Genomic DNA, 71,537 nt, shown 5'->3' on the forward strand with positions numbered 1-71,537 from the left:
AAACCGTTAAAAACTATAGTTTCAATATTTTATACATTCAATGATGAGGGGTAAAGCTTGGGCACATTTTAACTCAAATCAAAGCAAAGACTATTAATATTAATCTGTAATCAATTAATATGTCCTTCACATTCATTAAACAGATATATAAACCATAATCTATAGATAAGTTTGACACCACCAACTTTGAAACTATCAACAACAAAGGCTGCATCTACCACTATTAAAGTATAAGCTATAAGCTATATAAAATATCTTGAAAGGCACTTTTAAAAACACTCTACTGCTTGAGTACTGCTTGAGTTTGTGTGTCAGAGGAAACGGTTGTGTAATGGAATCCCTGCCTGGCTTTGATTTAACCTATACAACCTCTAAACATCATATGTAGTATGTGATGGTATAGGCTACAGTAATAAGAAGAAGAAGTGAGAAAAGTGCCCAAAAAACAATGAAAATTAATATATTAATAGAAGTGATTCAGGCAATTAGGCTACTCTTCATTCATCTTAAATGTTAAAGATGGTTTAACACAGGTACCAGAACATTCTTTGCCTTGAATAAAATATGTTTTCTTAGTACGACAATCGACTAATTGATCATTCACATTTATCGTTCATGACTTTTATTTTGAAGTTACATCTGCGCTCTCTCTCTCTCTCTCTCTCTCTCTCTCTCTCTCTCTCTCTCTCTCTCTCTCTCTCTCTCTCTCTCCAAACATCGCAACAGGATAACAGCAAGTTGGTGAGTGAAGACCTATTTGTAATTTTAAAAATAACTATTTACAAATTTTTAGTAAATTTACTATTTTTTATTTATTTATTTTTGCATATTTTAATACACAAGAGAAATGTTCACTTAATTTAAGAATGGTATGTCTAGTAATATGCATTACTAGACATACCATATATATGCATAGAAATATTAAAAATCTATGTGTTATGTCAAACATAATAAATTGATCTCAACCAAACTTAATTTTAGCTTTACACTAAAATAAAGAGTAGGCTAGCGTTGCTTTTATCAAGAGTAAAACGGTTGGTATTATCCGGTTTATGTGGAAATCGAAACTGTGGGCATGCCCAAGACTAGAAACATGTCCAATCAACAGTGTACTATTTTTGTAATTGTACATTGTATATTTGTGACTGAACTTGTACATTACATTACAAAAACATTACAACAAAAATAGTGCACTGTTGATTTTGTCATTCAAAGCTGTACATGATTATGTAATGTAGAAGAATTACAGGATTTCAAAATTGTTACTAGAAAAGTTCAAAGTTTAGCAAAAACAAAAGGTTATTAGATTTTTTTTTGTAATGATAGTAATGAAAATGGACTGGAAATAGGCTGTTATAAAATGTACAAGAACAGATGGAAGTGGATGATAGCAGCTAAAATTGTATCTTTTTTTTTCTTTGGACATGTTTCTAGTCTTGGGCATGCCCACAGTTTCAATTTATTATCACTGAATGTTACTTTGTTACATTGTCAAAATGTGTTAGTTGTAACTTGGCTGTGAGGTACAGGGCAAACACATTTGTCAAAATAGGACAATAGCACTATCTTCTGATCTGAGTTTTGTTCTGTTTTGATAACTTTTTTTAATTTGGTTGATATAAAAGAGTTGTCTTTTTTCATATTTGTTGAAAATATCTATAAATTGGAGAATTCTAACACAATAAAATATGTAACATTTCTATTCATACAGTGCAAAAAGCCATCACAGTCCAATTTCAGAAGTGATTTTCATCTCATAAACAGCTTTTCTCAACCTCTGAAAGAATGATTCGCACCAATGAGAGAGGATGTGATGAACTATGCTTTAAGGGGAAGCACCTGATGCTTGAAGAGCTTAAACGGCTTAAACGGATTGATTACCTCAAACAGAATAATTACCTCCATAATTCGATTCCACCACAACCTGAGGAGGTGGAGATTGAAGTGTCATACCTTCGGCATAACACTAACCTCCAAGGATACCATGGCATCTGCGATTCTGGAGGGTTTGAAAAGCCATCACAAAGCGACTCACCAACACGCAATCTGGTATGGTGGAGCCCAGACATTTCAAGACAGGACATTACTATCGCTGAGGAGCAGTACTTGATTAGTGAAGGATTTGACAATGAAGTGAAACCTTTCCTGCACAAGTTTACCTCTTCCCCAGCCTTCCTGGCATCCTCTCGCATGGGGAACTTCCGTTTCAGCATGCCAATCAATGAGTTGTTAAAAAGCTACAGAGAACAGTTCTGTGCAGGCCAGAAGCCCAACATTCGCGTTTTTGAGACTGTGGTCTATAAGCAGGAAGTGATGTATTCTATTCTGATTCATGCACCTTTTGCACAAGAGTTCTATAAGTATCCCCTGCTTCAGAATACCCAAGATGCAGTGTGTGAGTTCCGTAAAGACACCATTATCTGGCGTCCACAGGCAATGAGTAAAACACATCGTTTCTCTCTGTCTCGTAACAAGCAAGCTATTCGGATACCTGTAAGAGCCAGAACAAATTACATGTGGGATAACATCGGAGTGGCATTCCATGTCCCACGTAGACAAATCTTCAGCTTCGACAAGGCCATTCTTATTAAGAGTCTCAGACTCTGTGAGGGCGCTGAGCCAAAACTTAACTCAGAAGAGTTTGTGAAGTGTGACTTTGACCGCATCAGGCCTTAGAGTAAATATGACAAATGATCCATTACCTGCAGTCAGCTCATATTAAAAATCCAATTTGAGGTTTTTGTAATCACCAATAAGTATGAAAGGTATGAGGAAATATGTATTTTTTTACCTGATGTTTTACTATTCTGAGGATATGTTGCTATGTATCTCTCCATACTGTTTTAATAAAGCACTGATGCTAAGGAAATGGACTGTGGCCTCTTTTTTTGTACATTAATGGTTGCTTTTTGATAGGAAGGGAGAGGCAGAATTGATGGTTCTTTATCAGTTTTGCTTTACTCCCTGTGAATTCCTCTCTGTTTAGATCACTTACAAAAACACAATCATATAGTTGACATTGAGATGTTTCCACTGCATAAAGAAACCAGAACACACTGCACTTTGATTTGACTTAAAAGTTTGACTAACCTTGAACATTTGCTATATGTACATGTATGATTTACTTTTTTATTCACATACTTTTTATTCTTCTTTTAATTACATTTGGTCTGCTGATTAGCTTATCTTTTACACTGCATTATGCAAATATCACTCTTAGTTCATTTTCACACACTTATGAAGATAAGGCTGTGTTCTTTGTACTTTAAAAAAACACTTTTTTTCTGTGAATGGCCTGGCTTCACTCTTTTCGTTTTGGACACAGCTTGGTCATGATATTGCATGTTGAATAGGGACTTTCATATGACTCCAGAAATAATTTTACTGAACATGTTTTAGTCTTTCACTTTCTTTTCACCAGAGAAATTTACTTCTATTTCCTTTTACAGATGAAATTTTTTTAATCAACTGTTGGAATTCCATGCATGTGCAGACATGAGTGTGCACTTACGGATATCGTTGCATTATAATTATTAACAACTCACATACTACATAAGGTAGAACAAGAACATTAGACACGCAGTCGAGTGTTGCCTTTGAGACTGTGAAATAATTTGTTTCCTCGCTTCTGTAAAATATTTTTTTCTTTGTTTGTGGGGCCTTTATTTCAAATAATGCAAACACAGCCTATATGGTGTTTGTGTTCTTGATATCTTGGTCTCTATTACATTTTGAGCTTTTACTTGTATGCGCTGATTTTAAGCTACATTCATTTTCAACTTTATCTTCGTCATTGTTGTTTGAACATCTACACTCTTAAGAAAAATGGTTCTAAACAGTACCAAATAAAGGTCCTTCGGCTTGTAACAATAGCAGAACCCTGTTTGGTGCTAAATAGAATCCTTTTTATAAGGTTCCATAAAGAACCATGCTTTGAAAGTGCTATATGGACCTTAATGGTGTTCTAAAATGGGTCTCTTCCATTTGATTATGCAAATGAGCAAAAATAGACAGCATGAGCCCTTTACCATGTTAAAAGGAAAAAGTTAGGCTATATAAAGTCATGTTTTTTTTGTGACTGGGTGTGTTTAGGCATAAAGTCATAATAAAAAAAATAAAAAAAATCAACATGGATCATAAATTCCATATCCCTGTTGTTACCTAATTCATACTGATGTTTTTAGAAAATGTAAAAATGCAGAAAGTTTTCTGTGAATCTGGGCGGGAACTGGGCGGAAACTGCATATCCCTTTCAGCAGAATTCTGGCATAATAACCATAACAGAACTTGACGAGCGATAAGGTAGGCCTATACCAAATCAAAAAAAAAAAAGTTTCCCACAAAGATTTCGAAACCGAGTGCGCACTGCGCGCGCGCTGTGTGTGTGTTTGTTTCTGAGGAGGAGGAGTGTTTCTCTCGTAGCAGAAGTGGAGAAGTGCGGTCTGAAAACAGCGTCCTCTGGTACCAGGTAATATCATTGTTTTTGCGTAAAATATATTTTATGTAGCCTATTTTTAATGTCATTTTAAATTCATGCACGGGTTTAAACATATTGTTTAAATGGGAAAACGAGCGTTTTCTCAGTATCACAATTTGGCCGTTTTTTTTAATCTTACGCAATGCGGTCAAATCGAAACTTAAAATGTTCGCTAAAAATCTCTCAAAGGTGTATAGGGATGTTCGCCGGAGTCAAATGTGACGTCACGATATGGGCGTGGTCGCGAACTGGTTGGCAGAAAGAACCAAAACATGTCGCAGACTCGCAGCAGTCTACCTGTGTTTTGTCAGCATATGCTAATTATTTGTCCGAAGAACCAAAAAAGAGATATAAGGTTAAGCTTTTATATAACCAGTGTTCATGTTCTCTGCCTGACCAATATCACCTGAGTGAGAATTGGAGCAAAAGCCCGGACACATGGCCAGATTTGACATTCGGCGACATCTATCTGTATCTCATCGACACGCCATCTATGTTTACCAGAGAGTCGATGAAGGCGTACAAATCTTTAGATGCCTATAAATTAAGTAATAATTACGAATATTACTTGTTGTAACTAAGGATAACTGGTAAATATGTTACAACTAGAGTAAAAATACAGGTGTAATTTATCCATGGGCTATATTCAAAATTATCTTACCTCTGATATATAACATTGGTTAACATATACGTAAAATGTATGAATAAAAATACAATAATTTGCCATTAATTTATAAGGGTATGTCAGTGTTATTATACTTCCATTGCTCAGTCACAGCATGCACAAAAAGTTATGTAAACAAACACTTTGACACGTCTTCCGCGGTATTTTGTACAGTTATTCATTGATTAATTAACCCATCAATGAGATAGAACCTACTAGTAACATTTATTTACAAAATTAGTTTTAATTTTTAACGCAAAATGTAGGTAGCAGACGCGATCGTGGTCCGCTGGCTCCCATTGTTTTCCGCTGGGTATAGACGCCTAATTGCAGAAATTCAAAGCTTTCTTTCTTGATTCAGGCTGTTTAGGTACGCGGTAGAAGCTCTTGGGGTTATTACTCTTATCGAACCTGTTAACACAGCCGATCACAAAGCACGATACAACCATTTTCTTCTGTGTTTGCGCTGCGCTTTAAGCGGTCATTACTGTTCTTCTGCCAACCAGAGCGCGTCGTGACGTCACGGCGAAGATCCCTATAATGTATTTAGGGTATCATTTGAAAAACCATTTACTTAGCCTATTGTTGACAATGAGAGATGCGGGCAGTTGTGCAACTGTTAATTTTGCGTTTCCTTTTTTAAATGACTGTAATTAACTAGATTTGTCTTTGTCATGAGGAAACTATAGAGTTGGTGGCGGGAAGACGTTCATTTTAAAACTTTCATTCATTCCTGGGGTTAAATATAAATCAGGGAAATAGTGCAGCAGAAAACCATTGCACCTCTCATAGATGACAAATGTATTGTTTCGTCATTTTTAATGTAGTAGGCTAAATAAATTACTTTTAAAAGTAGATCTGTTAAACAAGGAAAACAGACCTGACTGTATCAAAAGTTTCTAAGTTTTTGACAATGGATTACATATTTTGTTTTTACTGGAAAGCCAAACTAGTCCTATCACTAGTTAGCAAGAGGAAAACACTGAGTGACATTGTGAAACAGATGATGCTAACACTATCTGTTCCCCTGTTTCAGAAAGAAAATGAAGCGCAGAAATAACCGCGATGTTACAGAGACATACATTAAGGGACAACATTTGAGTCTGTCAGACCTAAAAGAAGAGCCTAATATACAGAATGGGTACCTGTATAAGAACAACATTCCTGCTTATCCTGAATCTGTGGAGTTCCATGTCCAGAAAGTGTCTCATGTCACTGGGGAACAAGGTCTTAAGGGTATTTTTCTCAATTCAGGTTTCAGACAGCCACCGGAGATGGTGGCTAGTGATCAGCCCCATTTCCTCTGGTGGGATTTATCAGTCACATCTGATGACATATACTCAGCTGAAGACCGTTTCCTTACATCCTTGTTTCCTCATCGAAGTGCTGCCCAACTTCGCAACCAGTGGCCCGTCCTTGAGCACTTCACCAGCTCAAAGGCCTTCCAGAAAAAATCTTCCTATGGAAATTTTCGCTTCACCTTTTCATTTAAGCAGCTTCTCTGGCACTATGGCAAGCAATTCTGTGGTGACCAAAGTCCAGTTCTGCGTGTTTTTGAGACTGTGCTTTACCGGCGAGAGATTCTCTATAAGATCCTAGTGCACCCTCATGACATACATCTTTATGACCATTATCCTCGACTTCCTGGTCAGGAGGACGGTGTGTGTGGATACCATGATGGTGCCGTGTGGTGGCGCTGTCAAGCCCCCTCTGAAACCTACAAGCTAAAGCTTGAGGTGAATGAGTTGAATTGTAGTGTTCATGCGAGACCCCACAGAGAAGAATACTATGTGTGGGATCATGTGTGTGTAGCTTTCCACATGGAGCCAGGGTGGGTGTTGCATATGGACCGGAACAAGCTGTTAAAAAGTGTGAATGCATGTGAAACGTCTGAACCCTGTCTTCTGAGAGCTCCGGAGACTCCACTGAGTTTAAACGAGGCTGAGCATGTATTAGCCAGTATGGTCTAAGCTGGTGCTTGAAGCTAAACTCACTGCAGTAAATAGTAAAGTCACTCATGTTAGTTTGATTGCAATTCTTAAAGTTTACAATTGTATGAAAAGTTTGTGAACCCTGTTGTGTATATTATATTTACTGTATGTTGCATTAATGTCTCATTGTGCATTGCTCTGCAATTAAATGGTTTTAACTAACAAATATTTTTTAGTGGCATCTTCTTTTTTTAAAGGACTGATATATTTTATAACTGCTGGAAACTTCAATTGTTGGCCACAATCTCAATCAAAAATACATGTGAGGAATCTTGGAGTAATTTTTGACTCATCTTTACTTTTCAATAAGTAGATCAGAGTACCTGAGATCAATCGCTAAAATAAAGCATTTTCTTTCCCATACTGACTTTTTTTGTGATCCACTCATTTCATCAAAGTTAGACTATTGCAACTCATTGTATATTGGTCTGCCCCAAACTGCGTTATCCAGCTTGTCCAAAACGAAAAGATCTTCACATTCATGCAGAAACCCAGATAATTATAATTTAAGTTTCTTCACATTTGCATTCTGGTTGCTGTTTTTTTATTTACTATTTCCACCAGCACAGAACTAAACTGCTAAATACAGATTAGTGTATGATAAGATTGATTAAATTAGATTTAGAGTTTTTTTTTTAATTAGATCTGGCAACATTATGACTGTCTTTAATTTACTTTATTTAGAGTTATTTACACCAACATATTAACATTACTTTGAATAATTGAAATTTCAGCTGTGTGTTTAGATGCTACAGTTCTCCAGTGCATTATAAAGTAATGTTGGGGAGTACTTTCTGATGCAGGAAATTAACCTATAAAATGAGTTCACAATATAGGCCTACTGAAAATGTCCTCATCTGCGGTATTACCCTAGGCTTCAATAAAAAAGAACCGTAGTCAAGACCGCTATATTTACTCTGAAGTTAACTAAACAAGACTGTAAAGGACAACAATGTGTAAAATATCTTAGAGTTGCAGGTCTAATTATCTACTGTTCACAACCGAATTAGCTTTTCCCAGTCTGGTTCCATTAAGTGCGTAATACCAGGAGCTAAAATAAAATTATTAGCACTACTTTCCAAGCCCCCAGCTGTTGATCAGTGATCTACGACACAACTACGTCACGTGCCCTTTCTAATCTCGAAGGTTCGTGGTTACTTTAAACCAGAAGGCGGGAAGTGAACTGGGCGCAAGCGAAGCTGCATATCCTTTCAGCAGTATTCTTGAATAACAGAACTTGACGAGCGATAAGGTATGCCAAATTTAAAAAAATGTAGTTGATAGCCTACTTTATGTTTAAGAGATTTATTGTTCATGAGTAGGCTAAGCTGTCGTATTTGGTCTCGATTTAGCGCGACACAAGGCAAAGTCGGTTAGAGGCTGTTAAACCGAAACTATCCCAATGTCATTTCTAAAGAGGTGAAATGACTCAAATCTCTCAAAAAGAAACACTCAAAGAGTGATATTTATCTACTCTCTGAAAGCATTCGATGTTATCAAAGAATGACTATGGCTTATACTGTGTGTGAATGAAAGTATTAAAATCTTAATAATTTTAGCAAAATTAGAACTATGTTATATACAGAAAAGCCTTAAACATAGTAAATTTTTTTTCTAATGTTCCTTTAAATTTGGCCTAGCTAATGGGCCGAATGACAATGGATGATCTCTTTTCAAAAACCCGATTTGAAAAGAACTCTTAACATAATAATGACTATTGTCTATTAATTTTTTAAAGATTAAATATTTAATGAAGCATCGTGTCTATTTAAACTGAGATTTTTTTTCTTCAATTTTTGATATCTGTATCTGTGACGTTTAAGATAATTGTAATAAAGAATCATCAGAATAGAAGTTAGAAGTTAACTGAACAAAGTAGGAACTTTGCTTCCACCTAGAGGCGAAATCAGGACAAGACAGGAATTGCAAGAAATTACACCGTGTTCTCCATATATACATTATTTGAACTTTATTTCTTTAACTAAAGTATATTTTCGGGATGGTTTTTTAATACTGTGTGACCTTTTATAACAGATGATAAGCTAATCCTTTTCTTTGGTTTCAGAAATAAGATGATGCGTCAAAATGCACGAGAATGTGTTGGGACACATTTTGAAGGACAGCATTTGAGTCTGTCAGACCTAAAAGAAAATCCTTATATACAGAACGAGTATCTGTATAAGAACAACATTCCTGCTTATCCTGAATCTGTGGAGTTCCATGTCCAGAAAGTGTCTCATGTCACTGGAAAACAAGGTCTTGAGGGTATTTTTCTCAATTCAGGCTTCAAACAGCCACTGGAGATGGTGGCTAGTGATCAGCCCCATTTCCTCTGGTGGGCTTTATCAGTCACATCTGATGACATATCCTCAGCTGAAGACCGTTTCCTTACATCCTTGTTCCCTCATCGAAGTGCTGCCCAACTTCGCAACCAGTCGCCCGTCCTTGAGCACTTCACCAGCTCAAAGGCCTTCCAGAAAAAATCTTCCTATGGAAACTTTTGCTTCACCTTTTCACTTAAAGAGCTTCTTTGGCACTATGGAGATCAATTCTGTGATGAACAAGGTCTAGTTCTGCATGTTTATGAGACTGTGCTTTACCCAAAAGAGATTCAATATACGGTTGTAGTGCATCCTGGTTACGTACTTAAGTATGACAATTGTCCTCGACTTCCAGATTATGGTGATGGTGTTTGTGGATACAATGGTGGGGCCATGTGGTGGCGCTGTCAATCCCCCTCTGAAGCCTACGAGAATAAGCTTGAGGTGAACCTCTTCGATAGAAGTGTTAGTGTGAGCCCTCATCACAGAGAAGAATACTATGTGTGGGATCATGTGTGTGTAGCTTTCCACATGGAGCCAGGGTGGGTGTTGCATATGGACCGGAACAAGCTGTTTAAAAGATTGAATGTGTGTGAAATGTGTAAGCCTTATCTTCTGAGTTCCCGCCATGACTCTAAATTGAGTTTACATGAGGCTGAGAGTGTACTAACTGATCTTAAGGCCAGGATGGGTTGGGGTTTGAAGCGTGGTGGTTGGAGATAAGCACAGCATGCTGATAATACATTCACATGGAAATACAAAAAATAATGATGCGACACACAGTTTGCAAACTTTTGCAACAGTTATCCTAAATATGTTTAACTAGATGAAGCTTAATCTCTTTAGTGTTTTATTGACTTGTTTGATGATTTATTAATGCACCTTTTGCACGGATCTTCATTATTAAGTGAAGAATGGAGCACATTTTAGCATACATGCAGAAACCTAGGCAATGATATAATACAACTTTTTGTAATATAATAACATTTTCTGTATCGGATGTATGTTCACATTGGATTTAGAGCTTCTATAAGCTATTGTATAGAGTTACTTGATCACCAGAGGTCTGTAACTGAAATCTGGCTTTATTGCTTCGCCCTCAGAACTGATGACGTAATCAGGATTAAAAATAAGTATTCGATTTTATTATGTTTTAAAATACTCATCAGACTGCACTGCAGTTACTTTTTTACTGATTACATAATTACATATTCATACAATGGCATTAATTAATAATTTATTGATTCTTTTTCAAGTTTAAAATATCCTTTCTAAAAAAGCACATCATATATATATTCAAAAAATCTTCTAGCTTTGTGAAATTGCACACACAAACCAGACACTATAGACAGGTGGCTACAGTTACAGGAACACTTGACAGGGCACAAAGCATTTGATCACTAGATGAACAGAAAGGGAAAGATAAAGATATTTTCTTTCTATTTTCATATCAATATGCTACAAGATATTCCTATTCAAGTCATTGTGATAAATGAGTTAGGTCAAAAGTAATCTAAAAGTGGTATACAACCTAAAATGTGTAATGAAATCAATTATGTTGCTAACTATTTTTTGTCATGTAATCTGGAATCGGTAACGGACTACAATTTGTAAATAATCTACCTAGCCCTGTTCGTCCAATCAGTAATTTGTCACATTTCTTTAAACCAAAACCTGTATTTTTTTTTTACTACATTTTTAAATGTGTTTTTTTTCTGTAATGTTTTATCATGTTAAAAAATGTCATATTTTACTTAAATCAAATGTCTTACATGTGCCTTATTGCACTGACATTTCTTCAGTTTAAACCAATTTTAATCTGATCTTAGAGAACATTGATCAGTGATGTAACTTGAGTGATGTAAATTGTTCTATTGCTAATAAAATAAATATGACTACACCTCAGTAGTTCACTTGCTAGTGTTTATCTGGTAAGCACGAGTCGGAGTCATACATCCACATCTATATTATTTTGGCACAATGTCCAAACCTTTTGGCACTTTCATGTTTCTTAAAATAGTGAATAATAAAAGAAATGCAATGCATGACTGCATCAAGGTCAGGGGCACACTCTAAATAGATAATGACAGTCATAACCAATAAAAACAGACCAGATTTATTATTTATTATTGGATTAACAGACTTTGGCCTGGTTTCACAGGCTGGGCTTCACAGACTAAACAGACTAGGTTTTAGTTTAATTAGGACATTTAAGTAGCTTTTATAAACATGCCTTAGAAAAAACATTACTGGTGTGCATCTTGAGACAAAACAATGGCACTGACATATTAAGATAAATCAGTGCAAATTGCTTTTAGTTAAAACAACTCAAATTTGCAGGCTTAAGCCTTGTCTGTGAATCTGGGCGTTTATCCTCTATCACACTTTTCACCAGTTAAAAATTAGGAGCTGAACTTACATTTTTTATTTCAGATAATAATCTATTACTCTTTCATCTAAGGATTGGGTTTTAATATTTTAACATCTTGTGCAGCACGTGCATGCTCTTGGTTTGTATGTGGTTTAACCATAGACTATATAAAACAGGGTTTAACTCAAGTGTGTGCTCTTGGGCTTGGTTTCAGCTCAATGCTTCCAGCTGAAAGCAGCAATGGCAACACCATATAAGGCCTCTTGGCTCATACAGATGATGTCATCAGCACAGTCCTGAGTGGAGAATCTCCTTTGCCCTGCACACAGTGTGAGAGAGGAGGTGTGGTGAAGAGGAAAGAGAAAGAAAAGAAGATACATTCACAGAGATTGATATAAAGAAGTGAACTGAAGCTTGTTTGTAACCTTGTTTGAGCTGTTTCGGGGCTTCCCAGAGAATGAAGAATTAGATGCTACTGGGTTAAACTGGGGGGAAAGAAACTCACAGGAGAGAAAGAGGCAGAGAAAGAAACAAGTGGGCAAAAAGAGTGAAGTATTGTAACAGCTGGCAGGAACCGTGAGAGTGAGGGAACTCTACAAGCAGGAGCTTTGCTTAGAGGAGTCTTGTTACCATGGGGAAGTCAGGTAAATGCACAATTCACTTCTAAATTCATGTCTCGCTTTAGCATCTGTGATGTTGTTAAATACATAGAACCTTTCTATATTCTATAGAAACCTTTTAAGGTTCTATAGGCACTTCGTATTTGGAACCCCTAAAAGGTTCTACACTCTTAGAAAAAAAGGGTTCATTGGGGTTCTATATAGAGCCATAGGGTTCTTTACTCAACTCTAAAGAACCTTTTATGCTAAAAAGGTTCTATAATGACAAGAAAGAACCCTTTCTTGGGTTCTGTATAGAACCTTTTAGGGGTTCCAAATACGAAGCGCCTATAGAACCTTTTAACCTTTTCTTCTAAGAGTGTGTCACTGCCATCCTGCCATGCTCTTGAATGATGTTTTGTCAGCACAGGTTGAGTTTATGCCAGGTTTATCACGCTGTGAGCGTGTGTGTGTGAGTGTGTGTGTGTGAGTGTGTGTATGTGAGTGTGTGTGTGTGTGTGTGTGTGTGTGCTGGGGATTGTTAGCTACTCAATCATTGCTTTGTTTGAGCAATTGCATCATGTAGTTGGATTTATGCCACTGCAATAGTGGCAAGCACAATTGTATGGCAACATTTGTCCAGACTAAAAGTTGTTGTGAATAGTTTTTGCATCATTTAAAGCATTATCCGAATGTTCAGTCACTTTATTAAAACTACATTTATTTGACAAAAGTTCTAAAATATATTCTATATAAATGTTTTGTTTGTTTAAAACAATTCAAGTTATTTAAAACATTTCAATTTATTAAATTGTTAGCAGTAAAGCAATACATTGTGAAATCAAAAATAGACTAAAATTAAACCCTTTAACATTTTATTCTTATAGTGAAATATTACTTCTAGAACACTAAAATCGTACACATATAATTAGATGTTATTTTTGCAACTCATAAAAACCAAAGACATGTGGATATAACTTGGTGATTTGTGAAAAATAATAGAGGATACGAGCATTAAGAGGGTACAAAGTTAATCATAGTTTATTTTTCCTTCTAATCCAGAGGTGCCCAAACTAAACAAGGCCAAAAATCAAACCTGATGGGCTGAAAGTAAATATTGCATTATATCCAATGTTATATTAAAATGTACATAAAAGATAAATAACTTATAGTCTTTTCATTTCAATGCAAAAATAAACCATAAAATGACCTTTTGTTGAAACAAAACAAAACTGAAAATATGCTTCAGTGGCGTGTTTTTTCCTCCACTCTTTCGATATGGCATGGCGGGCCAAATCAAAGGACATCATGGGTCACCTATTTATGCTTTTTACAATACAGATTGTTTCAAAGCAGCTTTACAGTGATAACAGAAAAATAATGCAAAAAAGTTTGTTTCTGCTGTACAGCAGATCTAGAAGAAAATAGCGTCATAGTCCAGATTAAGTAAGTTCAGTGATGGTTAATTTTTGTTGTAAAAAAGTTATTAATTTAGTTCATTTATATATAGCCGCTCTGGAGAAAACAGTGATGTCACCGTCCAGCTCAGTTCAGTTCTCATATTAAATGTCCCCAACTAAGAAAAGCCAAAAGCCAAAGGCGACAGTGTGGGCACTTACCTCATGGGAAGTAGTTTATGCATCTCTATTCTATAGTCAAGTTAGTACCGGTACTAGCTTTGAGTAATATATAATTTAGGCCGTATCTGTTGAGTTTTAGCAAAGACTAAATAGTTGCCCTGCTTTCCATTTTCATTTCATTTTGCAGCCTCCAGGCTTTTTAGTGAGGAGGTGCTGAAGACTCATAATGATTACAGGAGGAAACATCAAGCTCCACCTTTAAAACTCAGCAGTAAACTGAGCCGTGATGCAGCAAGGTGAGGCTTTTCTCCCATATGCTTGCACTGCTCTTTGCTACTCATTTCTTGTCTTCTAAATCCACCCGTTTCTTTTCTTTGACATTACTTTCATCTTTACTACAGTTTAATGCCCTTCAATTCAGCTGAATGCATTTCTTGCAGGTATGCGGAGAGCCTTGCTAGCACCAGGATTCTGAAGCACAGTGCTGAGTCTAGTAGAGGAAACTGTGGAGAAAATTTAGCATGGGCATCTTATGATCAAACAGGTACAAATCCTTGTCTTCTGCCTCAAAGTGTCCATCTGACACATATTTACATTGATATAATAGCACAGAAAGATAGTGCTCTCCTTTCCTTAACAGCTGGGACTCATTATGAATTGACTACCTCCCTGTTCGGTCCAAAGTGGATTACTAAGTGGGATGGAATGTCTGGCCAGTCTGGGGTGATTTGTAAAGTGTCACTAAACGTATAGTGGGTCATATGAAGTTTAGCTTCAAGTTGTTTCTTGGAATCACCAGTTTAATATTATAATTCAACAACCACATTGCAAAAATGTTCATAAAAACTATACAGAATAAGGCATGTTGGATAAATTTAAACTTGAAATTCATCGTAACTGAATTTTTGGGCCCTGTCTGTTTCACATTATAACCTCTGTGTATATGTGTGCATGTGCCGACAGGTAAAGATGTGTCTGATCGCTGGTATAATGAAGTGAACCAGTACAACTTCAACCAGCCAGGATTCTCTTCTGCAACTGGTAAGGGTGTTTACAGCACTGCTGCTCCTGGAGATCAACCTACCTGCAAAGTTTAGTTCCGATTTTGATCAAACACACCTAAACCAACAACGTAAGGTCTTTCTGTGCACTTTATTCACTCCCGTTTAGTGCATCCTGAGCAGCTGAAAACTGCCAGAAACCGCAACAGCTAAGACAAGAAAACTAGCTTTGGTTGGTTTAAGATGTTCTTTTTAGTAAGAAATGTAAATGCCATTTATTGACCTCTTGGCTCAGTACACAGAAATACAAAATTTAAATCTAAATGGTTTGTGGAGTGGATTGCATAGTCTTTATTTAAAATGTAAATATTAGCTTCCCATCAGGAATGGTGTTCCTTATCTCATGACGTGAGTTTGGCGGCTTGGGCTGAACATCCTTAAACGATTGAAAGGTGAAGAGGTGAACTAAAATCCAGCCTTGCCCTCTTTTTTTTCTGATTCGATATTACATTTCCACTCTGAAATGGGTCACAATACTGAAGTTGGGTCACAACTTCCAGTTCAGAAAGACGTTAACATTTCAAATGTATTATTTAAAACAGAAGCACTAGGGCATGTTATCATATCCTGCTGTTAATATTTGTTGTAGTTTCAAAAGTAATTTTGCATTAAACTAAACTTTGCATGAATGTTGATTACCATTAACAGGATTGAACACCCTTGGTTTATACACATACAGTAGATAAGTTTGGCCCAGTCAGTGTAATTGTATTCTGGAATATTTTCCTTTTAATTTATTAATAAGTCCTCATATGTGACTCATCCTTTAGGAATGAAGCTTTACAAAGCCCTCCCAGGCACAGGAAATTCCCCATAAAATTTAAATGAAAAGTCTCTTAACAGTGTGACGTCTCGCTTGCAGATGTTAACTCACCCCCTCAGTTTTTATTCACCTTGCCTGTCATCAGCTTCAACCAACAGGAAATAAGTAATATTACTCACCACCTCAAGAGGGCAGAACATATTTGAAAGATTGCCAATTTTACAGCAGTTGATGCAAAATTCTCACAGCCCAGTTGTTCAAAAGTAATTGATCTGATTTCAGCTATGGGATTGGATCAAATCTTGAAAATGATGTTTAAAAAAAATTCTGAATTTTCTGAATCAGATTAGATCACAAAATCCAATCTTGGTTTTGATCTAGATCAAATTATCAGTTTAGTAAGATTGAGATGCTTTTTAAAGTATAAAGATAAAAAAAAAATCTGGATTTCACAGACAATTTATTAACTTTAAAACAAACAATGTAATACACACGTTTTTTTTGTTTTTTTATCTTGATTAGTTTACCTGTTAAAGTAATAAATTGGAAGTAGACAGTAAGCTACCTATTATGCCTTTCAGTACAGTAAAATAATTTTTTGGCGCTTGGCGCTGCTGTAAATATCAAACAAAAATATAATATTTAATTTAAAGTGTGCCAATGTAGTTTACAAACAGTGATTAGAAGAAAAAAAACAATCGTAAGAGATGAACCAGTCAAAATTTCTTTGCAAGCGAAAGTTTCTCGGGAGAAAGTTACATGAAACTGTACATGACCATGTCACTAGTAATCCAGATTTGGTAAAAGGTTTTCATCTGGATCAGGCTGATCCAATTCAATTTTGCTTTAAAAAAAAATGGCACAAAAGTAAGATGGATTACCTGATCCTGGATAGCAAAACATGGGATTTCCAAATCCAGATAATTCTGATCCAGATTAAACTTTGTGAACAACTGGGCCCTGAAGTGACTATATAGATAGTGGAGAACATCTGTGCTGACCAGTGTTGCCAAGTTTGCGGTTTTCCCCGTGGAATTGGGATAGTTTTCCACAGGTCGTTTTTGGCGTCCGCTGGTTGAAGTGCCCCCCACCCAGAAATATTTTTTTACCGGGGGACACAACCTCCCAGGCTGGAATGCAATTGGGCTAGTTTTGATTAGCAAATTGGTGAGTTTTGTTGTGCAGACCTGGCAACCCGGGTGCTGACTCTAAATCTGTAAATATGTGGTTGGTAATCTAGGAACGGGTGTTCCTGTAGCTCAGTTGGTTGAGTATGGTGATGCCAAATCCAGAACTGTGGGTTTGATTCTCAGGAAAAACACAAAGTGATGAAATCACCAGTAATTAGCTTTGAATAAGCATCTGCCAAATGAATAAAATGTACTAGAGTCCCTCATTCCACTCAAATGTTTCCACTCTGTCTCTCAGGGTATAAATATTTAACTGAACACTAACACAACCACCACATGGTTTATGCGAGTCAAACATGCATAAATGCTTTGTGACAACCACACAGACATCCCGATCCTTGCTACAATACACACCAATTGATGTAAGAATCATCTTTTTGTTCTAGGTCACTTCACTGCAGTAGTGTGGAAAAGCTCGAAGAAACTCGGTGTGGGTAAAGCTGTGGCCTCGGATGGTTCTACCTTCGTAGTGGCACGTTATTTCCCTGCCGGCAACATTACCAATCAGGGCCACTTCCAGGCCAATGTCCTGCCCCCTAAAAGCTGATCCAAATGTAGCTGGACACAATGAGAACAAAGGTGGGGAGGGGAAGAGGAAAGGGAACAGCTGAAATTGGAGAGACTTTCACCTGGAGGACCAAACAGCGACTGCACAGCGCAGACTTTGGTTGCCTTAGATAACAGGTCTTACTTGAATAAAAGAGCATAACTTTTAATTTTTAGGCTTTTATTAACTTGAATACGAAGAGGCTTATGTTAAACCTAAAGTGTTATAGCTAGTTATACAGTTAACTCAAAACTATACTTTAATAGTGGTAAGGTCATTGTGGGCCACATACTTGGGTATGTGGATGTCAGCATAACAGTATTAGAAATTATTTGTATGAATCAAGTGAATGCATATCTAATCAGTTTTGGTAACATTCATCGCTGTATGGTCATTCTTCAGTATTTGTTTGATTATTCTTATGTGTTTGTATATTAATATGAATTAAAATCGAATATGAATTAAAATCAGATGTCATGGTGCATGTTTACACAATTTGCTCAAAGAATTACAACTTTGGGGAGCTAAAACACTTCTATAATCAATTTTAGTGCCATGTGCACAATTTCTGCAAGATAAGATAAATGCATATACCCCAGGGGAAATTCTAAAAGAAAATATTCAGGTCAGATTAAAAACATCAGTTTTGAGGACATAAGCTTTTATTTCTACATTCCTCGGATCTAACATCTGCACCATTAAGGCAATATTAAAAGTGTGTATGTTCAAAATGCATGACTACATTTTTGTCTGTAAGGTGCATTTATGTGATTTGTAGATAATGTTGGGAAACGAACAGCTCTGGTTGTAACAGATTTATTTCAGCAGGAGGGTGCAGTATAGCAGCATTACTTGGGGGGAAGAAAACACGCAAGGGGCGGGGAAGATGTCTTTTCCTTTCTTACATGGTCAGCTCCTAAGAACAGACAGAAAAGGTGAAATATCAATAGCAATCAAAGGGTGTGTTTGTGAAATATCGCTGCATTTAAAACGTGTAAACCGTGTCAGAGACTAAATTATGTCTTCACAGTTAAAAATGCCGAAAGGAGGGTTCGGGATAGTTTAATTTAGGAACAACAGAAGTTCATGGGAGGTCCAAAAGAAGCATAATACACGTAAGACTCTTATAGTGCAGTTTTATGGGATTTTGAACTGGAGGAAATCTAGTGTAAGAGTAAGTATAACATTAGATGAACAAATGCTGAATGTTTAATGCAAAAGCAATCTCTCACCATAATGGCATTGACGATGTCATTCTTGTTGTGGCGCAGTGCACGGACTGCTTTAGCTCGAGATACATTGGCCTGTGCCATCACCAGCTCGATATCTCTCTGCTCCAGCCCACCTTCATCCAGCTTTCAAACAGAAAGAGAATGTTGTTCACCTCAATTCATTTAAGCATATAGGTTCACCCCAAAAAATTAATTCTGTCATTATTTACTTCTGGTATTATTTCATCCATAGAGGAGAGAAACTCAAAGGTTTGAAATAAATGGAGTAAAATAATGACTAAATGTTCATTTTTGGCTGATCTTTTCCTTTCATGGAGGAAACCAAGGATTCATACCTCCTCTTCTTCCTCACTCTCTTCTTTTATGGTCAGGCTTGGAGTGATGTCTGATGGTAGAGGTGAGGGGTCAAGAGGAACCTTAAATTTCTCTGCCGCTGCTTTGTGTACTTGCTGTGAGAGGTCCTCGATCTTACAAAGAGAAGAAGAAACAGACCGGAAGCCAAGATTAATGAACACAGATCAAGATATAAATATTTAAACATTCATTCTGTAGGAATTTGTAGCCAGCTTTTTATTGCATTTTTTAAAATGGGAAAAGACCAACCTTGGCCTCTCCAAAGACTATGTAAATATCTGAGGCAGGGCTTTTGAACACATCTGGACGTGTAATAACAAAGAGAATGTTCTTGGACTTCCGAATGGTGATGCGTGTCACTCCGTGAATCTGTTTCAGCCCAAGCTTTGACATCGCCTTGTTATGATAACAACCACAATGGAGAAAAAGAGTATGTCAGAGATTTTGTGCACAATACAGTGAGTCAAAGTTGCATGAAATGTGCATGTGGATGTGCAGTCCCACCTTCCGTGCTTTTTTCTCACTTCGACTCTGCTTAGCTCTGCTGACAGACTCATCGGCAGGAGAGTGTGATAACTATAAGAGAAAATATGAAGTATAAAGAGTGCATGGTAGGTCCTAACATTGTTTATACAGTACACAACTAGATAGAAACTGAATAAAATGCTGCATAATTTTACTTTGTAATGACACATACAAGTACATATTTGCTGTGCCTCTGGCTTATGCTCTGTGCTGCACTTAAAAGTGATCTTTGCTGCTTGTTAAATTGAATTCAAATGAGCTAGTGGAACTGGTGAGTATAAATGCTGAAATTAAGTGTTATTTTATAAGTTTTGAAATCAAGATAACAAAAAAGTTTTTTTTTTATATTGGGACTTTAAAAAAAAAATCAGTTTTGTTTAACTTTTACCATTGAGGTGAAGAGTGGAGCTCTTTCAAAAAGACAATTCCAGTACAATCATTTTTTGTTGCATTACATATGGTTAAAACGAAGTAACATTTATGCTAACATGTGATTTTCCTATGTTAGCTAATTGTTGACTTAAGATACTGGGATAGTTTGATGTGTAATTTTATTGAGTTGAATGAAGTTAAGCCAAATAATTTTTTTTGGGTGTGTGGGTTACATCTGTACTGCAGTTTAAGATGGTGGGTCATCAATCTACAGTTCACCTGTGGATTTGAGGGTCTCTGCAATGTCCCACTGGGTTTCTCAAGCTCAGGAACTGAACCATCACTGTCTGTTTCATTACCTGAACCTACTAAAAGGCAAAAAAAAATTAAACACTAAAACTGCTTTGCTTTACTAGAAGCCATTAAAAAGATACTGGAGAAAGATGCTAATGCCTTATTACTAAAACAGATGAGAATGCCTTAGTGCTAAAACAGATAATGCACATACTGTTATTTTTGAAGGGCAGATCCACGTCCTCTGAGCCTTTTGATCTGTAGCTATTTGGGTATATAACTCGCTCTATACTCTGTCGCTCAGCTTGGTTTTGCCGAGATTTTACCAAGGAGTCTGGTCTTGGACTGATGCAGGTTAGGGTCTCTCTTTCATCTGACTGATTCGGTGTTCTTTGGGCAGGGGTACTGTCATTCTGTTCAATGGATGTTGTGGGTTGGCACCGTTCCGTTTGGTGTCCCATACATACTAAAGATAAACACATGACATGTATATAGTTAAATACTAGGAATTCCTATGATGAAAAAAACCTAAAGAAACAAGAAAAAGTTTACCTGGAGGGTTCTCACGTCTGCATGGTTTTGCGGTCATGACTGTTCTCTGACTTTCATGATGGCACGCATCTTGAATAAGAAGCAACGCCTGTGTTTGTTCCACAGATTTCCATGCTGCTAATTCCATATTGGATATTCCAGTGGTTGGAAGGGTACTTTCAGTGTCAGGCTGGCTGGGTTTCTTGTCTGGGGCTGGTTGGATATGTGAGAAGATAGCAGATGTTTGGGAAATGTTATGGACAGGCTGTGACTCCTGAATGGGGGTAGAGAGATCCTCCTCCTGGATAACTGTGTATGAACATGTGGGAGAGACCCTGTCTTGTTCTGAGCTGTCCACCCTGAGGGATGAACTGCCCCTTACGTGATTGTCATTGATGTCTCTTGTGCTTTCTGTCAAACTTACACTGCTCAAAGAACTGTCTGAAAGTTCTTTCTGCCCATCTGGCCTTGTAATGTCTGTCGTCTGAGTTGCAACCACTGGCTCTGTATGAACAAACTCATTTGGATCAATACAGCTAGGGTCAGGAGAGTGAAAAATGGACAGTTCTGGTGTTTGAACAGGTTCAGTGTTCTCTGCTTTAGAGACATCCTCTTTATGCGGAGTTTCACCAAATTCCTCTCTCATTGAATATATATCAAAGCTTGCCGCTTGATTACCCGTAGTCTCCATTTCCTTTCCTTGGCACTGGATCTTTTTATTATCCATTGAAGCTAAAACAGCAATGCCGGTTTTAAGGGGATCAATTACCTTTGGTTTTGTGGCATGACCTGAATTAGCATTCTGTGCTGTTTTTAGTGTTGCCTCATCACTCTCAGCTTGAGAAAGTCCTGATTTATCTGAATCACCATCAATCTTTTTGTTCTGTTCCAGAAATGAAACAGTCTCTGTAAAATCCTGTGCCCCTCTCTTTTGACATGTTTTGGTTCCTTTTTCTGCCCTCTCAAGTGAGTCAACTTTCTCTCTCTCCTGATCCTGAGGGACAGTTGTAGTCTCTTGTTCAAGAAGTTGTCTGTCAGTGCGTTTAGGTTCATCTTTTACAGTTTCATTTTTGATGTTTGCTCTCAATTGAAATACTTTCTCAACCATAACCTCAATTGAAGCCCCATCATTGGAATTTGCTGTTCCTTTATGTGAGACAGAACTCTGTTGGAGAACTGTTGCTTCTGAGGAGTCAACAGTTATTATTTCAGTTGGTTTCTTTCTGAATGTGAAGGTGCCAAACGATCCCCCTTGCAAGTTGAATGCAAGCTTGTTTTGCGAAACAGAGTCAGTGTTTGTTTGGTTAATTTGTTGAGAATTTGAATGACCCTGGTTTGAAACTAGGCCAAGATTATCTGATTGGTTGGAAAGGTGCGTTTTTGAAGAAGACCCACAGAGATCAGTGTGTTCATGGGAAATGGTTGATGATAATGTGACATTATCAGGTTCTTGACAAGATTCTAGATCCTGAGGCTGTTCAGAAATTTCAGCACGTTCCCTCCTTATTGCGTCTGAAGATAAATCCTCTGGAATGTTGAAGTCTGTATTTGGAGTTTGATCTTTTACATCTTTCCCATCATCTGAAAGCATATTTAATGCAAGTTCTGATGGACCACTCAAAATTAGGGGTATGCAAGTTTTTTCTGGATCATTCCACGATGACACCAGACCCTTATCAGAACTGCAATGTATGAGTGGATTGCTCTCTGGATTTTGAAGGTTATTTGCATCCTCCTCACCCCCTCCTGCCTCTGAAAGATCTTGAATCGATCTCCAGCTGGCAATGTTTGACTCAACCACACCAACATCAATCTCTGTCATCTTCTCTTGAAGGTCACAATATCGGTTGTTGTCCTCATCGTCACCCATGATATCTTCTCCAGCAGCAATGTTATGAGCCACAGACAAACCCTTACTGTGCACTGCTCTAGCCATCTCACACATGAGCAGATTTTCAGCCTCAAAGTCACAGCATTCACCTAAAGACAAGGGATCCCTTGATGTCCAACTCTCAGAGGAAAGTCCCCTTTCTGTAATGCCGCTCTCAGAGTTCTCTTTCTTTGGTGAAATTACAAGTCTGCTGTATGTGGAGCAGGACATATTTTGAGAGCTATGGTTTACATCATCATTGCTAGGTTGATTCTCTGTCAGATTATCTTGATTCATGGGACCTTCAAATGGTAAAACATCAGCTGAAGTTAAGTTATCTGGTACCTCACACAGTTCAGGATAGGCGCAAACTGGAATGTTTGTGGGGCTGCATTCATCCAGGTATGTTAATTGGGGGACGCCCTTATTTAGGTCATTGGTTGCAGTTTCAGCTAGCTGCAATGATGTATCCATCAAATCCAAGCTATTTCCATTTTTATGATCCAGTTCTTGGCCATCACCTACGTTAGTCTCATAGCACATGTCAGCAGCTGCAGCACCTGCCCCACAGGAGTCATTTGTACTATCATTTTGCTTTACTTTGTCTTGATCAACAGATGATGTTGGATTATCTGTGGGGATCTGCTGTCCTGTCTCTGATGTTACCTTGACTGTTGAGGGATCTGTACTCAGTTTGCCTTGCTCATCCAAGGTTTTTATCTGTACAGTCAATCCTTTTGAAAGCTCACCCTTCAACAACTTTTTTTCTGAAATTTGTTGTGCAATTACACTTTCATCATGAACATTGCAGTCTGGCAGATTCTCTTGCAATTCTACATGTAGAAGCTCAGATGATTCGGAGGATATCTCCATTTCGCTCTCACTGCCAGAGGATTCCGGTTTTGCATGGCTTACTGACTGCACAGGTTCATCTGGCCCAGGTTCATCTGGCCCAGGGAACTGTTGGGAGAGTTCAGCATGCTTCTCTGTGCAGTACAGATGGTCATCTTCATCCCCGTTATAAGATGTGGAATCAATTGACTCCTCAGTGTCATCTGGATAAGCAAATGACTCATCTACACCCTCGTTTATTGAGTTCTCTGAAAGGGAATTTAGAAAAGATGCAGAGGTGTCATCTTCATTTGGGTCTTCCACTCTTTCACCCCTCAAAGCTGTCTCTTTCTGCTCAGCATCATTGACATCATTGACATTATTCACATCTTCATTGTCACATTCGTCTTCATCATCCTCATCATCATACTCATCTACATCGGCTTCCTCCTCTCCAGCAGCATATGCATCCACATCATTTCCCTGCTCATCATCTGTGGGGAACAGGGTTATATCCATGGAATCTGCCTGGAATATCAGGCTTCCATGGAAAGGCAACATAGAAGCAGGAATCATTGCATCACTCTCGGGCCCATCCTCCCTAGAGTAGCCATGGAACAGAGGGGCAGAGGATCCTATCTCAAGATATACGCTATTACGGTCCATGTCTACAGTCTCTGAAAAGTGGGTGACAGGGGTTTTGTTTTCTGCATCAAGTGCAGAAGTTGCATTATCCTCTGGTGTTAGATGGGGATCCAGACTCCTAGATGGCTCTGAGAAACAGGCATTGAAATTCATTTCAAGACTGTAATGTGGATCATTAAAGTCTTGAGTTGCATCAGGGGCTCTCTGGAAATCTCTAGACCTCAGAGAGCCCTCAGGCATCCCTGTGTCCTGTTGGTAGTCTGTGTTTCTCTGGCTGCTGCTGCTGCTCTCTTGTATAGAAACATGTTCTGTCACCCAATGAGGTCTACATGTGTCTCTTGTTAGTATATCCACCTCACAGGCCACATCTTCCAGCAACTCTGGAATATCAGGTTTATCCAGGCATACATCTCTCTCATTACCTGTTCGCTCATCTCCAAGCTCATCGCCTATCTCTGAGAGGGACCCAACGTAGCAAGCAGGAGCTTCTTGCAACTCGGTCTCAGCTGTTAAGTTTGGGGAGCAGGAGTGGGAGGTGCTGGAGGTGTACGAGGTCCAGCTGCCTCCCTCAGCAGTCATGTAGGAGCCAGAGGGAGAGGTAGGAGGGGAGCACAGATCAGACTCGTCAGTTGGAGAGCCCGGACTTTGGCACGGGCTCCCTGGGCGCCATTGTTGCTTGAGATGTGAGCAGTAAGCCATCTTAATGGGGGTGGAAGGGGCTGTATAATAGCGATCAGGATCCAGTCCTGGAAGGACACCAATGCGTTGTGGGTCAACAACATAGGGAGGTTCGGAAAATGACAAGGAAGGCACTTCACCCTGAGATAAAGACAATGGCTCTCCCTCATTGTCTGGGAAAAGAGTACTGCTGTCTGTCAGTTCGGCATCTCTCACTTTGGACTCTAGGACTTGACATTCAAGTGTCTGACCTATGGTTTTCTCCTGTTCTGGGACTGAAGTAAAACTCTTACCCTGATCTACAATAGAAGTCATCTGACCAGTGTCTAGTTTTGCTTTTTCATCCAGCCCAATATGACCTTTCTTGGAGGGTTCTGAGGACTGGCGTCCTGAACTAGACATTTCTTGACCCATCAGTTTTCCTAGCAGCATTCCACTCTGTGTCTCCATGTTTCTAAGCAAAGCTTCTTGCCCCATTACCACCCTTGAGTCCATGGTCTCTGGTTCTTGAAAGTCACTTTCTATTTCTGATCCAGTTAGGACTTTGATCCGTTCCATTTTCATAGGACCTCGTCTACAGCCCCCTCTCCCAAACCGCCCCATTGGTCGGCCAAAAGTTCCAGAATACCCTTCTAATTCAAAACTTGCACCCTCAGGCTGTGGGCGAGAAGTGGTTGGTTTGGCCATTATCAGACGGGGTCCAAAAGGAGTACATAGTGGGGAGAGTTTTGGAGGGCTGCTGGGAGAAGGACTGGAGGCACTGTCTGTTGGAGTTGAGGCTGAAGAGCTGGATGTTTGACCAGAGAGATCTAAGATTGGATGAAAAATATTTACATTTAGCTGCAAATATGAAAATATGCAAATATGCATAGATTTATTGAATTTGACATTTCTGCATAGATTTTTTTTTTTGGCAAAGAAAATATTTACACTGTGTTTCCAGCAAACAGAAACATTTTGATAATCTGATCAAATCTTTCTTTGAGAATGCCTAATAAAATAACTTCAAACTGGACACATCCAACTGATTTTTTAATCTATCTATGTTGCCCCAAACATTAATCCTCTCTTAGTAGTCCCACTTAAATGTCACTGTATGAAATATTCAATAGAGTATTGCAAAAGGTCACCTGAACTGCAGCTATAAAGTGGACTGTATGCAATAAATCCAGTAAAACAAATTCCAGTTTTCTATGACAACTAGCAGCTCTATCCAAAAGTAGTGTATTATAGGGTGGGATAACAGTACAGGCCAAAAATACTTAAGTTGTGATGGATATCCATTTGGCAGTGCTCAAAGTGGGCTGGTACACACACCAGTACGCATTACAGGCACATCTGTATTTTAACCCTTTAGCGTTCCCTCACTTTTTCTTGCATACCAGAACTTCTCACATGTTGCCGGTACTCTGGCAAGCCACACCAAAATATTGAATCAGGCTATTGATGAATTGTATACATTGCGGGTTCTGAGATTTTATTAGCTGTATGAACTAAACGGATAAATTATCTGCGCAATATGTCTGTCACGGTGACTGAAGCCCAATTGTTTAATTTTGCACGCAAATTACTGTAGGCACGTTCACCGGCGCGCTCTGAAAGTGTGATAAAATAGGAACAAGCAGTTCCTATCGAGACACTGCTAATAAATGAGCAAACCAATCCAATTCTATTGATAATGTAAAACGCTAAAAAGTTGAACATGATCTAAAAACAGCCACTAAAACGAAAGCTTTTTAAACTACCGTACTCATGACCTACTTTACTAGAATTTATCACATTCGATTGTATTTGTTGTGGTAAATTTTGACTAACTTGTAGAATTCAGGCTATAATAGCTAGATAATCTGTTAGGGAAATTGATTTTTCACTAAAGATATACAACTGTGGTATGTCGTAGCTATAGTTTCTATCGGTGTAGGTTGCTATTTTTCATAAACATCCCATAGATAAAACAATAATAAAGTGAACATTGCCCTAAGCATGGTAATAAGGAGCCATCAATGGCCTTACCTGCATTATATTCTTATTGTAACAAATGCTTTATTTAAACAATTACAAGAACTATGTTATTTAAACAATTACAAGAACTATGTAACTTTTTCATAAGGCCAAGTACAAGTTAGAATCAAGACCTTTACAGTATGGACCTTCTTGAATTATTGACTAAACCATTGGTTTTCCATGTGTAAAATGTTTTTTTGCTGATAAAGAGAGATATTAGGAAAAACCTGGCTTTCAGATATTCCAAGAGATGACAGGAAATTAACATGTTCAGTATAAGAAAATGATGAGTAAAGATAGTTTGTCTTCCCCTAGCACTTTGTAAACAAAGGAGTGATTCACCCGTTTGATGAGTAATGGCACTTTATTTTTTACACTTCAAGCACTGCCATTTGGTATCAGTGTTTCTACATAAGCTTTTCCACTAAGACTGATCAAACTAGATATCATGAACTGTCTGTAATATAAACTATTTTACTTCTATTTAGGACAGTGAGGATTTTTGGTGGGGGTGTGAAGAGGCCTGAATTGTCAGCTCCGTGGGGACCATTTTAAATGTCCGTGGAGTAATTGGGCGTCTTTGGGAAACAAGGCTCTTTTTTGCCTGCATGGTAAACTCAGAGTGACAGCATGGATTTTATAAAGAGCAAAATAAGCAGCAGTCAGCAGACATCTCTGTTTCCTCTCTAGATTTCTAACATCGCTGCGATGCACACACAATGCATTTACATGAAGGATGGAAAAGTGAAAAAAGACAATTAGAAACCCTGCTGAAAAATCCAGCATAAACCAGTATGAATTCCATGTTGGTCCAGGCTTATACTGCTTAGACTATCACTATATCAGCTCTAACTGGTGGACCAGCATAATCATACTGTTCTCAAGTAAAACTCAGTTTGTGTAGTTGGTCCACCAGCACTTTCGCTTCCCATGATGGCGACCAGCAACCTATACTAGTCCCAACATGCAAAACATACCATATGCTGGTGACCAGCAATGCTGGATTTTTTTTAACAAGGAAGTGTAAGTGTGAATAGATGTACTAAGATAATTGATTGAGAATATTTGTTTAAAAATATCTTAACACTTTGTTAAAGAGCATGGTAATGTCAGCTTTCTTAGCTGGAACAGGCTGTGATAGTCATGTTGCTCATTACACTCAACCAATGCATGACATTTAGTGCATTTTATTTGTATGTGTTGAATTTTTCTAACATGATTAGCACAGTGTAGTTCCTGTCTTCACCCACTGCACTTATTATCTGACAGGTTTGTCGGTAGCAAAATGGAGCCTCTATTATTATTTCCTCCTTCTTGCTTTAATTTCCTAAATTCTCCCAGCATTAGAATAACCTTACAACAGACTAAATGTGGATTATCACCAAAACCTTTCCCTTCTCAGTTGGCCATTGTCTTTTTTGCCCTTCTCATGACGTGTCTCACTCTCTTCAATCCTCTCTCTCCGATTTTCCTCTCTGTATCACCATCTTACTTACCCTCCCACTCGTCTCTCTTTCTGTGTCCTAAAAACATAACCACAGGCCAGATCCATCGTATTGGGCCATATCTTTGTGTATACACATCACCTAAACCATTTGAGCTAAATCGCACATTTATGTGCATACTATGACAGTATGTTCGTGTGAGACTTTAGGCTAATTGTTCTGCTTAGTCACGATTCAAAAAGATAACGTCATGCCTTCAGTTTTCTGCACAAGGCAGCACTGTTTTGGAGCTGTATGCAAAGCGTTCATTGTGCGTTTGTGTGTGTGTGTGTGTTGACAAGTGAGAGGGGCCTTTGTTGCCTCAAAACGTCATTTGCAGAGCAAAATCACTTATGGGCATTGTAAATTAATAACTTCAGAATACAAAACAACAATTTAAAAGGTGCTGTGACCGACTGACCATACAACTTCAATTTTTCCGGAACATACAATGACATCACTAAAAGGTGATGGCACACAACTACAGTTTAATAAAATCAATCACAAGTTTCAGCACGGCCCTACACCCTAGTGTATTATTCTGTCATGTATTTTGTTTACATGGAGACCAAATATCATTCAGTTGATCAGTGATATTCTCTCACCGACAACATTGTTGCATCTTTCATTACAACGATTTCTGATCTAAGTCCCGTTGCTTGTGTCTTCCGCTATCCTGATTGGTATTAGTTGTAAGGGTGCAGTTCCGTCTTCTCTGGATCTCTTGGGATCAGCTTTACTCGCGGATATGAAAAATTAAAATAGGCTTGAATGTCTTAATTTGTCAGGTATATAGCCTACTTTCTCTCCAAACTATCTGCTGCTCACTGCGCACAAAATAATCAGTAAGCACAAACCAATGAGAGTGATTTTGAACTTGGTTCAAGCTGATTGGTCAAAATTGCACTGAAAATTATAAACACAACACTTTTGTTTTTGCCCCTATTTTTCATGAGCTGAACTCAAAGATCTAAGACTTTTTTCAATGTACACAAAAGGCCTATTTCTCTCAAAGTGTTCACAAATCTGTCTAAATCAGTGTTAGTGACCACTTCTCCTTTGCTGAAATAATCCATCCACCTCACAGGTGTGGCATATCAAGATGCTGATTAGACAGCATGATTATTGCACAGGTTTGCCTTTAACCTTTTATTGTGGACAGCCTCTCTAAGATGTGCAGTTTTATCACACAGCACAAGGCCACAGATGTCGCAAGTTCGGAGCAAGCGTGCAATTGGTGACTGCAGGAATGTCCACCAGAGCTGTTGCCCGAGAATTGAATGTTCATTTCTCTGCCATAAGCAGTCTTCAAAGGCGTTTCAGAGAATTTGGCAGTACATCCAACCAGCCTCACAACCACAGCCCAGGACCTCCACATCCAGCATCTTCCCCCCCCAAGATCGTCTGAGACCAGCCACCCGGACAGCTGCTGCAACAATCGGTTTTCATAACCAAAGAACTTCTGCCCAAACTGTCAGAAACCGTATCAGGGAAGCTCATCTGCATGCTCGTCATCCTCACTGGGGTCTCGACCTCCTCACTGGGGTCTCGACCTGACTGCAGTTCGTCATCGTGGGCAAATGCTGAGTGGGAAAATGCTCACATTCGATGGCGTCTGACACTTGGAGAGGTGTTCTCTTCATGGATGAATTCTGGTTTTCACAGTACAGGGCAGATGGCAGACAGCGTGTATGGCGTTGTGTGGGTGAGCAGTTTGCTGATGTCAACGTTGTGGATCAAGTGACCCATGCTGGCGGTGGGGTTATGGTATGGGCAGGCGTATGTTATCAACAACGAACACAGGTGCATTTTATTGATGGCAGTTTGAATGCACAGAGATACCGTGACGAGATCCTTAGGCCATTCATCCACAACCATCATGTTGCAGCATGATAATTCACGGCCCCATGTTGCAAGGATCTGTACACAATTCCTGGAAGCAGAAAACATCCCAGTTCTTGCATGGCCAGCATACTTACTGGACATGTCACCCATTGAGCAGCATGTTTGAGATGCTCTGGATCGGTGTATACAACAGCGTGTTCCAGGTCCTGCCAATATCCAGCACCTTCGCACAGCCATTGAAGAGGAGTGGACCAACATTACACAGGCCACAGTCAACAACCTGATCAACTATGCAAAGGAGATGTGTTGCACTGCGTGAGGCAAATGGTTGTCACATCAGATATTGACTGGTTTTCAGACCCCCCAATACAGTAAAACTGCACATTTTAGAGTGGCCTTTAATTGTGGCCAGCCTAAGGCACACCTGTGCAATAATTATGCGGTCTAATCAGCATCTTGCGGTCTAATGCCACACCTGTGAGGTGGATGGATTATCTCGGCAAAGAAGTGCTCACTAACACTGATTTAGACAGATTTGTGAACAATATTTGAGAGAAATAGGCCTTTTGTGTACATAGAAAAAGTCTTAGATCTTTGAGTTCAGCTCATGAAAATGGGGGCAAAAACAAAAGTGTTGCGTTTATAATTTTGTTCAGTGTATATGTTGAGCCAATAGCAAAACATAACCTCCAAATACATCTGCAAAAAACATGCGCTCGCTCTGTCATCATGTAATGCAGTTGCTAATGCAGGATCATTTAAAAACAATACCGGAATGCAAAAATGTTTGTTTGTTTGTATGCGTTTCTAGAGCAAGTTTTGCACACTTTGTCCTACTCTAAGAAGTTACACCTGCTCGAGGCCCTCCTCAAACTAAACAACAGATGGAGTTATGTTTCTGTACGCGTGTCTGACCTCTTTCTCGAGTGCCCTTCACTCTCAAACCCCTGCTGAATGCCAGGTAGATGAGCAGGTGGTGCTAAAGTTGACCTCTTTGAATCCAAAATCTGGGATTTTACTGATGGTATACATGAACCGGAACCATGGAAGGGAGTAAATATCATCAACATTTCAAACACAGTTTCAAATGCCATGCTCTTACATTGTACATAATACTGCAAGTTGGGTGAGGAATATCTGATGCAAGAGGGGCATTCTACAAAATATTTCCTTTTCCATTGCTTTCAATATACGTCAAACGTTAAATTCCATTCACTGACAATTATTATGCAGAAGAATGAGATGTATTGTTTAGATGTAAAACAAAATGGTAATGAGGCTTTATGAAGCAGTGGCTGACTGAACAATGCATTGTCCTTAGAGACAAGTAAATCTAAATGATGAAACATCCATGTTATCTTAACAATATATCCCCCAATGGCAGATCTCGTGTCAGGTGCAATATGCTGCTCGTCAACAAATAAGGCTTTGATAATATTTTCATAGCTAAAAACGTTGAAGTTTCAAAGTGGGTTATATGTATGGAACTCGCCTTGTTAACACACATTAACCCCAATTGTCTGACGGTCTAATGTCGGACCTATCTGATTCCTTGTTACTTGCTTGTGATGTAATTGAGAGGGACTGAATAGAAGCAGGCCAAGCAAACCCGATCAACATCCACTTAGCTTATCTAGCTCTGCCAACACATTATTCAATTAAAAGAACATGTCTGGTACTTTAACAGTGCCTTCGAAAATTAATGTGAATAAAGAGATAAATCAGAAATGGAAAGCACTTGCTTTTGTAACGAAAGTGTGTGTACTACAGCTGATGCACTGATTTTTTTTTTTGAGCACAAAAAAGTAAATTTGAATCCTGGCAATAGATATTACACACAGAACAGCATCATCGCCCGGTAGGCCTAAAAATGCTGTCATATTCCACACAGCTATTGAATACCACACCCTTATCACCACTAAACAACCATTATTGTCCCATCGTGCCTCATACTATTTTGTGATGCCCAGTTCAACACATATCTGATTTAGAGACAGAGTTGACTGAGACAACTACAGATTTTACGAGCCCACTGTCCCAGGTCTCCTTCTTATTAGTTCAATCATCTAAAGATAGTGCCGACAAACTGTCACACATGAGGGTTCTCTTTTTTAGGGCAATCTTTCCACTCATTCAAACACACGCATACACATGCCCGTCTGTATGCTTACTGGAAAATGCCTTTTTGCAGATTGTACTTTTTTTGCCAATTAATAAATGTTGAAGGTGATGAGAAGTATTTATTTAAGCATACTAACTTTGGTGCATTCACTGCACCAAGACATTTAACTTTACTGATTGGTGATAAATCAAGGACCATGTGCCCAAAATGTCACAGCCTACCATCATCACAAAATAGAATGACAAATACTTTTTATGTTAAAGCTCGTTTTAATGTAGTTCAAATATACACACGCATTCAGGAAAGTCAACGGTCTTCTCTGACGATGTTATTTATTATTTTTCGTACATAACATATGGGTGTCATTCCCTCGACAAATAGCATCAATATCTTATCTCAAAGTAACGTTACATCAGATCAGTGTTATTCCATGCAGGCATGTTACGGACACCTATGCACTTGTCCTGAACAGCCTTGATTCCAACTGATGTTGGGGTCCTGAGAGTGATGCTGTGTCATGCTCTTGTAATTACAGACAGGAAGGAGGAGTGTGTGTGTTTGTGTGTGTGTGTGTGTGTGTACTACAACCACTTAACGCACACAATGCTCTTTTCGGACAGTGCTGGATGATGTTTCTAGGTGTGGCTCACTATTCTAGAAGATGAATATATTAGACACATGCTTTTGACTGAGCATCCTTCGTGTATGTCCTCCTCTGTCCCTCATGTAGCATGCAGTGAGGTGTACATTTGCTTACCTGGTCCTGGCAGCTCTGACTGTGGGTCTCCAGAGTCCAGAAGGCCCTGCGTGGGGCCGCTCCGATGCGCAGTCTCACCGGGCATATCCGTGTAGCACAGCCTCTGACGCACTGCCTAAAAAACAGGAGCCAGCAAACTGAGGACAGAGAAAAGGAGTATAGGATGTTGCCTCCTCAGTGCAAAGATACAGATCCGTGTTCACTGCGTGTGCATTTATGTCAGTGTGCATGTGAGAAAGAGAGAGAGGGACTGCAGAGACACGCCGGTAACAGCATGGGAAATCTGAGCGTGAGCTGCAGTATTCTCTCTGATTACGAGAGCGCCCGCCCCATTCGGACTCTCTGTCGCTCTCATTACTCCTCCCTTCCTCACTGCTGTGCTGCCTCATAACCTCGCTCTCCCCCTCCCTCTCTCTCTTTCTCTCCTTTCCTCACGCTCTCCCTTCAGCAAGTGGGTCTTGGACAATGATGTCAGCAGATTTCTGTATCTCTTGGAGGCTGCATGGGGGATAGTAATACAAAAGCACAGCAGGCAAACAGATAGAGATGCTGTGCGCTGAAAATAAAATGCATCTAACCACGGTAGGAAAAACAACAACATTTAAACCAGCATAAGCTGGTTGGTTTTAGCTGGTTCTTCAGCCTGGCTAATATGGTGTTTGGCTGATAAAAAAAAAAAAAAAAAAAAAATCTAAAACCATCAAAACAGACCTGTTGGGAGACCATTAAACCCCCCACATTTTTATTAGGAATTGGAATATTGCAATGTTTATAGCAAAATGATTCATCCGTGCACATCTTTTTTTTTATTAGTGTGCCCTCATAATTTTTCATCAAAAATATTAATGTCCCCATCACTTTGCAACAACATCACTTCTCCGATGATGTGTGAACCAACATGAGGGCGGGATAGTAATCCCCCTCCCCTCCAGTAACCTGTCACTCACATGAGATCACAGCAATAGCAAACCACAACCATCCAATCAATTCCCGATGAACAAAATCAAGTCCCACCCTACATTTTTTTTCACTTAGATTACGTCACAGGAAAAAAAGACAAAAGAGAAGATTGCAATTTCCATTTCATGGTGACTTTAAAGTAGCAATACTGCAGAGAAACAATAAAATGTCATTCTCCACTTCCCTCTCTCTTTTAGGGGTGTACGACATGCAACTCGCTCCCTGGCATTAGTTTTAGCATCAGGAGTTTGAAAAACGTTTGTCCCATATAGACACACATATGTCTGTTTGAGTTTGACAGGTTGTTAGAGTGAGATACTGTAACTATAATATAGTGTGTTAGATATTTTATATTGAAAATTAATTCATAAAACAGTTTTAGAGTATCTTAAAATGAAAAAAGTAAGAGGCAGTAGAAATACGCTTTTTGTGTTTAAAATCAACAAGAGATAAAACCCACATCTTAAATCAATGAAACTGAGCTTCATGGAAGTGAGAGTGAGGGACACTGCAGTAAATTTAGCTACAGAGTACAGAGCTATGTTTCCACGGCAACTGTGGGGGAGAACTCATGGATGCTTTAGAAAGGGAATCCAATATTCAGCAGGTTCCAGCATTGGCAAGACTTGGGGACTTTCCTGAGTTTTTCTTCTCTTTCTGCATCTCACTTTCTTTTTCAAACATCCAGAACTTTTGCTGGAATTTTAGGGAACTGGATAGCTTTATTACTGGAACAGTCAGACAATGATGATTCACTTCTCTCAACACAATCATGCATATTTAAAGTGAAAGTGAAGAAGAAAAACAGATACATGAAAATGGCTCTCTAACTTGAATAAATCCAGTGAAAAAAGGGTCACAGGTTTTCTTTTTAAAATTGTGGACCAGTTTACTCTGTGCATGTGCAGTAATAGGGAGCTGATTCTGCCTTTGCAGCGATTACAGTATCACAAATCAGTTTTGTGCGGGCCAGTCAAATTCTTTGACACCAGACACAATAAACTGTTCTAAATGGATTGAAATGGGTCCTGATTTCTAATAAATAGAATGAGATATCTATGAGGAAGAATAGCAACTCATCTCCTACCCTCTAGCCTGCAGAGAGGTCAGCTTTCCTTCATTCTTCAAGGCTCTTCAGAGGCACCCTGCATAATGTAATCTGACTGAACTAACCCAAGCTGGGTCAACCTGCCCTTCAAGGTAAGGAAGACAGAAGGACCAAAACAAAAAACTTGTTATTTTCTCTTGCACTGATGTCACTCATTTCCTGGCCATAAAACATGCAATAAAAGCCTTTACAAAAAAAAAAAAAAAAAAAGGTAATTGCTAGACTTAAAGGGATAGTTCACTTTAAAATAAAAATTCTGTCATCATTTACTCACCCTCAAGTTGTTTCAAACCTGTATTAATTTATTTCTTCTGCTGAACTCAAAGAAAGATATTTTGAAGAATGTCAGTAACCAAACAGTAGTCTGTACCCATTGACTTCCATAGTATTTTTTTTTTCCTACTATGGAAGTCAATGGGTACAGACTACTGTATGATTACTGACATTCTTCAAAATATCTTTCTTTGTGTTCAGCAGAAGAAACAAATTAATACAGGTTTGAAACAACTTGAGGGTGAGTAAATGATGACAGAATTTTAATTTTAAAGTGAACTATCCCTTTAAATGACATGGCCTGAGTTCATTGATGCCATATCATCAGGCTACCGTGAGTAATGAAGTAGCCTGAATCAAACCAGAGTTCTATTTTTTGAACTATACGATTATCCGGATCACACGTGTGTCTTTTAGTCCCGTATAGTCCATATAGTCATCCCTGATTGGTCTTAACCCCAGTGACAGGTAGGTTTAGGGGCGGGGTTAGGGGTAGGCCATCGTGTGGTCCGGATAACCGCATAGTACCCTATTTTGTCATAATTTAATTTGGCTATCACTACTTCTCATAATATAATAAAAATAAACAAACTAAATTATTAAAATTAAGAATCCTAAAAATATCAATGACATATGCCCATTGGTACAGTGGTACATCAGTTGGTAGACTGTACATAGAGGGACAGTTAAATCATGTTAAATAACTTGCGTATGCATCAAACCTGATACATGATTTTTGCCCCACACATGCTTAATAGTGTCCTATTCAATTGGGAAAAATGTCAAGGACATACGGTTCTCTAATCTGAAGATAAGTCTATGTAAGGGGTATGATTTTCACTTCACTACCTCCCTTCAACATTGAATATAGCTTCTTGTCCTCGCTTTTATGACTGTGAAACTGAACTTTGATGCTTGTGATTTTAAGTCTGTCCTTTAATTAAATCTGAAATTTAATTCATAACATGGTGCCCTTCAATGTTATCGTGCAATTTAAGGAAAAGTACACACTGTACCTGCTGTAGAATCCTATTGTCTCGGATGCTGTTAAGGCCTAGATATTTGGGATGAACAACTGCATCAAACACCACAATTAGTAACTGAATATGAGTAAGCTGATTATTGAGTATGTGAATGAGTGAGTACTTACTGAGTGAATGTTAACAGTTTTGGCATGAATATCTGAATGGTGCAGGCTGATAGGTCTTTAACTGATTGGTAGCAATCATGTCGTTATCTACATAGCACAGCTGATTGGTTGCTGTTGCATCAACAGCCAATGAGCTTGCTGCTCAAACATTCAAATACTTGCCATTGTTTGCTGTCACCAATCTGCATCTTGCTTTCAGAGCCCTCTCTCTTCCCCACCTGTTTAGATCTGCTACGGGGTAAATTTATCTATGTCACATGTGCAGCAGCAGCAGCATGTCTTACATGCGCACAGCAATGTCTGTGAATGCATTTGCAGTAGCAAGTCTTGGTACTTTCTCTGCAGCAGCAGAGAGTTGTCATAAAATAAATTATTTTGTTTTTATAGTTGTACAGTTGTTTATTTTTGTTTTACAGATGAACTATTCCTAATTTGAACACTTAATCTTCATTAAGTGATTTACTGATGGGCTATTTAAAGGTGCAGTCTGCAAGAATGACAACAAGTAGTCGAAATTCAAAATTGTACTGCAGTCCATTTAAATATATTGGAGATCGTCGTTTCTCCCACCTCTGTCAATCACATGCGCGTCATAAGCGCGTGTCTTGGAACACTGACTGTTTCTATAGGAACTAGAGCTTGTATCGGGTTTGCACTTTCTCCCCCGGTTTCACAGATGGCTTAAGATAGTCCCAGACTAAAACGCATGTTTGAGCTGTTTTAACTGAAAGTAACTTGCACAAACATATCTTAAAATATGTCAGTGCCATTGTTTTGTCTCAAAACGCACACCAGTAATGTTTTTTTCTAAGGCATGTTTATAAAAGCTACTTAGGGTTACTCATTCAATGGTCAGAGCCTGACTGCACCCACTGGCAGTGACAATATTTGAAAAATGCTGGAAAAGTGGGCAGAGCCCAGTGGAGGGGGGCGGGCGTGCACCTGAGACACATCTCTCTGTAGGCAAGGGCGTGGTGAGCTGGTACCTGCTTACATCACGCAGTACCACAACATCCAATAGGAAAATTCAACTGCAGTAGCCACCGTTCAACCTGAAGAGGGCAGCACTCAGACATTTTTACACCATATATTGTAGAATTAAAACACTTTATACCCAAATGTCCACAAATTTACTTGAATCAATGAACAGCATTAATAAAGCCCCAGTCTAACAGATCATTAACTAAAAAAAATGTTTTAGGGTTTAGTTCTTTAAATGTCCCAACTGAACTAAGGCCAGCTCCTGGCTTAATCTAAGCCCTGTCTGTGAACCAGGCCATAATGTCTAACATTATGACCAAAGGGGAAAATGTTTAGTTCATACAACGTGGTAGCAATCAATAGTAGAAGTGGTCTAAATATTGAAAAAAATTACATATCTTCTGTGGAAGTCTCAGGACCACATTTTTTTTGTCCGATAGGATGTCCTACCTGCCTGTCAACATATTTATCTTTTATTAAATGCTTGCAGAAAAACAAAACAAAAAAACATACATAACAACATATTCCATACCTCCAAGCACCCTGCTCGTGTAGACAACACGTCATCAGCGGGTTCCATCCATGAGGCCATAACTGAGCTCTGCAAAGGAACAGCAGCCACCTTTTAAAGTTCCTCCTAAACCTAAACATCGAGTTTATGTCATGTCGTAATTACAAGATGGCAACCCATGACGTTCTACGGTAGAACTTCAACCATGTTATCAACGGCAAAATTAAACTGCAGCAGTCGTGGTACAAGTCAGAGTTCTGTAAGTTGTTTACGTTCATTATAATTGTAATGTTATGTGCTTTGAGACATGAGGTTATTCAACACCGTCTCTCCTGACGCTTTGCAAACTGTTGTGCACGTTCACGTGTTTTGAAGGAGGCGTGGCTTTGGAGACTCTGAAGGGAGGGTGGGATCTCATGCTTTCAAAGCTAGCCGCTCTGGAATTGCCTACATTAACTTTAAACGCAGGTTTAAATGAAGACTGAAAATACAAATAAAAGTTAATTCAAAATACAAATAAATACTATAATAGTAAAAAAAACCTACAATAACACTGCTCATCTGAAGATATCTGCGCCCTTGCGCAGGTAGTCCTGTTCCTGTTGGCTGGTTTTAGAGCTCATCCCGTTCTCGATCACACTAAGCAGGTTCCACCATCCCAAGAACCAGAGCACTGCTTCCCTGTTTGTTCAAGAACATCCCCACCATGTCCAGTACCTGAAAATAACACCCCAAATGTAAAGGTAAACACAGCATATCTGAGCAAACATTAGACAAATTTCAATATTTATTGTTAAGTGATAGTCAGTTCATTGTTAGAAACACGTTTATTAGATTCTGATCCTTATCAGGACATTTGCTCAGCACCACAGCAAGTCTGTTGATGCAACCAATCTGTGTACAAATCATCGAAATAAATTAAGCCCAGATTCACCTTTCATTAGAATGTTATTTTCATTACACAAAACATCACATCATGACTACAGACAGACAGCCAACATTATCAAACCCCATTGGGCAAAATACAGCAATGAGTCATCATGCTCTTTGATGAAAATACGATATTAGTTTTATTGATGTCCGCACACATTGCAAACACCAAAGTGCTTGAGGTGAAAGTCTAAGTGGAAAATCCATTCTCTGTACAAAATCTTTTCAAGATTTCAAGAGAAAGGTCCACTAAGACTGACCAGAGTGACATGTAACTCCAGGCTTGACAGCAAATAACAAGGCAATGATGTCCTTTCCAAAATAAATAAAAGGCAAAAACTGTCATCCAATATTTATTCTTACATACAACCATGTTTCATATATTTAATAAAATCACAAGCACATTTGCAAATGTACAGATATCAGGTGAGGCAAGTAGAGTTGGTATCATTTAACTTTTTCAGTAATAAGCAATAATAGAGTGGTGCTTTCTAAATGTAATGAAAGTATCTTTAAGTACTGAACTCTCAATCCCTTTCTCCATAAATATTTCCATCCTAACAACTGTCTCCTTGGAAACAAGGAAAGCCCCATATGTTGTCTAGGCAACCACATCAAAAACAGAAAGTGTATGTATTTATTAAAAGTGGAAGTAGAGAGTGTGAACGTCCAGTTGTGTTCAGGATGTGGAGGATTAACACAACACTCTGATAATTTAGTGTAGTTGATATGAAGTTGTTTCCCCCTGTGGTGAACATTGCTTATGCCCATTCAGTTAAGTCACACACTTTCATTTCATAACATATGTCTAGCTCTTTGGCTCAGTTTCCTTTTTGGGAAGGCAGTGGATACACAACTCTGTTGTTTCCGAGCATTTGCTGCTTTCTGGAGGCTCCGCTTTTTGTTCCTGCAGAGATGGATCACAGCTCCCAGTCACATTTGATTTCCACTCTGATGTTCGGGTGGATCAAGGAACTTGAGGATGCTGTAACAGTCTCTCTCTGTGTGTATATCTAATACTCAATATCTGTATCCTTACTTCACCTGTTATTGTCTGGCCCTGTTGATGTCTATAAGCTGCAAGTGTCCAAAGCATTTAAAGTTATCGACAGGCTTGATGGCTCACTTAGCCATGTCCTCAGCCACTGCCTTCCCTAATTTGTCTTTCAAGTAAGCCCCTTTCTTCCAATCAGATTTCAGCTCCAGCCATTCAAAGTACGGCACCTGTAGGGGGACACAAAAGGAGTGGGTTTGTGACGAATCAATATGCTCAAGAGTAAAATTGCAGTCACGTTTGTTATTGTTTAGCAAATTTACACAGGCGAAATAAGAGTATTTTTAATAGGAATCCATGCAGTGTAGAATTTCACAGATTTCACAACAGGTTCAAGCTGCATTGACCAACAGAATTCTCCTTGGTTTGAAAGTGATGGTTTTGTGTGGTGATGTATAAAGCAGTTTACACAGTTGAAATTAGACAACGGGTGAATTTTGCTAATGCATGTGACCACAAAATCAATCTCAGAAAATGGAGAAATGTTACGAACTCCTGCCTTTTAAAATGGCTTGTATCAGCTAGCGCATCAAATGGCAGGAGCATTATGTCAGCCTTGTGCTCAGTTGGAAGTCAAGACAAGTCCAGCCAACTCTATTAAACTGTACCCCAGGAGGCAGAGGGCTAACAGGATTGGCCTACATGCTGCAGACAGAGCCTGAGTCCTTTTCCGCAGTTCTGTCTTTACTGCCGCTATTTATAACCCAAAGTCAAGGGGGACTGCCTGCCATGTAATAGCTATTACAATGGGAATAGAACTAATCAGGCTAACAACACTGGTACTATAAAAAGGAGAGAACTTTTTTGTATCATATGAACTGTCAATGCGTGTTGGAAGACCATCAGCAGTCAGATTTATTTTATCACGTGACTGATAAAACGTGGTTAGGGTTAGGCGTGACGATGGCGGAAGATTTGGTTTCAAAGCGAAATGTTAAAGCGCCTATTTGCCAATATTTTTTAATAAACCCAATGCTAATAGTGGACCTGCAAACATAATCATAAAGAATAATAATGAACCCAGTATTCAAGCAATTGCCGCCCCCGAATTGCCTTTAAATCGAAAGCTTTACAAGCCAAAGTAACATGCGCACGGCTGCACGGGCATTCATAAACAATTTAAAAGCGAGGTGGAAAAGAGAGAAAAACTCCTCAACGAACTCTTCAACATAATTGCAACGTGCACTTATTATGAATAAAATGTTATCTGTTAAATGTGGATGTTAATATAGTTAGCGTTCTTGGTGTGAACATGCCTTAATAGTTCAAATGAACTGAGATATGTTTTCATCTCCTATGCTTGTATTCCACTGTCTCACCTCCACCACTAAAAACCCAGCCAGCTGTAGGTGGCGTTTCTGCATGGCAAAGCGGCCCAGAAGATCCTTGCTCTTGAGGCAGAAGTTAGAAAAGTCCCAAGACACAAATGCTATTCTGCAAATAGAAACAAACACATTGACACAATCAGAAATCATCTCTGCATGTGCTCTTAGAACAAAGCTTTCACATTGATACTCACCGTCGTGCCCCTGCAGGTAAGGCATCAGGTCCACCGCCTCCAGGTAAATGAGGGGCTTTCAAGTTCTCCAAATTAATAGGTTTATTTTCTGAATCTACCACAAGCTCTCCATCTGTGGTGAACATAGTACAACAGATATACAAGTTATCAGGAGGTTCTGTTAGACCCATGAATGGAAATCCAACCTATGAAGTTTATTACCTTGTAGTTGCTACTCACCTATTGTCCAGCCGTATACAGTTTTGACAGCAGTGCGGAGGGCCTGTGTCTGGCTGTTGGTCAGACTCTGGAGGGTTGTGTGTAGGCTGCTCTGCATAGGGGTGATGGTCTCCACTTTCCCCAGGGCAGCTGGCAGCAGGACAGAAGGGGATTTCAAAGTGATTCCTAGAGGCTCCAGCTGAGCAAAGGCAGAGATATGCAGCAATTTCAGCCGATAGTTCTCAGTCCGATCCACAAAGCCACCTGTTGGATGAGTCAGGAAAACATCACTATTACACAAAAACATGGTATGACTGCAGACTGACTTGAAATATAGTGCACAGCTTGACAGCCTATGAAAAAGAAGTGTGTGACGATTCTGCAATTTGTTCTTTTGTGTTCCATGGAAAAATGAACTGCATACATTTAAATAGACACGAGGGTGAAATAATGACAGTATTTTCATTTATAAGTGAACTATTCCTCAAAATTTATGCTCACCAAGTTGTGGTATGCTCACACTCACCTGTGTATACTTGATCAAAAATATAGTACCGGTATAAACAGTAATATTGTGGAATATTACAAATTAAAATAACTGTTTGATGTATTTGTGCTCAAGAAACCTTTCTTCTTATTATCAATGTTGAAGACTTACTGCTTAATAACCATTTAATATTTTTGTGGAAAACGTGATTGTTTTTCACAGATTCTTTGATGAATAGAAAGCATTTATTTGAAACAGAAGTCTTTTGTTATGATGCGAGTCTTTTTGGTCACCTTTGATCAATTTAATGCATCCTTGCTGAATAATAGTAGCAATTAATTTCTTAAAAAAACAAACAAAAATAAAAACACCTTACTGACTCCAGACTTCTGAAAGGTAGTGTAGTTAGATCTGCCAACAATCGGTCATGAACGTAAAGACAGACATTGGACAATGCTACTATACTGCCACCGTGTGTTTCGAATGAGAACAGCATATTATATTAATAACATTGATACACAAGAAATGTAAATTCAGCAGTTGTCCCAAAATGAGAGCATAGTCTTTTCTGAATATTTTTAGCACATTCATTCCTTCGCACCTGAAAGTTTCTTCTGAAAGGCATGGTTTGTAACAGAGGAGATGTAATCAGGATTGGCCTGGTTCAGCACACACAACGACCAGACCACATCTGTTTTCAGGAAAGGCTCTAAACTTTGAAAGGAACCTTCCAGAGCTTTGTGTACCTGTAGCCATACAATAAAACCTATTAAATACATCCATACATATACAGTGCATTGCAGTTAATCACAGATAATAACAATATATTAGCCCTACCACTCTGATTGGTTACCTTATGGTAAAACTCCTCTCCTTTGCCAAATTGGAAGTTGAGTTTGGCGAAAGACATGAGAAGATTACAGACCTGCAGAGTGCTGTAGCTTTCACTATAACTCACATAGTGCTGAAAAACAACGGAAAGTATGTGTATGTCGATGGAGACTGGCGATGGAGAGACTATTACAATCAAACAAAAGAAAAGGTTGCTTTCAAGGAAAGTATAATTTACTTTGTGCTGCGGAATCAGCAAGTAAAAGACTCTAACCTGAGCAAAGCCTTCAAACAGAGGCAGGTGGAGCCACTTGAGGAAGGCTAGAGACTTGGCACAGCGGGTGACATCTAGGGAACTCAGCTCTGATAACCTAGGCAATAGCTCTGTCGCTATTCTCTGAAGAACCTTTACCTGGTGAAAATTCAGCTTACCTTTTATTCAAAGGAAGATGAGAGGATAATTAGATGTTTACAGTTATTTATGGAAGTCTAGGCAAAAACCCAAGCTATCAAAATTTCTCACTGACCATAAGTGTACGCGATGTCAAGCAGCAACGGCGTTTTCAGTTCAAAGGAGGATTTTTGGATCAGGTGGTATGAGAGAGCCCGTAACAAAGAAACGGCCCTCCTGTTTTGAGAGGCCAGTGCTAATGCCACCTTCCGGATATCATCTGCGCTAAAGCTCTCTGCCAACTCCAGGGCCTGGAAAGCACAAGATACAGTTCAGCGTTGGTTACATAAGCCTTATACAATATAATGCAAAGTGTTCAAATATTGTTGGCTAGGTGGCTAAAGGTGTTTTAAAGAGTGTGCACTCACTTTGTCCTCCAGTTTGTCCATTAGAGAGGGGGAGAAAATCAAAGCACGGCCCATGAGAATGGTGATGGTACGACTGTCACTTAGCTCTGTCCAGCGCAGCTCCAGTTGTTTCAGCAAGGTTGTGATGAGCGCTTTGTTTTCATACCTATCACAACACAAGCAACAACATTACAAGAACAAATCAGCTACCAACTACAGCATCAAGAACTTAAGAAACTTGTTTAAAAAAAGTGGTGATTTTTTGTTGATGCAGGATTATTGACGTATATAAATCAGTTCATTCAATGCAGGCACATACAAATTCTGAATTTGAACAACAATATTGTTCAAAAGTTTGGGGTCGATAGGATTTTTAAAAATGTTTTGAAATGTGTCTTTTATGCTCACCAATGCTGCTTTTATTTAATGAAAAAATTGAGTAAAAACAGTAATATTATGTAAATGATTACAATTCAAAATAACTTTTCTATTTTAAAATTTATTTTATTCCTGTGATGCAAAGCTGAATTTTCAGCATCATTACTCCAGTCTTCAGTGTCACATAATCATTCAGAAATTATTCTAATATGCAGATTTGGTGCTCAAGAAACAGTTCTTATTATTTTCACTGTTGGAAACAGTTGTGCTTCTTAATATTTTTTGGAAACCAAGACAGTTTGAGCTATTTTTTTCAGGATTCTTTGATAAACTGAAAGTAAAAAAAAACAAAAAACAAAACAGCTTTAATTTGAAATAGAAATCTTTTGAAGAATTATAAAGGCCTTTACTATTACTTTTGATCAGTTATAATTTAATTTGATCAGTTTAAATTATAATTACATATAATTTAAGCAGCTTTACAGAAAATGCATGTGTCTACATTACAATTTAGAGTGATCTGTTATCAGAGGTGACATTGTCCAAGCTATGTATTTTAGAAATGTACATATATATCACGCAGTTAGCTAACAATGTATTCATTTAACAGTGTATTAATTTAGGGCAGAAACCATGAGCTGTCCTCCTAAATAACAGCCTTTTTTAAAAACAAAACAAAAAAACTACTGAATCTTAATATAACCTTAAAGGTTCTCTAAGCGATCCTGGGTGACGTCACTTCTTGTTGACGTTCGAACTATTGTCAAACAAAACGGAGGCTAGCTAGACCCTCCCTCCTCCTCATCCGTGCACTAACCCCCCCAAACCCCACCCCCAAATCCTTCTTGTCGGTTATTGGCTGGAACACTGTTTGTTATGTTTCGTGGTGCGGGTAGCCCAGTTTGTTTTTGTTGCTGTTTGTGGAGCCTGGGGTGTCTACAGAGACCGCGTTTTTTTAGAGTGTGTTCGGGAGACAGACAGCTAGCGGATAGTGAGGAGATATTTGCTGTATGTGACAAAAAAATGTTTGGCCTAAAAAACGCGTGACATCTCTTAGAGCACCTTTAATATAATAGAAAATCAAGTTTTTATAGTTGTTTATATGTTTCTGTGGTGTTTTTAATATGCTTTGAGACAAACCCAGACCACTTACGGCAAATTTAGATTTGCTCTGCAAGTGGGTCTGGCAAAGAGCCCATTGAAACCCATTTCCAATCCGTCGAAATCGCGGCACCAATCAGAAACGTTGGGGCGGGCTTTACACGATGACGACAGAGCAGAGACGGTGACGCAGATTTTGTACATTACAAAGATGGATGCTGCCGTGGAACATCACAACATCACTCGTTCGAATCAGCTATCGCGTCTGTTTCAAGCGATTTAAAATTGTCATTTTCTTTAACACAAACAGAGAATTGCTGAGAGTCTCGAGATGTTTCTCCGTCGCTCTGCATACGTCATGTCATTCATCGCTCTGATTGGTTTTAGATCTATCCGACGTCCGTTGGTGACGCCCCTGTGGAAATGAATTGTCTATGGAGCTTTGCCAGACCCTTACTCAGTTACAACTGAGAGTGGTCTGGGTTTTCCCAGGCTAAATCTTACCATAAAGTGTCCAACTTTGTAGAGAGCGATACATAAAACGCATTACCATTCTGATACATAAAACGCATTTCCATTCTGATACATAAAACGCATTTCCATTCTGATACATAAAACACAAAATCATAAAAGTCTAATACCATTCTGATACATCGGCTTGAAGACGACCCTTAATAATTCACTCTTCCACTTCTTTTTCTGAATCAGTTTCTGGTTCAAACATATATGGCTGAATTAAACCAGTATTTCCACTTGCCATTGTACAGCGTTTACTACAGTAAAGTTGACCGAGTGGATCTCTGAGCTGGTGTGAGTGAGTGGAGGCGGGGCTAATTAGCATATTCCTGGCTCCGCATTTACTAAATGAAGCAAGGGTTACACTCAAGCTATTTTAAGGCTTTTTTTCCCCACAGGATTTAAAAAAAAAAATGATATGCCATTTTGGTGATCACTTTTAAAGGATTAGTTCACTTTTAAAATGAAAATTCTGTCATCATATACTCACCCTTAAGTTGTTTCAAACCTGTATGAATTTATTTATAGGAAGATATTTAGAAGAATGTCAGTCACCAGACAGTTTTTGTTTCCCATTGAGTTCCATAGTATATTATTTTTTTCCTACTATGGAAGTCAATGGGAACCAAAAACTGTTTGGTTACTGACATTCTTCTAAATATCTTCCTTTGTGTTCAGCAGAGGAAAGAAATTCATACAGGTTTGAAACAACTTAAGGGTGAGTATATGATGACAGAATTTTCACTTTAAAAGTGAACTAATCCTTTAAGAGATACAATTATTGACTACAGGGGGACTTTAATAATTATATAACAGAGTTATTTAAGTTATCTCAAATACACAAATATATAAAATATGTTAGAGATATGAGGATATATTACTTTAGCTAGTTGTTGGGATATAAGTCAATCTTTAGCAAGCCCTGTATAATTAGGTTGATTTATATGCACCAGACCATTGAATATGGGCGGTCACAACTTAACCAAATATTTTCCCTCATTGACTGTTCTCTTCATAAACAAAAAACTGCATAATCTACCTCATATGCATGATAAAAAAATGAAGATGTGAATGAAAAGCCGTCAAGTCTTGAAAATTAAAATGATATTTAATAATCAGGTAATAATAGATTATGACAGAATTTTTATGACCCTGTCCATCAAAATGACGGACAATGAGAAAGTCTAATGCGACCTCTGGTCACAACACAAAAATGTTTAATTGTTTTTAATTTGTCTGTTTGCATGTATATTAAAATCTTATAACTAAAACAATAATCTGAATATATAAACAAACAGACTACATCACTAATCAACTAGTTCATTCAACAACTGACTAGTCATCCCTTATAGGTCTATTTTTAAATGGTCAATTGTGCTATGTCTAACTGTGAATAATGCTTTGTCAAGCATGTGAATCTCACCCTCTTTTGCGCTGAAAGGCTACCCAGTCCACCAGGTAGGCCAGTTGACGGTAGGAAAGGCGTCGGATCCTCCAAAGCACTTCATTCTGGATGGACTGGAGTACAGGGGCATCAGAAGGGACACCCAGCATAGTGAGCGTACGCAGAAGAGCCACCAGAGACCCATTCCACACTGAGGACACCTGTGTGAGAACAACCAGATAATCTTCCACCGGCCCAATACACAATCATTTTCAATTTAAGCTGCTACTCAGAGTGGTTGTCATGGTTACCTCAGCATTTAAAGTCTCCAGCATGTGCTCGAAGCGCGGGTCCTGCAGAATTCCTACGCCACCCTTCTCCACGATCTGCAGGTTCAGCTGGATCAGACACCTGGCAGCATCGCTGGCAGATCTGCCTTGCTCTGCCCACAACTGAAGCACTTCCTGTGGAGTGGATGCCTTTTCAACAAGTTTGAGTAGTTCTGTACATTCATATGGGAATGGCGTGTCCTCCATCGTGGCCAGTTCATTGCCCTGACAGAAGTGCCTAGCAGAGGGTCGGATCCAAGACACGGACATCGGGCACAGCGGCTCTGTATGGTGAACTGTGGAAGTCTGTAGTCGGGCTGAGGCCACGCCAACCTGAGAGCAGCGAGGAAACCATCGCACCCATCTGCACAGCAGCCTGGTGGTCATTTTGGAAAGGGGACTTCCTCTATTCAACAACCAATCAAAGCATTTGCACCCACATCTCACCTGAGCACCTAAGAATCAACCAGACAGCACATAGAAGAAAAGTAATAGCTGTGAGCCAAATTATGTAACATAAAATAACACCAGTCAGATGTTGATGAGATATATATATATATATATATATATGAGATGTTTCGTTGATGTGAACATTTAAATGATTTATTTAACTAATTATTATATTTTACTAGTAACGTTACTCTTGCTTTCAACAAAATAGTCTTGAGTTTCGACACTTTCCAATTATACTGCATGTAAACAGCATGTAAAGATCTGTCAGATGTCTGAATTAGCTAGCTGCTATCTGTCATGGGCAGAAGTCTATTTCTGACCTTGCCGATTTGGGCAGGCGCAGGAATAAGCTTATGAAACTGTCAACACTATCAACAAAATTTCAGCAACTCCGTAAACATTGATACAGTTCAATAAACATGTTTTATCATACGGTTGAGGCGATACATGAAATACTGCTTTCTTACCTTGTCAAATTAGCTTTTATACGACTGGCGACGACATTCACATGGAGGAACTATCGGTCGCGGAGGTTCTGCGTCAGTGTGAACCGGCAACACGTGATTTCGACAGCATATTGTGATTGGTCGATACCTTTGAGTTAGAATAAGTTAGATAACAAACCATCTATTATTATTATTATTTGCATTGAATCCAAATCCATAATATGCTCCGTGTAAGATTAACTTAATATATATATTTTTTCTGAACTGTGCTGCCATTTGAGTTGGAGGTGGTGCGTTTATAAATAATAGGTTTTCTTTCAGATACAGTGAAAGCACACACTCTTTTAATTTACCCCAAAGCTAATGCGTCATAAAGTTATTATTCACTAAATATAGATTCATTATTTTAAGCAGAAGATAACTAATTACAGTCAGGTCTACTATAAGAAGCTGTTCATAAGACGACCAGCAGGTGGCGACATTGATTAATTTATAGCGCAGTTCTCAACTTGCTATAAATGTTTCCAACTTGGCCACACATTGCCTTTATTTTTTTGATGATAAAAATAGGCATACTTACTACTTTATCTGAAAGCTGTCTTAATTGAAGTAATATTTGAGCTGATTGGTAAGCTCAGCCATACAGCTCTAGGTTTTCTGTACCGAACAATGTAACTGATTGAGTTTATCAAATCCTTCATTACCCGTTCCAGTTGTATTATTCTCTAATGGGAACAGGGTGCACACAGATGCAGAATAGCCGTCTATTCTGGGATCAGTAATAGCATGAATGCAGCAAAGAAGAATAACATTTTGCGTCATTTTGTAGACGATGATTTTGTCTGTGAATCAGCCTAATCTGTTGTGACACGCATGCTCAAATGTTAAGAGAATTTAAGAGAGTATAAGGCCTAATATAATATTCCCCCAGTTTCACAGACAAGTCTTAAGATTAGTCCCAGACTAAAATGCATGTTTGAGCTGTTTTAACTGAAAGCAACTTGCACTGCCATTTCTTAAAATAAGTTTAAATATCCCAGCAAGCAAAAAGTCGTCTATTAGACGTTGAATAGACGTAATTTTTACGGTCTAATTACGGTCCACTGAAGGTTGAAAATGAAAATTGAAAAGACGTCAAATTTGTCCGACTTTTCAACGTTTAAATTTTTTTTATAACTTTGACGGAATATGTAAAACTCTTTAAATTTATTTGAGATGATAATGAACATGGTTTGGTAGTTTGTTTTCTCTGTTGTTTTAGCATGTATAACAGACTTATCCTAGCTGTCTTAGATTATCAGTTGAAAACATTTTAGATGATCAGTTGAAAACACGTAGTCAAACAGTCCGGCCAAAACTACTTAGTTGAAATCACGTCGTAAACCAGTCCAAGGCGGACCGACATATTTTCAACCATATTTCAACGTTGAAAGACGGTAATTGTTTACTGGGATGTTTGTGTCAAGATGCACACCAGTAATGCTTTTTTCTAAGGCGTTTATAAGATACTTGTACTAAAGCCTAATCTTGACTTAATCTAATTCATGTCTGTGAAACCAGGCAATAATCTAATATAATAACCTTCATTTTGATTGGATGCTGGATTAGGGTTCAGAAGAGATGGACTCTTAAATTTGGTAAATGAACAATGTCGTTTGGATATAATGTAAGATTAGATGGTGTGCCAGCATTCAGTAGCATCTCAAGGAAGTTCAGCCATCTTTCTCCTTACAGATCATGCGCCAAGCAAAGGAGAAGGGAGATGGTTCGATCTTGTACAAGGCTGTTATTTTTTTATATATTGAATTTAAGAGAAGAAAAGGGCAAGTGAAACATTTTTCAGTAATGAGGCGACTCAACCGGAGGTGAATGGAGAGGATAAACTTTTAGAGGCAGTGCAACGTGGAGCAGTTCCATTAACTTCCTTTTTCAAGTGGCACTTTGGAAAGAAAGAGTGAAAGTGAGACACAAAGAGAAAAAGGGAGAGTTACAGTCAGTGACTGATTGAACCCTTATCTGGTGATTTATGCTTCATTCCATCAGCTCTCTGTGGCGTACATAGTCATCTGGTTAATGGTGTGATTTACATTAACGACACAGAGAGGTGCAGCCCCGTTTTACAGTCTTTAATGCACACATCAGAACTTTGACATGCTTCGCGGTAAGTCAGGTTGATTTGCATATGCTTCCAATATGTAGGCCTACCTCAAGGTGCTTTGAGTCAGTTACCATGAGCCTTTGAGATAGATTTTTGTAATGTTTTATGCCGTTTGAAGAAAGACATATTTTAAACTGAGCCTTTAAAACTCAATCCAATCTTCTTGTAAAACTGAGATGCATTTGAAAGTCTCTTAAACAGAGCAGAGGAGTAGTTAGTGGGCCGGGTTAAGTGAAGTTAAGTATCTGTCAATCACACTCATGATAGTTTAACAGTGATGAGCTGTGAGCTCTGGCCTCCTTTAAGGATCTTATTTTAGAGCTCTCTTAGTACAGACGTCATATTCAATTTTTTATTGCAATTTCAGAAATCAAGGATAGGATAGGCTTTGGGGATCTGTTAAAATAACCAGACTGAGCTGAGTTCACACTGAAGCACATGAACACTTCTGTTCTGTTCAACTGTTTGTTCTGGTCATTAGTGATGGGGATTTTTCAATGACTCTTTCGTTACTAATTTTTACGCTCTGATTGGCTGCATCTGAAATCACATACATTCCTATAGTAAACAGTATGTGACAAAATAAATGTCAGAATTCACAGTTTTCATAAAAGATAGGCGAAAAGTACCAAGATACTTCTTCTGGCGAGATTCTGAAGTGTGCATACAACGGACAATTTACTATCCCATGGGGTTATCCCATAGTATCCTATTACTATCACATAACGCATTAGATCACGGGAGAGGATTTGTGAATGGCGGTGACTCGACGCAACTAATGCGGTCACATTATATGGGCAACATGGCGAATGGAGTATGTCCAGTTAAATTCATACTTTTTTTTTAGCTTTACTTTTAAATAACTACTCAAGAAAGTATGACATTTCGGACACATCCATAGTCTTTATGAGTAAATGACTGAATCATTATTCAACAGATTTGTTCAAAACACTGAGTAATTCAGGAACAAAACAAATGTCTTCTATCTTTATGAGTGAGTCATTGAATTATCCACTCAACAGACAACTCATCACAGCTGTGGTGTCCAGAACAACACCCTTGCTTGTATGATATTAATTAGAACATATTATGAAGTGTTATTTTGACATTAAAATACTATTCCATATAATATGTCAAAACAAACATAAGGACTTTGTAGATGGATTTTTCCCTGAAAAGTGTAAACTGAGCTCAAACAGTAGAGCGTTGGCGCTTGCAACGCCAAGATCATGGGTTCGGTTCCCAGGGAAAGCAAGAGCTGACAAGATTGTAAAATGTGTACCTTGAAATGCAATGTAAGTCGCTTTGGATAAAAGCGTCTGCCAAATGCAAAAATGTAAATGTAATATATATATATATATATATTCTGGTGATCTGCAGATATTGTATTGGTCACTTTCTGCAGCGTGCACCAAGACCTTTTCATCTTATGTGTGCACATCAGTATTATTTGGTGTCTTTGTCCAGGTATGGTGACCAAACACTCTCTCACACCCCCTGATTGCTTTTCTTGGGTAACATGAAAGAAATGTATACATCTCCACCGAAGCGAATCAGACCCCCTTCTTTTCATCTTCTTTTACCCCTATATCTTTTCACTCGCTCTCCCTGTTGTATTGTTGTTTCACCACCTATCTAACTGTAAGGTTGCTGTGTCTGTCTTTCTCTGCCTGGTGTTTGCAAGTTCCATTACGACATGATGATGACTCTGAGAGCCCGTCTGAAGTGTGTCTCGCCGTTGGCTCAAAAGTTTGTTGGTTTTGTTGATCTTTTCTTTTTCTTTCATCACAGCCTTATTTTTCTGTTCTTCAACTGCGATGCTCTTCGTGACCTGTCTGGCGAGAATGTATACAGGAAGACATCAGCTCTGAATTCCAATTACTCTGGGATAGCATACTCTAAAAATATGTGTTTAGAAACACCTTCACACTATATGCATATGTCCCCTCGAATCAAAAGTTATTACTGCTGTTATTTTCTGCTGCAATCAAGCTGTTAATAACACTTTCACACAGTCATGGTCTTGCACGTCTGCTGCTTTTCTTACATAATTGAAAGTATTCATGGGGGTCTATGAGTGAGTCTGTTCTCAAATGAATTATTCTGACCAAGCCATAGGAGTTGTGATTCTTTGAAGGTTTATTTCTCCCAGAAATTATGATTTTGTCATCACTTACTCACCAGTACTAATCTACCTTTCTTTTTTTCTGGGAAGTACAAAAGGAGACATTTTTGAAGAATGTCACTGGTCACTCTTTTCATTACAATAAATGGGTATTGAGGCGTTCGAACTTCAAGGGACACAAAAGCATCATAAAAATGGCCCATATGACTTGTGAACTTTATTCTGGTGACGAAACAAAGCTTTGCGTAGCATTGTGGCTTTTCAACACAAGAGTACGTTGATGAATCGCACTTACAAAAATACTGTGTCCCGCTAATTTCAGATCTGCTTCTGCAATTGATTAGAAGAAAGAAATAAAATTCACGTTTAAAGTGATTAAAATGAATGAAAGAAATGAAACAAACTCGTAAATAAAAACCTGTGCTCTGCCTTTTTTCACAGTGTTATTTCATAGGCAGTGTTCATATAGGCAATAATCTGGTTCTCAGGCGAATGAAGCTTTGGAAGTCATGAATCACATGCTTTTAGCAAAAACAAATCAAGTTTCAATATGGTGCATCAATCTTCAAATCTTCTGAAGTCACTAGGTATGTTTGAGGTAAATTTAGGTTGTTACTCCCTGATAATCTTCCTCTGCAGTGAGCTTTTATCCTCTTCAATCTGATCATTGATTTGTATCAATGTGATTTGAATGAATCATTCAAACTTTTATTTTAGAGATGTGTATAACAACATGGTTGCTCACAGCACAGCTTCGCTTATACAGGATGTGATTCATCTGCTTTTTTGAATCAGTGAATTGTTCTGTTTGTGGTTGATGTTCCCCTTTTTCGCTGCCACCATGTCGATAATGGTCTTAAATTGAAGAAAATGGGTTATGGATGAACATGCTGTGTGCTATTGTGATTTTTCAAACCATCTTTAATTCAATTGGACAGCACCAAAATAACTTTAAATCCAGTTTAAGTGGGGAAGAAATCCATTTTGTGATTTCAGCATGATTATAAACACACTGTGGCCAGTTAACCCCTTAAGCGGCATCCCGTTTTTTTAATAGACATGAAAATGCACATTCCGAACTTTACTGGTTGTAATTCAAGAATGCTTTGGAATATATATGTAAGATTGGTCTTGTTTTAAAGAAGACATTTGGCAGATTTTTGTAGTGAAATAAATTAAGAAAGTTAAACAGAAGAAAGTCATAGAAGTTTGAGTTTATGAAAATGTTCAATGTTAAAATGTAATTATTCATATTTTATATAAAATATATATTTTAAAAACCTGGAGGACTCTAAAAATGTAAAAAAAAAAATCAAAGCCAAAAATCTGAAAAAGTTGTGTTTCACATTTTAGGTTGATATCTCAAAAAATAAGCTTTCAGTAAGATTTAGTTTGGGCGGAGTAAGAAACTTTTTCAATAGTTGACATTACTGCCCATATAAGGGCGCCTGCATTTCCATATGTTGTTTGAGTGATCTGAACCATTATTTGTACAATTTTCATACAATTTATGAAGTAGCTCGCTGCCACATCACAAATGGTGAATCTATTATTTTTTTCTTTATATTAAAAAAAAAAGTCAGACCTTTTTTTCTAAAATAATTGAATGGATGCTATCTTTTGAACTCTTGGCATGAAAACAAACTGAGGTTTCTACAATTCTTTCATGATTTTTCATGTTCATCACTATTTCAAAATAAAGGTCTGAACACGCCTTGGGAGTATGAAAATGTTCTTGTTGCAAATTGATAAATTACGGCTCCTAATCACCAAATATGTAAACTAAGCCACGTTTCCACCGAAATTACCCGGAACAATTTGTCCCAGGAACTTTTTTTCCCAGGAACTTTTTTTGCCCCAGACCGGTTGCTTTCTGCGTTTACACCGCGGTCTAAAGTACCGGGAAAATTATAAACTGCGCGCGACTGCTCCTCCCAGTCTGTGACGCACAGTAATCAGTTTTGAGCGCCACATTTATAATAAGTATGGAGGAGATTCAAACTGTGCTGTAGTTATATTTGTGATGTATTGCGGACATTGAATGTGAGATGGCTGGGACGAACGCTCAGAAAATTTCCTGTTACACAAATACGCTTAATAAAGCCTGAACCTCGCTTTTCGGTCCAGCTGGGTTTTTTTGTTTTTTTTTATTAAATTCCATATTTGCAGACAGACTCTTACTGCATGAAGCCACGAACCGCAATAGATTTTTAAAAATGCCGGTTAAAATAGAATGCTGGGTGGAGTCCTCCAGTCAAAATGCGGCGTGAACACAACCAATCAGCATGTTCAGCGCACAAGTCCCGCCCCCGAAAGTTCCTGAACTTTGAAAAAGTACTACCTCGCCAGCAGGGACTTTCGGAGGGAGAAATATTTACCCGGAACTTCATTTAGACCCTGGTTCCTGCGGTGTAAACACACCGAGTACCACCCCAAAGTTCCTAGTTCCTGGGGAAAGTTCCCGCGGTGGAAACGCGGCTCTAGAGATTGTAAGCTTTCAAATGATATATATTTTTTCAAGATTAGTTTAGGTTCAGTATAGGATATTGCTGTTTTAAATATGTAATGGCTATGCCAATATAAGGGGTTAAAAAAAAAACTCTGCACGCTATAAAGATTTGTTATCATTGATCTTCAACTTTTCAGACATAAAACAATGACATGTGTATGTGTACTTTTCACTCACACACAAGTGGATGGTTGTATAAATCTGGTAAATCTCTTTTGTAGTGCAGCCTGAAGAACACGGATTACACCACAGAGGTGTGATTACTGAGTGTGAGACCTCTTTCCCTCACACACGTGTTTGCGCACATACCTTAACACAAAAAACGTCCTACATGTCCTCTTTCAAACGGGCTTAAGCCTTTGGAGACGTGACCTTCAACTCCACTCCTTGAAAAAGTGAAGGAAATAACTGTTTGAAATAAAGTAAGTCTGAGAGGAAGAGGGACCAGGGGGACATTGTGAGGAGCGTGACCTCTAAATGTGAGACTCCCTGTGTGTGTGGTTGTCATGGACATGATTTCACTCCCTCTTAACTTTTTCAGACGAGTTTTTTTCGCAGCTGTTAAGAATTCCTGTGATCTTTTGGCTGTCGGCGGTCTTGTATATGTGCATGAATGAAATGACCTGTGATCAACAATGTCTAATTTGAAAGATTCCGAGTAAAATCTTCTGTGTGTAGCTCCTTCATGTCCACGGGAGGAAATGGGAGACAAACCATTGAACAACTTACTGATTCATCAAAGTTTTAGCTATTAATATAGGATCTCAACATGGTGCAACTTAAAAATATGATGCAGTAAATAATGGAAGGGTAATGTACAGTCAGTCGATAATTTTGCAAAATAACATGTAGGACTACATTATCCAGCTCATTATGACTATTCCCAAAATAAATATATGAACATTAAATATTGATTTGAATTGAAATGACCTTTATAAAACCTTAAAGCTTCCACTGTAATGTTCAAAATACAGCCAAAAAATAAAAGCCAAGCAACAAGATGAAGATTGTAATAAGATTACAATCAAATGAATACTGTAGACCTCTGAGGTAATTTTCCCTACAATTGATATACCGTGTTTCCAGGGTCGTTGGTGAATATTTGTAAATATGACCACTGAATGAAGTGATTGACCAATCAGAACCAAGTATTCCAGAGTACTGCGCAATATAATGAAGAAGAGCGTCCCCCATAGCAGCCTTGAAAGTATTTTTTACATTAGGAAAAAGTCTTCACTATAAGCCATGAACTAAAAACCAACCAGCAACGAGGTGGACAACATATTTTATGCTAATTGCAAAAGATGCATATAGACACAAATATTTAAGTAGGTTAGTTTTAGAGCATAGTGAGACTGACTCTATCATGTCATTGTCAGTTGGTGGATGTTAAAGAGTTCTTGAGGATTTGCTTGTTTCTGTTCTCTGATTGGTGCCCTGCACACCAATTTGCCTACTTATATTATGCCCTAAAATTATGTACACTTTTTTGTAAAGAAAAAGACTTACTTTTGAGTGTGTATTAGAAGACTAGGCAAGCTTTGGGACGTAAAACCAAAGTCCATTTAAGACCAAAATCCATTCTTTGAAACACTTCGTGCAGCTCCTATCTCTTTGAATTGGGGAAATATCAAATTCTCCAAAACTGTTTGCAAGCTTGCGATTAAATTTGAAATTTGAAATCACCAATACAATCTGACAACAACAGTCTCATAAATTTAGTTTCAAAACAATAAAATTATGACAATGCATTGTGCATGCACAGTACTGACTGTGGCCGTTCCTCAAAATGCTTTCTTAAAGGTGCTGTATGGAGTTTTTCTACTAAAATGAATCTTTTTTTTATTATTTTTTATTAACATTTTTTATTACCTGTGTGTGAAGGGGTTGTAATCTCACAATAAAATTATCCACTTGGCGGGTTTTGCTATTAACTCTGAAAGCAAGTATTCCTATTTCTATGTGATGCTCCGGGTCGGATTTGCCGCGAAATCCAGTGACGTGACTGAGACCTGCATGCGCTCTCCCGAGCGTCTCGCCTCGTCTACTGACTTTACACTCAACAGCGACGACACTGCAACTTTATGACATGGAGTCTGCTAATACTAGGAAACGACTAGCACAACACAGACTCCAACACAAACTCCACATAATAATAAAAAACAAAAGAAAGCATGCGCACGAGCACTCGCTTGGAAACGTATTGGTTGCAATCTGAAACATCACCGCTAGATGCCGCTGAAAACTCCATACAGCACCTTTAAGTGATCTTGCGTCCTTGTGTACTTATACTATACGTCATCATCAACCGTCAAGGTTAAATTCCGATACTCAAGAATGTAAGTATATAGGACACTTGAATGTGCCCAGATATGCTCTTGATATCTAGGATGCGTCGAATGCAGACTCGAACCGTTAGAAATCCCAGAAGACGCTGCAGGCGGTCGTGGTACGGAAGCATGTAAGCTTTAAACTTCTCGTTCTCGTTCTCACTTGAAAGATTCAAGTTAAGTTAAGATAAGATAAGTACAAAGATAAGTTAATATAAAAACACAAACCAAAACATTCTCAATTGTGAAAAGTTATCCCATTTCTTCAAGAATTCAAACCTCGGCAGTTTCACAATCAGAAGCTCCGCAATGTTGTCATTATTTATTCTTACTGTGAGGGGTGACACATTGACCGCTCCAAGATGGCGGGTTCTACCTATACATATCTATGAGCAAAACTAATCGTTAGAGTGTGCACAGATCTGCACTTTGAATAGTCAGATTAGACAGAATAGTCCACTGGAAACAGTCTGCAGAAAAACATCTGGGTACCTTTGGGATACTCATTTTAACATACTGCGATTTGGGACACACTGATTCTAATTTCGAAATGCTTTTGAGGATGTATAGTATGCGAACTGGGAGGCAACGAGATATCTTTCATGGGTAATGTAGTTTTTTTTCAGGAATTCCACCATTAAACATGATTATTTAAAATATATATATGTTGAAATAATGTGGCTTCAACAAAAGCATATACTGTACCATTGACTGACAACCTTGTAGCACACTGAAGGCCGGTCTTTGAAGATTTATAAGTTATCATTCAAAATAAATTCCTCTATGGAGTAAACCAACTGTTTTATACAAAAGGAAAAGACTGCGATAAGTGAAAAACAAGTGTTGTAAATGGAAACTAAGCCACTGATGCCACTGATGAGAGGGCAGAAATTCCCTATGAGGCTCTGAAATTAAAAGGTATCTCCACAATATGTTATTAGAATGTGTGGCTGAGTGTTATAAGGCGGTAAACACTGTGAGATCGCACAATGTCCCTTCACAGCAGTAAGTGGGCGACTGGCTCTGCCATGCACAGATGCACTTGAACAGCATGCCGTGAAAAATGACCCCACATCCAATCAATGTCACTTTAAGTTTCTTGTACTCATGCAGACAGACAAAAAATCTCTTTTGGTGTTATCTATTCTTTTCACACTGCATATTTTTTGGGTGAAGGACAAAATGGTGCTGTTTTGAGTAGCTGACAATCCATTGAAAATGTCATCTTTTTTAGATTCGAAAAAGAATGAGAAGAGCAAACTGGGGGTTGTGATGCATTGTGATAACCTTGGGTGAAAGAAAGGTAACTGATAAGAGACAGACACGAGTTTGGTTAGGTGTGGGGCAGGGGACAAAGTCCTTCCCTTGAGAAAATAAGATGTGTGAAATGGATAAGGGCTGCGCTTCAAATAAAAGAGAGAGACAGTGGAAGGGTGAGAGAGAGAGAGAGAGAGCGAGAGAGAAAGTGATAAGAAATGGAAAAAATGTTCCAAAGGCCAGAGCTGATGACAGAGGGGGGATAATCATAATAAAACAAAACATGAAGGACAGCTAAGTTTCTCTTTACAAAAGATGGAATAAATACAAGCATGTTGCAAGAAGAATATTGAGCATTGAACGAAATTGGAGAGCTTTGGACAAGCTGTTAGGAACCATACACTCACCCACACATGCAATAGCATCCAAGCTAATATTCATTAGAGAACAGACAAACTGTCAAGGGAAAGGACAGTGCCAAGTTGATCCATGTTTCCTCTGCTCATTAAAATATATCTGTTACTGTACATGCCATTTCCCTTATTAAATTGCTTTAAACAGGCTCAAGAGGCTGTTGACCATCTGGGTAATGTTCTCTATGACCTAGCTCAAATGCCTAATCAAGAAGCTTATAGCCTTTGGGTCATTCTCAAAATATGGTGACAAACATGTCCCTTGACTGTTCAGTCATAAACTAAACACCTTTTAAATATTAAAGAAATAAAATTATATATAATATTTTATTAAATGTATGCTGAAATGTGGAGTTTTTTCTATCTATCTCTATCAATATAGTATAATAATGTAAATTATTTAAGAAGAATGTTTGCCCTTTAAAGGCACACTATGTAATTTTTCGCCACTAGAGGTCGCTTATTCAAAACAAAGGCGAAGCTTGATGGAGCCTTGATTTCACGGAATCATGGGAGTTGTTGTCTTCACCTCTACAGCCGGTGGCGAATACGACGGGACTCGGGCAGAAATCATATTCATGGATGAACGGTAATGTAAAGATTTATTGACGTTATGAAAGCCGTTGGAGCGGAACGAGGCTGCTGGAGCGATTGCTAATGAGAGACAAGCACGACACACGGCTCGAAAGCAGTGGAGCTTTTATTATGCTGCTTCTTCCGGTCATGTGTATGTGGGGTAACGCAGCACTGTTTTATCATATCAGATACATTTGAGTGTGTTGAAAGTTGTTATATAATGCTACTCTGTGAGTTCGCTTGGCGGATACCATATGATACACTTGTTGCACACTGCAGCGAGCGAGATCAATATTAGGCATGGTAAAAATGGTACTCGCGGTAAATCAAGAAAACGAGCGCGGATCACACCGAACACGTGTTTCAGGTTCGAAAACGCGAGGCTCACAGCACTGCCTTTTTTTACCCCGATCACACGGAACGAGCAGTATGCTGCGGTTTTTATGTTGCTAGGCAACCACCGAAACAGCTGTCCTGTCAGTCAAGTAAACGTCACATTAGCCTTTTATCAACTTTATTTACTTTCTGTTAACATTGTGGCTTGTGAAGTCGTTAAGCTCCTGGTAACCCGCAACAACCACCACGTTTATCCTCCATCAATGCAGTCTCCGGACGTTCAAAGCAACTGTAGCTTTCGTCACTACAACGGATGGCCCACCTCTCCATTCATTAGATTGGACAGTGGAAAAAAACGTGATGACATCAGGCGCTTTTTCCGCTCAGAGTTGCTTTTTTTTCAACAGCAAAAACGTGTGGTTAAAACACGAGGCGTCTAGGGGCGCATAAACAGCACGCAGAATGCTCACTGCCATATGAAAACAATTTTAAAAAAGCACCTTTCACTGTAAAAGTCTTGTTCGGTGTGATCACTGCCTAACTGTGTTGAGCTGTATGACGATGCTTACTTTTCTATCAATGAAAGTATCCAAACAGTTGCTCACCTGTCTAATAAAACACATAATATATTAAAGCGTCTTTGGTGTTTCCATGGTTTCTACAAAATAAGAAATCAAAGGTATCACGGGTATGATATCATTAATAGGCGACCTGGTTGAAACTGTTTATTTCTCTATTTAAACATTCTTAGAAACATTTGGGATAATGTAAATACACAAATATTATTTATTTGGATATTTTTCCACAAATCTTATAGTGTGCCTTTAATTTCATGGTGTTATCAATGTTGAAAACTTTTATTTTGAAAAATAAATGTAGAACTACATTCATATAGTTCACCCAAAAATGAAAATTAGCCCATGATTTACTCACCCTCAAGGTGTTTATGATTTTTGTCTTTCAGACGAATACAATAGGAGTTATATTAAAAAATGTCCGGGCTCTTCCAAGCTTTATAATGGCAGTGAATGGCCGTTTCTGTTTTGAAGTCCATAAAAGTGCAACTATCCATCATAAAAGTGCTCCACACGGCTCCGGGGGGTTAATAAAGGCCTTCTGAAGCGAAGCAATGAGTTTGAGTAAGAAAAATATTCATATTTAACACTTACAAATTAAAATGATAGATTATAGGCTAATTTTCATTTCTGTCAGGATCGTCAAATACGATTGACTATTAACATAAAGTGTGGATTGGCGGAGAAAAGGTTCTTCCATAAAAATTTCAGGAGACATTCATGGAGTCAACAAAGTGTCATTTTATTGACTGCGACACTCATGTACTGACCACACATTGTGCAGAAAAAGATAAATAAAGGGAAAAAACAAAACACTGACTAATAAATGGGACATCAGCACATTACTGAGTTCTGGGTCTCAGATGTTTCTCAGGGATCCCTCACCAGAACTAACTCAGCCACAGAAAATGAAGCCCTTTTAACAAAACTAGACCAAACCATTTTTATAATTACAGGGGTCTCACAAAATTATCCTCAAACTTAAAAAGAAAAACATGTACACACATCTCAAATGAACATATAAATCACATTTACCCAACAGCAAGAATGAAAATACACTTAAACATGCGTACACATAAAAGTAAACATCCTTTGAACACATTCGAATTAACACACAACCCCAACACATATTGTCCCAAAACTACATTTCCCATAATTCCCAAAAGGAGATATAAAGGACATCAGGAAAGGCCGCACTCCTTTAATTCCAAACCTTTGGTCCATGCTGCAGTCATGGATCCCGGCGGAACAACGGGTAAGATGTACACATTCAAACAAACTTAAATAAAATGTTAAACCCATATATTGGTTGTGGTTTCATTTACTCACTAGCGTGCACTCTAGAAATAAATTGGCTTTGTTGCTCTTTGAGGGTTAAAATGCTAAAGAGACAATGTAGCTCCTCAGTTCCAATGTTTGGGCAACTTATATTTAAAGAAACAAAATAGTTACATAAAAATGTACAAATAAACAAACAAAGTAAACTAGAACCATTCAAAGGAATGTGTTCACTCCGTGTGGCCTTAGCCATCACAGGCGGTATGGTTCCGTTCTCGGCGAGAACTCCCTGCGCATCCATGCAGCCTAGCATAGATAAGAGCAGGGAGAGCAGCAATAGCCCCCTTAGGATAAACAGAACAGAACCAACATGAATGAATGCAAATATAATGAATTCAAGATTTTAAAGTACAACATAATTCGAGAATTTTTTCTGATTCAAGGGGAATCAGAATGCCAAATCCTGACTGGGCGAGAGGAGGAGCTGGGGATGGAGGAGGGTAATTCGCTCCTGAGAAATGCGATAGATACTGAAGGAGCTTATACTGTATATGTATATGGTGATAGGCATCGTATTCCTATAGGTAGACGTGGATCAGCTGATGCGAGCTTGACAAACGTGACCTGCCAGAACTGACGCTACGCTTGATTTTTGGCTGAACTATCGCTTTAAACCTAGCCCCAGACTAAAATGTATGTTTGAGCTGCTTTATCTGAAAGCAACTTGCACTGACATCTTAAAACATGTCAGTGCCATTGTTTTGTCTCAAGATGCACTGTGCACATATATAATGTTATTTTGCCATCTGCATTAATTAAAAACTTAAATGTTTGTTTTCTGACTAACAAAATGTGTTTACATGGGTTTCTCCCCCCCCCCCCCCTTTTTTTAAGTTATCTTCATGATATGAATATTTAGTCTTTCTGATCACTCGCTCACATTACAAAAGTAAACATTCTGTCAGTGATGCAGAACAGAGTCCTCTGATTCCCACAGCTGTGAGAGTTCACACTGCTGGGGTTTGACTTTCACATCTAATAACCGATGATCGGACATTACGTGTTGTGTTGTGTGTGCATGAGGCAGAGTGAGGGAAAGTTTTAGCATTTTCAACTCGCATATCGGTGAGTGATCAGTCTCTTTACCCACACCCCCGGGTTTTTACGGATGAAATTACTTACGGAAGCTGGGGGTCACCACCACTAAAAAAAGAAAAGGACATAATGGTTTGTTGGTGTGTGTGTGAGAAGAATATGTTTTCCTTTTGACCTCCTGAAATAGTTTATTTTATTCAATAGGCTAAATCTGACCAATGAATCCATTTAAAGCTAGGGTAGGCGATGTTTTTCATTAAAACTTTTTGTTATACTGAAACTATCTTCACACCCTGATATCAATCAATAATAGGAATAGATGTGAAAGTCAAACCCCAGCAGTGTGAACTCTCACAGCTGTGGGAATCAGAGGACTCTGTTCTGCATCACTGACAGAATGTTTACTTTTGTAATGTGAGCGAGTGATCAGAAAGACTAAATATTCATATCATGGAGATAACTTAAAAAAAAAAAAAGGGGGGGGGGGGGAGAAACCCATGTAAACACATTTTGTTAGTCAGAAAACAAACATTTAAGTTTTTAATTAATGCAGATGGCAAAATAACATTATATATGTGCACAGTAAGGAATGCATTTTATTTTATTTTAATTATTTATTGAATAAAAATAAAAGTGAAATAAAAGCTGAAATAGTTTATTTTATTCAATAGGCTAAATCTGACCAATGAATCCATTTAAAGCTAGGGTAGGCAATGTTTTTCATTAAAACTTTTTGTTATACTGAAACTATCTTCACACCCTGATATCAATCAATAATAGGAAGTGGTCTAAACATTAAAACATGTAGCCTATATAGGAGCCTATAGGTTTATGTTTCTGGTGGTTTCTGGACGGAGAGTGTGAGTATTAGCTGTCCATGAGCTAGCAGCAGGATCAACTTTATGAGTCTCTATGGGCTTCTCCCTTGACTTTATCAGACTTTTTGCCTCCACGTCCCCCCGATTGCTTGCAAGCTTCTCCGCCTGTCTATACGGTAATTTCTCTACTGTGCGACAGAGAGTAGAGTTGTTATGACGCAATCGTAAGCCTATTTTTACAAAAACGTATTCTACGGGGCCATAACGTAAGATACAAGGTAATGAAGCCTTTTATACATTGTCGTGTTTCTTTAGAAATAAATAATGGACAAATGGAGTCTTTAAACGCCTCAGATGTAAAGTTATTCGCTGTCAAAGTGACGCCAAAATGAATGGGAGTCAATGGAATGCTAACAGCAGGTGATGGCTTGATAGCCAATGGCGGCCTCCGGGGAAGCTTTGGTTTCCGGCGGATGGATTACCCCCCTGGATTTCACAGGGCGTGGTATGTTTTTTCTTCTTCTTCCTAAATAGCCTATGATGTTATCCACCATTTAATTTGTCGAAAAACTATGGTAATACAAACAGTAATCGGTCATAAAATTATGGATAATTTTCCAAAGGGGCAGTGAACAGTCTTACAAAAGCAAGAGCTTACAAAATCTACAGTAAACACTACATCAATACTGTAATGTTAGTTTTGAAGGAATTATCAGCTATGTGACAGTTTTTAGTTCTGAAAATGTATACCTTACTTGTGAAAATAGTACCAAAGCGAAAAAAATTAAACAAATGGAAATTAAACACTTAAAGGGATACTCCACCGTTTTTTCATATTAAACTATGTTATTCCCTTAACTAATACTAGTTGATACATATCTCTCTCGTCTCAGTGTGTGCACTTACTCGCTTTGGCGCGCCGCGACACTTTGATAGCACTTAGATTAGCCCAGTTCATTCATAGGGACCAAACAGAGATGAAGTTAGAAGCGACCAAACACCTCCACGTTTTCCCTATTTAAATACAGTTACACGAGTAGTTACACGACCAAGTAGGGTGACACAAAATAAAACGTGGCGCTTTTCTAAGCGGGTTAAAAAGGATAACTATAATGTATGGCGGAATAGCACTTGCAGCACTATTCCGCAGTAATATCATCACAGTGCCGAGTCGAAGTGCTTCAAAATGCATTTCTCCAATACATCCTTTTGTATCCTTTTGAACCCGCTTAGAAAAGCGCCACGTTTATTTTGTCTCACCATACTTGGTCGTGTAACTACTCGTGTAACTGTATTTAAATAGGGAAAACATGGAGGTGTTTGGTCGCTTCTAACTTCATCTCTGTTTGGTCGCTATGAATGAACTGGGCTAAGCTAAGTGCTATCAAAGTGTCGCGGCGCGCCAGAGCGATTAAGTGCACGCACTGAGACGAGAGAGGTATGTATGTATCAACTCGTCTTAGTTAAGGGAATAACATAGTTTAATATGAAAAAACGGTGGAGTATCCCTCTAACTAAAAATAATGAAATATTTTAATTGTTTACCTGCATGTTGTGTGACTATTAACCAACATTAGAGAACCTTGAACATGCAAGTGTTGTTAAATTATTTAAATAATAACTTCAAGTATATGGCTGACAAGAAGTCTGGAAATCAGCCCTAAAGGGTAAGAGTGTGAAACCTTTATCCTCTCTCTGCATTTCCCGAGTGTATTCTTATGACACTGCTCTGTCAGCTCCTCCTGCTTTCTGCCTTTCACATCTGTCTAGCACTTCAGATCTCTTTGCTGCACTCAGAAAAGATATACGTCTGACACATGTAGCCTGTGTGATCTCATCAGTGTGTTCTAATATAACAGTGGTATCAAAATTCAGGATAACAAGTAGCACATCCAAAATGGGATATCGCACCTCTAAGGATTGTAAGTTAAATGGGGAAGATGGGTGAACGTGATTTCACCAAATACAACATGTTCCTGGATCAACATCTTTTTTGATCCTTGAACAACTTTCCAATTAACCAATCAGATTTGAGGGACAAGTTTACAGTTTATGTCAAGTTTAGGCTTAAAACCAAGGTTAGTTGCTTCTACATCAATGTAATTCATTTATCATTTTTCTCTGTTTTTAGGGAAAGGTTATGGGTAGGGTTAGGTTTAGGGATAGGGTTAGGGCAAATTTTCAGACAGAAGTGTTTTTCCAGGATCAACAAAATTTGTTGAGGAACATTTCCGTCTTTCCAAAGTCACAGTGACCGGGAAGATGAGTTCCTTCTTTCCAGCTAACTAGCATGCGGCCCCATCACAGCTGATGAAAGCTCCGATACCTGCTCCTGCTCTTTTTTTGGGATGCTGTAAACCGCACATGTGAGATGCTTTGATACACATATATTATGTATCTGAATGAAAGTTACGAGTTTAACCAATATTTGTGCATGGGCCCCTTTGAAGAGCACATCTCTGATCACAATGGAACATATATTCTTGTTCCCTGTGGTGCGGAGTCAGAAACAGGAGAATATCATCTCTGATTTGAGGCTGTCTGCTGGGCCCCCACTCTTGCTGTCTGTAAGATGTATGTCTGTATAAAATTCCAGTTGAAATTTGTCTGCTCTTCTCATTCGGTCTCTGTGTGTATTACGTAGGTGATGGGATAATTGGATAGACATGTTTGCTTAGCAACCGGTTCTCTGCAGCTCATCTCAAAACAAACAATTGACCTGATCAAACTGAAATAAAGAAAGAAAAGCTCAAGAGTGTTTGATCTACTTTAAATGTTATAAAGTATGTTTAAGATGTATTGTTGCTCAGACAGACAGACAGACAGACAGACAGACAGACAGACAGACAGACAGACAGACAGACAGACAGATAGATAGATAGATAGATAGATAGATAGATAGATAGATAGATAGATAGATAGATAGATAGATAGAGAGATAGATAGACTTTTTGTCCTGTTTAACTATGAGTAGTCATTCTTTAACCTTTTTTTTAATAGCCTACAACTTTTTGTCTTGGCACAGGCCTGAAACTATAAAAACTTCACATTCAGTTAGATTTTGCAAAGGGCCACTCACTCGAAGGGATCTGGCACAGTCCGATCACAGGATCTGATAGGGTGAATCAGCTGGATGTCTCCTATGAAAAACAGTCATATAGCGACGCGAGCGCTTGCTCGTATATTTTATAGATGAGTGCTTAATAATTCATTGGGAGCTTTGTTTCCGAGCGAAAAGGCGGAAAAGAGGCTCTATTAAATATGAAGATACGGTAATGAGGGTTAGGTGTCGTGTTGCCGTGGTAACGCGGGTTCGCTGGGGATAAAATCTCTTTGATGTTGTCTGGCGCGCGCTCTCGCAGGACAGGCTGTTTGACTGGTGACTGCACGCGGAGGCGTACAGCTCTTGACCCCGGTCGCAGAGGAACATGATGAAGGAAATACTTCTGTTTTAAGTCTGGCTGCGATTTAATCGGCTACTCCAACAAGGAAATGGCGGCGATCTCTTACTCTTTTGGATAGCAATCTTCAGTGAACTCATATCGTTAATAGAATATCGTTGATAGGCCTATTCCATAGCCTATAGAAAGCAACAAGAACATTTAGATTATGCCAGTCAAATATAGAAGATAATATGTAAGCTTTAAACGTTTAGGTGATGACTGGATGGCTAATCAAATTTTTTTTTTTTTTTTTTTACAATTTCTGTCACCAACTTTGAATTTATTTTTATTTTTCATAAAAAAATAAAATAATTATCCTTATAATATAGTAAACTACATTTAAATTTTCTGTTTTATCTATTTAATTAGGCTTAAGGGAGAGAGGGGTGAGTTGTGCCAGGGGGGAAGAGAAGTAGATCCAGCCAATGTTTCTGGAAAACCAGAGCCGTTAAGAAATTGGTCATGTGACGACATAATTTTGAAAAGCCATTCCATTTTACTCATCCTCCAAAGAAGATAGACACATGGCATGAGAGGCAAGCACATTTTATCTCAAAAAACAGTTTTTATCCCTTTCAAAGTAAAATTTCTGATTAAGTTTTTTTTATTGTGTCTGAACAATAATAGACAAGTTTGAAAACATGTCACACATGTTTTAGTGCTTTAGAAGGCTACACCGTGAGTCTAGAGTTAGCATGATGTTAGCTCTTAACTGCTTGATCATGCTAGTTTTTCAAACTTGTGGGTCTGGGTTGTGCCACCCCCACTTATGATTATTTTCAACATATCATTATTTTACATTTAAAGAAAATGATGGAGTCATCCCAAGAGGATATGTGCTCAAGAAACTACCCACATCCCCAAAACTTGGTGGCACAGCCAGAAGGGAGCAGAAGTTTATATTCCCCTGCAGCATTGACAAGTGATGTTAAGTAGTATAGGCCAGATCCAGACTACCTAGACCTAGGCTACATACTCACAGGGGATAATCTGGAGAAGTGAGATGGGCAGTCTTTGTGTCAAAGTGTCATCAGTGTTTGACTTAGGCCTACCTGCCATTTGTTTAATTTAGCTAACACTGATTTCAGTTTTGAGTTTGGACTATGTTATTAAAGAGAAGTTTTATGACGTTTTTAAGTGGCCTAAGTCACAATAGGATGTTTAGAAATGAGCCTACTCACTTTATTCTTATATGTTACAAAATTGACAGACAGCTTTCTATATATGTCAACAGGCATCTTTTGCCAAAGCCATTTTGCCTGAAATTGTTCACAAATATATCATATATTGTGTATTTAAGTTTTTTGTGTTTCCCCACTTATTCCAACAGTTAAATAGGGTGACAATATCTAAATAGACCTTAAATGAGTAATTTTTTATTGAATTTGTCTTGCTTTCATATAGCAGTTACAGTTCATAACATTAAAATGTTCTGTTTTACTTCAGAAATCACCGGCACAATTTACCCCAACGTATTCCCCCAAAGGATGTAAGGATGTATTCCCCTGGTGCGGGGTAAGTTGTGCCACGGGACCACTTTTTTCCCCCCAAAAGCTATATTTCTGAAACAATTTATTTCAGATCCAAAGTTATTGTTCTCAGGGTTGCACCACATCCTGAAATATATGTACATCCTTAAGTTGAAGGCTTTACTGCCATGGCCTAACTTTAAAGTCACTTTGAGTAAAAACTGGCTCAACTCACCCCACTTCCCCTATACCCTCTTCATTGTAAAAAACAAAACAATACAAAATTATGATCAATAATGGCAACATGTGTTTTTACATTGCTTTAACTCATTAAAGTTAATCAATGTTAAACTTTTGTCATAAGTTAAAGATTCAACTTGTTTTTTTAAAAGTCAGTTGTAATTTAAGCTGAAATTACTTAAACATCCAAGTTGATTGTTCTTAAAAATGTGAGGCAGTAAGGTGTTTTTTTACGTTTAAAATATATTATAAAGTATTAGGCTACTTTGCAATGCATAATAATTAATTTTTAACATTATACATTTAACATGCATTTTAGAGAACATTTTCAGAGAAAAAAACTATAAGCAGTTTTAGAAAAAAACTATTATTGACAGGAAAGCACCATGAGGAAACACTAGAAAATTAAATTAATTTGAATTATACTTACACCATGAAAGTATGTTTACTTCAGAAACTATCAATGTCATTTCATTTCTAATTTAATCAAGAATTCACTGCCATAACTTGTATATCGTATATTGTATAGCGAGTTTTCGCCTGCAGACGCACTTTATGGCGTGTAATACGTACGCACGCACTCCCCACTCCTACCCAAGGGTTTTCTTTGTTCTTTGAGTTTTTCCAGAAGTGCTTGTTTGGGGTTAACTGTAGTTCTGTAAAAGAAATACTCAAGCTTGTTTAGTCCTCTTAGACCTCTGAAACTTTTTAATGATGGAAAGGGCACATTTGTATAATCAGTCTAATGTTAGAACTGATGGAAGATCATGAAATAATAATGGTACAATGTGTTACTGCAGAAACAATGTATTATTAGACCATTCTGCAAGACTATTAATTGTATTAAACATGATGCTATCAGTCTTTAAATACGAGAACCGTCAGCACAAACATACCTGTACAAAAAGTTTCTCAAGTAAATGAGAACAAATCCATCTAACTTTCATTAGAGGTTCTTTTTATGGAACCCATCAAAATGGTTCTATATAGAACCATTTTGGAGTTCCATATATGAAGCGGGTGATAGAACCATTTCTGGTTCTAAATAGAACCATTTCTTTTAAGAGTGTAGTATATTATTAAATATTATTTGCCCCCTTTTTTCTGTTATTTGATTTTTATGTAATGCTATACAACAGCAGAATCCAGCTTATTGTCAAAGGATAACTGAAGTCGGACTCTATGATGTCAGGTAGAAAAACAGCAGCATTAAACAGTAGCACCTCAATGCAGTACATAAGATCCAAGGGGCGGAGTTGGATCCAGATCCAAGGGGCGGAGTTAGATCCAGATCCGATGGGCGGAGTTGGATCCAGATCCGAGGGGCGGAGTTGGATTTCCTCTCACTGCATTCTGATTGGTCGACAGGTTCCTAGCGTTTCTCACAGGTTCGCGTTTAAAGTCTGTGTAGAGAGAATGGTGTCGTCTTAGCGGCCCCTAACAAATGATCGTTGCGACGGAAGCGAATCAATCAAAACTAACTTTAGCTGGAAAATAATTTTATTAAAGAACAGCTATAAAGCCAAAACCATCTCCATTTCCTATTAAGTTTATCTCTGTAAAGCTGCTTTGAAACAACACTGTTAAAAGCGCTATATAAATGAAGATGATTTGACTTTTGACAGAAAAACAAACTTGCTGAAAACAAATCTTATTTAATGAAGTTTAAAAAGTTACAAACATTGTAGTTTGTACATTGTGTGAATGTGATTTTTTTTTCATTTGGAAAAAGCGTTTAATTATCCAAAAAAATTAATAAGCGTTTAATAATCCAAAACAAAAAGATTTATTAAAAATTCTTACATTTCATCTTCCCTGAAAAGCATGGAGTTCCTTGTTACATGCAAGAATAAATATCTCTTAAAAAGAAATGTATACTTTGATTGTCTGATCTTTTACCCCTCTCAGTAGTCCACATGCACTTTGATTTTAAATATTATAATATTAATAAGTAGGCGCATCTACTTTTGAGTAATATTAAATAAAGTTTAAATTCAAGTAGAAAATATGTGTGCTTTTCCATTGATTATGCAACTGTGACTAAATTATAGCAGCACTAATTTTAAACTTATAAATGACTTCACAAGGGAATCTGACTTAATTTACATAACATAAGAGCATCTCACTTACATAAATGCATGAACAATTCATTACCAGCACAATTAAATAGGGGGAAAAAAACGTTTATTAACACACTAGGTAAAACAGACATTTTGAAAACAGTAGGGAAACTTTGAAGGCAAAACATAAGAAAAACCACATTGGAAGCACACGCAGAAAGGACACAAACATTACAGGGAAACCACCGGACATTCACAATTAACTATTCATCCTTTCAGGTCAGCACAGATCTGGCAGAACTCGCTGCAGAAGTCTGGGTGGGTGTCTTCACATATTATT

General features: G+C 38.3%; 5 protein-coding genes across 9 annotated transcripts; 3 read left to right on the forward strand and 2 right to left on the reverse strand.

The window, feature by feature from the left end:
- Nucleotides 1-4,254: 4,254 nt before the first annotated feature.
- On the forward strand, nt 4,255-7,494 carry LOC307005877 (uncharacterized protein). Of its 3 annotated transcripts, none has more exons than XM_079626381.1 (2): nt 4,255-4,468; nt 6,178-7,494. In XM_079626381.1, the coding sequence occupies exon 2, from the start codon at nt 6,185-6,187 to the stop codon at nt 7,109-7,111; it is 927 nt and encodes a 308-aa protein (XP_079482507.1). In that variant the 5' UTR covers nt 4,255-4,468; nt 6,178-6,184; the 3' UTR covers nt 7,112-7,494. The 3 variants fall into 3 exon arrangements, with proteins under 3 accessions (XP_079482507.1, XP_079482508.1, XP_079482509.1); XM_079626382.1 differs by having other exon boundaries at nt 4,351-4,461; nt 6,178-7,486; XM_079626383.1 differs by having other exon boundaries at nt 4,391-4,668; nt 5,673-7,486.
- A 799-nt stretch (nt 7,495-8,293) lies between these two features.
- Nucleotides 8,294-11,162, forward strand: LOC307005890 (uncharacterized protein). Its single transcript, XM_079626397.1, has 2 exons — nt 8,294-8,384; nt 9,198-11,162. Exon 2 carries the CDS (start codon nt 9,205-9,207, stop codon nt 10,174-10,176), a length of 972 nt encoding a protein of 323 aa, XP_079482523.1. The 5' UTR covers nt 8,294-8,384; nt 9,198-9,204; the 3' UTR covers nt 10,177-11,162.
- Nucleotides 11,163-12,103: 941 nt separating this feature from the next.
- Nucleotides 12,104-18,102, forward strand: glipr2l (GLI pathogenesis-related 2, like). Its single transcript, XM_079626516.1, has 5 exons — nt 12,104-12,468; nt 14,191-14,299; nt 14,444-14,547; nt 14,967-15,044; nt 17,404-18,102. The coding sequence occupies exons 1-5, from the start codon at nt 12,456-12,458 to the stop codon at nt 17,562-17,564; spliced, it is 465 nt and encodes a 154-aa protein (XP_079482642.1). The 5' UTR covers nt 12,104-12,455; the 3' UTR covers nt 17,565-18,102.
- Nucleotides 18,103-18,365: 263 nt separating this feature from the next.
- On the reverse strand, nt 18,366-38,235 carry nacad (NAC alpha domain containing). Of its 3 annotated transcripts, none has more exons than XM_079626514.1 (11): nt 36,600-36,629; nt 36,466-36,524; nt 33,109-33,223; nt 20,894-25,705; nt 20,556-20,807; nt 20,327-20,415; nt 19,655-19,726; nt 19,400-19,546; nt 19,132-19,263; nt 18,797-18,919; nt 18,366-18,480 (listed from the first exon to the last, which is right to left on the reverse strand). In XM_079626514.1, exons 3-11 carry the CDS (start codon nt 33,191-33,193, stop codon nt 18,466-18,468), a joined length of 5,727 nt encoding a protein of 1,908 aa, XP_079482640.1. In that variant the 5' UTR covers nt 33,194-33,223; nt 36,466-36,524; nt 36,600-36,629; the 3' UTR covers nt 18,366-18,465. The 3 variants fall into 3 exon arrangements, with proteins under 3 accessions (XP_079482640.1, XP_079482641.1, XP_079482639.1); XM_079626515.1 differs by having other exon boundaries at nt 33,109-33,245; XM_079626513.1 differs by lacking the exons at nt 36,466-36,524; nt 36,600-36,629 and adding an exon at nt 38,113-38,235.
- Nucleotides 38,236-39,361: 1,126 nt separating this feature from the next.
- Nucleotides 39,362-48,673, reverse strand: tbrg4 (transforming growth factor beta regulator 4). Its single transcript, XM_079625744.1, has 12 exons — nt 48,537-48,673; nt 47,599-48,071; nt 47,327-47,508; nt 43,930-44,074; nt 43,638-43,812; nt 43,385-43,542; nt 43,133-43,243; nt 42,881-43,025; nt 41,814-42,056; nt 41,595-41,706; nt 41,395-41,509; nt 39,362-40,245 (listed from the first exon to the last, which is right to left on the reverse strand). The coding sequence occupies exons 2-12, from the start codon at nt 48,001-48,003 to the stop codon at nt 40,144-40,146; spliced, it is 1,893 nt and encodes a 630-aa protein (XP_079481870.1). The 5' UTR covers nt 48,004-48,071; nt 48,537-48,673; the 3' UTR covers nt 39,362-40,143.
- Between the last annotated feature and the right edge of the window lie 22,864 nt (nt 48,674-71,537).

Source organism: Phoxinus phoxinus (genome assembly GCF_949152265.1).
Source record: "Phoxinus phoxinus genome assembly, chromosome: 10".
Taxonomy (NCBI): domain Eukaryota; kingdom Metazoa; phylum Chordata; class Actinopteri; order Cypriniformes; family Leuciscidae; genus Phoxinus; species Phoxinus phoxinus.

Excerpts from the sequence above, each read along its gene's own strand:
- LOC307005877 (XM_079626381.1), top strand. The coding sequence starts at position 6,185 with ATGAAGCGCAGAAATAACCGCGATGTTACAGAGACATACATTAAGGGA.
- LOC307005890 (XM_079626397.1), top strand. The coding sequence starts at position 9,205 with ATGATGCGTCAAAATGCACGAGAATGTGTTGGGACACATTTTGAAGGA.
- glipr2l (XM_079626516.1), top strand. Across the intron at positions 14,300-14,443 it reads CTGAGCCGTGATGCAGCAAG|GTATGCGGAGAGCCTTGCTA; the intron begins GTGAGGCTTTTC and ends CATTTCTTGCAG. Across the intron at positions 14,548-14,966 it reads GGCATCTTATGATCAAACAG|GTAAAGATGTGTCTGATCGC; the intron begins GTACAAATCCTT and ends ATGTGCCGACAG.
- nacad (XM_079626513.1), bottom strand. The coding sequence starts at position 38,172 with ATGGCCTCATGGATGGAACCCGCTGATGACGTGTTGTCTACACGAGCA. Across the intron at positions 19,547-19,654 it reads GTGAGAAAAAAGCACGGAAG|GCGATGTCAAAGCTTGGGCT; the intron begins GTGGGACTGCAC and ends TATCATAACAAG. Across the intron at positions 18,920-19,131 it reads AGAGTGAGGAAGAAGAGGAG|CTGGATGAAGGTGGGCTGGA; the intron begins GTATGAATCCTT and ends TCTGTTTGAAAG.
- tbrg4 (XM_079625744.1), bottom strand. The coding sequence starts at position 48,003 with ATGACCACCAGGCTGCTGTGCAGATGGGTGCGATGGTTTCCTCGCTGC. Across the intron at positions 43,244-43,384 it reads TGTTTGAAGGCTTTGCTCAG|CACTATGTGAGTTATAGTGA; the intron begins GTTAGAGTCTTT and ends GTTGTTTTTCAG. Across the intron at positions 41,707-41,813 it reads TGTATACGGCTGGACAATAG|ATGGAGAGCTTGTGGTAGAT; the intron begins GTGAGTAGCAAC and ends TGTTCACCACAG.